A 63,377-nucleotide genomic window follows, 5' to 3' on the forward strand; every position below is an offset into this window, starting at 1 on the left:
TCTCCTGTGCTGCATACTTTACTTGATCCTCCCCATAGGAGGAGTCATCCCCAGGAATGTCGTCTATTGAGGGGGTCACGGTGGTGGTTAAGTTGGATCTCTGTACTAATGTATTAGAATTTTGTCAGTCTACTTCTGCAAATATGTATTGTTACCTTAAATTTTTTTTCCTAAGTACTTGGCACTGTGGACAACCAGGCAAGTAAAGATCATGAAGGCTTCCATTTCTGTCTGTCGTGGAGTAACAAGGACTGGACTTGGTGCCCACTCCACACCTTATACAACTTTTTAAAAATTGACAAAATATATCAAATAATGGTTTTCAGAGTTTGGACAACAGACAGCATAGGATAATGACTTCTGAGAGAAGAGAAACAAATGACGTGGTCACTGAATTAAGGATTAGTGTTCAGTTTTGGAATCTCAAGTTGGTCAGACTTTGCAAAGCAGAGCTGGAGAGGAAAGAGCTACACATGGAGAGTTTCAGAGATCTGCAGAGGGTTCGCTTAAGTTTTAACCTGAGTACTGACCAGTACACGCATATGAGGAAACTGCCCAAGGCTAGGGAAATAACTACTTGAAGGAGAAAAATCCCCTTTGTTAACACAACTCAGGAAAGTAGGTTCTTGCTCCCATTGACCAGAAGGGAAGGATTTCCTAACTCACGGGACATAGAGTTGAGTCCTCAGACTGGTATTGCTTCAATTCAGTTCAGTTCAGTTTCTCCATTGTGTCTGACTCTTTGCAACCCCATGAACTGCAGCACGCCAGGCCTCCCTGCCCATCACCAACTCCCGGAGTCAGTGATGCCATCCAGCCATCTTATCCTCTGTCGTCCCCTTCTCCTCCCGCCTTCAATCTTTCCCAGCATCAGGGTCTGCCCCTGTGGTGATACATTGGAATATGAAGCATTGGTAAACACACATGTATATCCTAGCTCTGGGCCTGGGAAGAGTGATATCCCAGGAGCAATGAGCACATCTGGCACCCAGAGCTCAGCTTCTGAGTTTCATTCTCAGCTGAAAGACACTAGGGCTCTGTGAATCTATGGCTGCTTTCAAGGCTGATGTAAAAGGGGATCTTGTGCCAAAGGCAAGGAAGTACTCAAAGAATGACAGGGATATGGCAAAAGAACACAGAGGCCAGCTCAAAGGGGCTTGTACCAGTCAACTAAGAGAAAATTTCAACTTCAAGATACATGTTAGCAACAGATTATAACCCATTGAGTAAAAGACAGATTCATGAATCTGAAGACCATGGTCTGAGGCCAAAATCCAGCCCACTGACTGATTTTGTACAGCCCCAGGCTTAGGATGATTTTTCAGAGGAACATTTGCAATCAGTTTGATAATTGGGAACACTGACCTTGAACCCCAAGTAAGTCTAACTTCCCCCCACCCTCCAAAGATTTCTATTCTCATTAGGAGATCTGCACTACAAAAAAATTGTATTCAATAATTTTATTTTTAATTTCATCAGTGAAAATGCTGTTGAAATTTTTTTCCTCTCGTTATGAAAGTACCTACATAATATCCTCAACTTGGCTTCCTGGCCCACTAAAAATATTTACTAAATAGTAATATCTCTAGCCTTTTACACAAAGGGTTTGTTGACTTCTGGTCTAAATTAATTAAATGTCTGAGGAACAATGGGATATCTGAGTGTTTCAAAGCACAGCCCATAAATTATCAATCATAAAATAATTTTTTAGTTACAAAGGAAAAAAGAAAAATGCCATAGTTGGAGAAGCCCAGCAGACACCAGTATAAGTAATGAAAGCCCCTTCAGTAATGGGACAAACTAAAATCAAGCCTCACCTGTTAGGGTGCAAAGAAAGAAACACAGATCATTCCTGTGACATTCCTGCTGAAGACGCACAACTTGAAAATAATCAGGAGGAAACAAGATAACTAACCTATAATCTTCAAAGGAGACCAAGCTATGAAAGTCAAAGAAAAACCAAGGAATTGGTCCAGAAGGAAGAGATTAAAGAGAAGCAGCAACTAAATGCAGCATGTGATGCCAAACTGGACAATTTTGCTGTAAAGCTTTTGGGGACAAATAGCAAAACATTAACGGTCCCTAGGGATTAAAAGATGGTCCTATACCAATGTTAATTTTCTGATTTCTATGATTGTATTGTAGTTACACAATATGGAGGAGAATATCCGCACACACACCCCTTTTTTGTAGGAAACACACATTAAATTTTTCAGGGGTTCTGGGGCATTAGTCAGCGACTTACTCTCAACAGTTCAGGGAAGAGGTTTTTGTACCATGCTTGCAACTTATCCCTAAGTTTGACATTATTTCAAGACAAAAAAAAAAAAAAAGTAAACACTTGGACAGAATTAGAGGCTTCTATATTATTCTCACTACTCAAGACTCCCTTAGAGCTAGGGATGCAAGTTCTAGGCAGTGAGATACAAGCAGAAGAGTGTGGGGGATTCTTGGGGAAGCCTGTGCTCCTTTCACAGACTCGAGCCCTCCTCCCTTCCTCCTGCTTGGAACACGGATGTGGTACCCCAGCTCAGAGCATCCTGGGTTTTACAGCACTGTGGTGACAAGTGTGAAGCAGAAACTGATACCCTAAAGATACCAGGAGAGGCTCAAAAGATGCTGGGATGCCCCAAAGCAAGACAAACATCAGTTACAGAACAATGGGGAGTGATTTCAGCAAGTCCTGAGGATGACTGCAGAGTAGCCCAGAAGGACTGGAGAATGGTTGCCCATCATCCCCTCGCATGTGTGGCCTCTTCCTACAGCTACCATTCCTGCAACCCTGCCCCCGCTGCCTCTTGCTGGCTATGACATAATCAAATCATCAAACCAAATATAAATTTTAAAAACAGGAAGAGAAGAAAATTAGAATAAAAATTTAAAGCTAAGAACAGAAGTTGGAAAAATATAAAACAGAAAAAAAAGATCCTTAAGAATAAAACCTTAAATATTTTACAATGAAACAAAGTACTATTATATACAAAAAGTAAATGACATGAAAAATAAAGGCAAATAGAAGCTAAGACCATCAAACGAACAAAAATGCAGTAGCAAGAAGATAATAAAATGATAAATGTCCATAGTAAACAAACAAGAACAAAAAAGTTAGATATAGACAGGCAGAGAAAGTACCTTCCCATCAAGAAAGAGACTAGAAAAGACAAAAACTGCTAAAGATCATGGAGTAGAGTTAGGGGTTAATGCAACCAAAAAGAGAAGGAAAAAGAAGGAAATAAAACAGTAGAAAAGGGTCTGAGAAACAAGCAGCATCCTCCTGGCCTGAAAGGAGAAACTAGCACTTGTCCCAAGAAAGAGCTTAGTATCTGCTCTAACCCAGGCAATGAAGTGCCTTTTAGGAATGACTCTGGGAAGATGGTCTGGGGGAAGCCATGCTCCTCTCGTTTCACCAGCCTCCAGAAGTTTCCGACCCCTGCCCTTCAGGGTCATTTAGACATAATGACTTCCTATCAAGTAATGGCGTCTCAGTGGTAAATTTCCCGCCTGCCAATGCAGGAGATACAAGAGATGCCTGTTCGATCCCCGGCTGGGGAAGATCCCCTGGAGGAGGAAATGGCAACCCACTCCAGTATTCTTGCCTGGAAAATCCCATGGACAGAGGAGCCTGGCAGGCTACAGTCCAAGGGGTCACAAAGAGTTGGTCATGACTGAGTGACTGAGCATGCACGATCAGGAAACACTAGGCAAAGCGGTTCCAGCTGGTCTGTTGGAGTCCTGAGGTTTCCTGTGTTGCTGCTGGTTTCAGGTTTTAGTTCCTGTGTTTGATGCCTCCCTTCGTTGTTCCCTGGCCCAGCTTTGCAGGGCAGGACTGAATGAGATGAAATCAGGTGTTGCTGGAGGGAGCAGTGCTACAGAAAAGCATTCAATGAGAGGAAAATCGAGTTTGGGAAAGTTCCCTAGGTGAACTTTTGGAGGCAAGGAAAAGAGGCTTATTCAAGTTGCCTCAAGAAACATACACAGGAAGCCAGGAAGATTGGCCAGATCTTAGGAGAAACAGACATTGGAGGGTGTCCATGCCCCTTTGGTGGCAGAGGATGAGATGGTTAGATAGCACCACCGACCCAATGGACATGAGTTTGAGCAAACTCTAGGAGATAGTGATGGACAGGGGAGCCTGGTGTGCTGCAGTCCATGGGGTTGCAAAGAGTTGGACATGACTTTGTGACTGAACTACAATAGCATGCCCCTTACTCTGATGGTTCACGGTAGGACCAAAACAGTGGAACAGGGGCAGGGAAGGTGGCCTGTAACTTTATATAGACAGCCTGCCCGGGATGACTGCCTGAGGGAACCTTGAAACCCCAACGAGAGTATGTGTGGTGTGGACCCAAGGATAGTCATGAGCTAAGGGAGGCGTGGTAAATGGGCAGCTGGAGGAAAGGCACCATCTGTATCAGGGAAGCTGCCATCACAGGGTCCCAACAGAGCACCACCAAAAAATGCATGTTAGACCCAAGAGAAGAGAGGCAGCTAAAGACAGCAAATATACTAAAGAACTGGGCCTACCCCTGGTGGCTCAGATGGTAGAGTCTGCTTGCAATGTGGGCAACCCAGGTTCAATTGCTGGGTGGGGAAGACCCCCTGGAGAAGGAAATAGCAACCCATTCCCATATTCTTGCCTGGAAAATCCCATGGACGGAGAAGCCTCTGCCTACAGTCCATGGGGTCGCAAAGAGTTGACATGACTGAGCAACTAAAGTGAGAATTTTCTTGCTTCTTACATCTCCTCCTTCTCCTTGAGCAACAGTCTTGGAGATCGAGACAACCTCGTAAGAGAAGGGGAGATGAGATGCAGAAGGTGCGAGCACGGAGGATAAGCTGATCACCAGGCCTTTGCCCTGGGAGCTTCTGGCCTGAAGCAGGGAGAAGAAGGGCAGAGAGGGAACAGAGAGAGGGAGGGAGAGAAGTCTTATAAGGAATTTAGTTTTGATCGAGTGGAGAGGAAATAATTGATGCTGCAGGAGAGAGAGGGGATAACGGCAGCACAGAGGCTGGGGTAGGTGTGTAGCTTCCCTTGACCCCAGCTGCCAAGTAACATGCAGTCTCTCTTATGCATGAAGGTTTCCCACAGGAGAGCTCTGGGAGAAAAGTTGTATCCCAGCTCCTGTAGGCAGGGTCCAGGGAGTTACCAGGAAAAGCACATAGCCGCAGAAACTCCAGGATCCTCCAGCTAAAACAGCAAAGGTCTGAGACCTAAATAGTACTGGGGAACCAACTCCAGCCAGAGAACGATACTTACAGCCCATGGATCTGAAGGGAACAAAACTAGAAGTTGTCAATCTCAACTATGCAAACTGAAGCACATACAATTAGGCGCTGCCTGGGTAAGGTGGAACCCCCTGACTCATGTGCCAAGCACTCACAGTGGGTAGAACAACAAGAAAAAAACCCACATGGTGTTTTTCAACCTCTGTTCTCCCGCAAGCAGTCGTCTGTTCTGTCTTCTGAAGACTGAGTCTCCTTAAGGAAACAGAACCCACCCTAAACCTTTCCTCTGGTGATGTGGCCTTTGCTTCCAGTGGGAGTGGTTTTTAACACCAGTGCATTTATTCCCTGCCTCTAAGTTACAGAGGGATCCCATCAGTGGTGCCTTACACGCAGCCCGCACTGGCCTGCGAGGACTGACTGTTCAATTTTCTAGAACTTTGTGAGCAGGTTTTTAAAGGCATGCTACATCATTTGAAGTTAAATTATAAAAACTGACAATTACGTCACATTAGAAAACAAAGGTGGGGATTTCCTGGCAGTGCAGCGGTTAGGATTTGGCTCTTTTACTGCCGGGCCCCAGGTTTAATCCCTGGTTGGGGAACTTGGATCCCATAAGCCATGCAGCACAGCCAAAAAAAAAAAAAAAAAAGACAGAAACAAAGGCAATAAATACTGAAGACTCATCGCTTACTAATTATCTTATTGCATTTTATGATTACTTACATTCTGGAGGTTGCGTACATCTATCGTATCTGATGGTAGAAATACTATGAAACGGAGTGTCAGTAAATCCCTTCCCAACTCCATGTTCAGGGCCTTCATTCTGGTAGTTCCAAATGAGCCATGGGAATCAACAGACACTACGAATCAGCCCCAACCCCCAGCCCAAGAAGTAGCTGGTGAGCATTCACCAGCTCACCACGGACCTGAGGGAGTCAGTTAGAACAGGCCCAGCGTGAGCCGCCTCGGGAGCCTGCCATTTTCTCCGCCTTTTCCATGCACCCTCCTCTGCTCACGGAGCAGGGGTTCGGTATTTACTTACTTGGAGGGCATCTGGGTCAGATGTTCTCCTCAGACAACAGCGCTGAGGAGCTGGCTGAGGAAATATTTTCCCAGCTCTGCCTGGTTTCCTTTTGAACAAAACTTGTTCTAAGGTATGCGGCCGGTAGGTAAGTAAATAGAGCAGCTGTGATGTGAGTTCTAGCTGAAATAAAGAAAACTTATGAGTCTGGTTTATATAAAAAGAAAGGTTATGGATTCCGATTTTCCTCCCTTCCTGCCTCCGGTCTCTCTTACAGCAGGACGGTCTGTGTTTGCATCACCCACCCCTTACCTCTGGGCTGCACTCGGCACCGGCTTTCCTTGGCTCTGGTACAGGACAAACTTGCTGTTTTCTGGACACTTGTTTCCAGTGGTGGAATTATTTATAACTCTTTTCATAGTGGATGTTGCTTAGACTTCATAGGACTCTCTCAAGGGCCCATGTTCAAGGATCTGCTATTCTGAGTTGGAATAATCCTCCAGTCCCAATTGTGTTCAAAGCTCAGTCATTTCCCTTGAGAGTCAGGAACAAAAGGAGGAGATGGGGGAATCCAGCACATTTAGAAATTCAACCAGATTTCTGATCCTCCTTAAAAAGATGCAATTTTCTTTCCTATCCCCACACCTGATGGTGAATTAGTCACACCACAGATGCATTAGTCACACCACAGATGCATATGTGCTCCATGTCAGTACAGGCAGATCTTGGAGATATTGTGGGCTGGGTTCCAGACCACTACAATAAAAAGACTATTACAATAAACTGAGTCCAAGTTTTTTGGTTTTCCAGTACATATAAAAGTTATGCTTACACTATACTACAGGCTATTAAGTGTGCAATAGCATTAGGTCTAAAAAAAAGTACATAAGTAAGTGTTAGTAAGTGTTAGTCGTTCAGTCGTGCCCGACTCTTTGTGACCCCATGGACTGCCGTCCATCAGGCTGCTGTGTCCATGAGATTTTCCAAGCAAGAATACTGGAGTGGGTTGCCATTTCTTCCTCCAGGGGGTCTTCCCGACCCAGGGATCGAACCCAGGTCTCCTGCACTGCAGGCAGATCCTTAACCAACTGAGCTACAAGGGAAGCTCAATTTTAAAATATTTTATTACTAAAAAAATGCTAAGTATCATTGGAGCTTTTAGTGAGTCTTAGTAGTCACATCAAAGATCACTGATCAGAGATCACCATAACAATAAAAAAGTTTGAAATACTGAATTATCAGAATGTGACACAGAGACATGAAGTGAGAAAATGCTGTTGGAAAAATGGCTCCAATAAAGTGCAGTAAAGTTAAGCACAGTAAAATGAAATATGCTTATATGCCAATAACACTGCAGAAATGGCTCTATTTACTATTGCTATTTGTTCATGTGTGTGTCTTAGGTTGGAGTATAGCCATCTATTGTGAACCAGAATGCTTGCAGATATATGTGTGTAGGAATTCAAGAGATACCTGGAGTAAAAGGCAAGTTTGGTCTTGGAGTACAAAATGAAGCAGGGCAAAGGCTAACAGAGTTTTGCTAAGAGAACGCACTGGTCATAGCAAAGACCCCCTTCCAACGACACAAGGGATGAGTCTACACACGGACATCATCACGTGGTCAATACCAAAATCAGATTGATTATATTCTTTGCAGCCGAAGACGGAGAAGCCCTATACAGTCAGCAAAAACAAGACCAAGAGCTACTGTGGCTCAGATCATGAACTCCTTATTAGAAAATTCAGACTTAAATTGAAGAAAGTAGGGAAAAACTTCTAGACCACTCAGGTATGACCTAAATTAAATCCCTTACGATTATATAGTGGAAGTGACAAATAGATTCAAGGGATTACATCTGATAGAGTACCAAAGAACTATGGACAGAGGTTCATGACATTGTACAGGAGGCAGTGATCAAGACGATCCCCAAGAAAAGGAAATGCAAAAAGGCAAAATGGTTGTCTGAGGAGGCCTTACAAATAGCAAAGAGAAGAGAAGCTGAAGGCAAAGGAGAAAAGGAAAGATATACCCATCTGAATGCAGAGTTCCAAAGAATAGCAAGGAGAGATAAGAAAGCCCTCCTCAGTGATCAATGTAAAGAAATAGAGGAAAACAATAGAACGGGAAAGACTAGAGACCTCTTCAATAAAATTAGAGATACCAAGGGAACATTTCATGCAAAGATGGGCACAATAAAGGACAGAAATGATATGGACCTAACAGAAGCAGAAGATATTAAGAAGAGGTGGCAAGAATACACAGAAGAATTATACAAAAAAGATCTTCACGACCCAGATAACTGTGATGCCATGATCACTCACCTAGAGCCACACATTCTGGAATGAGAAGTCAAGTGGGCTTTAGGAAGCATCACTACGAACAAAGCTAGTGGAGGTGATTGAATTCCAGTTGAGCTATTTCAAATCCTGAAAGATGATGCTGTTAAAGTGCTGCACTCAATATGCCAGCAAATTTGAAATTCTCAGCAGTGGCCACAGGACTGGAAAAGGTTAGTTTTCATTCCAATCTCAAAGAAAGGCAATGCCAAATAATGTTCAAACTACCATACAATTGTACTCATCTCACACGCTAGCAAAGTAATGATCATAATTCTCCAAATGAGACTTCAACAGGACATGAACCAAAAACTTCCAGGTGTTCAAGCTGGATTTAGAAAAGGCAAAGGAACCAGAGATCAAATTGCCAACATCCGTTAGATCATTGAAAAAGCAAGAGAGTTCCAGAAAAACATCTACTTCTGCATCATTGACTACGCCAAAGCGTTTGACTGTGTGGATCACAACAAACTGTGGAAAATTCTTAAAGAGATGGGAATGCCAGACCACCTGACCTGCCTCTTGACAAACCTGTATGCAGGTCAGGAAGCAACAATTAGAACCGGACATGGAACAACGGACTGGTTCCAAATTGGGAAAGGAGTACATCAAGGCTGTATATTGTCAACCTGCTTATTTAACTCATATGCAGAGTACATCATGAGAAATGCCAGGCTAGAGGAAGCACAGCTGGAATCAAGATTGCTGGGAGAAATATCAATAACCTCAGATATGCAGATGACACCATCCTTATGGCAGAAAGTGAAGAAGTACTAAAAAGCCTCTTAACGAAAGTGAGAGGAGAGTGAAAAAGCTGGTTTAAAACTCAACATCCAAAAAACTAAGATTATGGCATCCAGTCCCATTATGGATGCAGTCCCATCACATCTATGGCAAATAGAAGAGGAAAGAAAGGAAACAGTGACAGACTTTTATTTTCTTGGGCTCCAAAATCCCTGCAGGTGGTGACTGAAGCCATGAAATTAAAAGATGCTTGCTCCTTGGAAGAAAAGCTATGACCAAACTAGACGGCATATTAAAAAGCTGAGACATTCCTTTGCCACAAAGATTGGTCTAATCAAAGCTACAGTTTTTCCAGTAGTCATGTATGGATGTGAGAGTTGGACTATAAAGAAAGCTGAGTGCTGAATAATCGATACTTCTAAACTGTCGTGTTGGAGAAGACTCTTGAGAGTTCCTGGGACTGCAAGGAGATCAAACCAGTCAATCCAAAAGGAAATTAGCTCTGAATATTAATTGGAAGGATTTATGCTGAAACTCTAAACTTTGGGCACCTGATGTGAAGAGTTGAGTTATTGGAAAAGATCCTGATGCTGAGAAAGATTGAAAGCAGGAGAAGAAGGGGACGACAGAGGATGAGTTGTTTGGACGGCATCACTGACTCGATGGCCATGAGTATGAGCAAGATCTGGGAGTTGGTGATGGACAGGAAATCCTGGTGTGCTGCAGTCCATGGAGTCACAAAGAGTTGGACACAACTGAGCGACTGAACTGAACTGAACTGATATATGTGTGTGTGTAGACAGGCATACATGAGTGCCATTTTGTAGATGCCTGTGTATTTGAACATGTACAGAATCACATGTGTGTGTGTTTCTCTGTGTTTCTCCGTGTTTTTGCAGATGCAGATGTGATTTGTGTGAGCAGGAGTGAGACTTTCTCAAACCTGGTTGAAATGCTTGGAGAATGTCATTATCTTCTAAAAACAGAGAAATGAAACATTTTGAAGAAAGGATTTAAAAAAAAACCCAAATATATTTCAAGACTCCCTAAGTTCTCTCTATGTGCAATGGAAAAAATACCAGATATTTACATTTTTCTGTCATTATAAGGGTTGTCAATTTCATCCAGGGACAGGACTTCAATATTCAGTTAAGCTAAAAGTTCAAAAGTACAAAGAAGGAACTTTGTAAGAGGAAAGATGAGACGCCACGGCCCCTGAAGGGGCAAGTTTGGACATAGCAACTTTCCCTTCCCTTGTCTCCAACTACTACCGTCTGCTTCTAAAACATCATGACCTTCTTCCCGCAAGAGCTGGTCTCTAGCTGTGGATCCCTTGAACACAGGGGCCAGGGGCCAGCGACCAGGGGCCATTGCCCTTCTCTTCTTATTTACTTCTTTGTGTCTCATTTTGAGGACAAGGAGACACAAAGAAGACATGAGGTTGTGTTGTAGCAGAATGAGGTCAAAACCAGGGGAAAATGTCTCTACTTCTTAATGGACCGTGGGATGTAATAAGAACTTTCTGAAGTGTTTGTAAATTCTCTTCCAGATGATTCTAAGAAGAGGCAACCCATAGCTCTCTGACGTGAATTAATAGGGTCATATGATCAGCAGGATAATCTCTGGAAGTTTTAAGAGTATAATAACTTATGCTTATTGAGCATTTGTTATGGTGCCATGAAGACTTTGTGTGGGTCAACTCATTTAATCTCTGCCACAACTGTTTAAAGATAATTATTACCTTTACTCAACGCAGGAGAAAAATGAGACACAAACAAGTAGACACTTGGCCAAGGTCACATAGTAAACGATGGATTCAGGATTCACACCAGGTCTGGATCCAGAGTCCACACGGTTAGCCCTGAGACTGTCTTAGTCCTGCCAACTCTGTCCTAGGCCTCTGTGTCACTTCCGAGGAGCTGATGCCTTTTCCATTGCTGACACATAGAGAACTGGCACGAAAAGGGGTGAACATCAAAGGCCCAACTACCAGGAATACTTTCATATGCATGCACTCATTCCATGAAAACCCCAAACTGGAAGAGCACCTGCCCTCCGTGTTTGGGGATTGAAAGTTTCTGGCAGGAAGGAAACTCACATATTGAGCCTGGGGGTGTAACAGCTGCTGGGCTCCTTGCGTGTTACAATCACCTTGTCCTGAAACACAGCTGTAACAGACTCTTTGTCTTGTTGGTTTCCCTAGAGTTGTAAAGTGTTTCTTCAGTGAAAGCTTACTGTAGGGAAGGAGCACGTAGGCAAGATGGCATGTTCAGGCTCTTTCGCCCCAGATTTGTAAATAATGACTCTGTAACAGCTGAGATCGTTTGTCGCACTGTGTATGCCCATCACGAGATACTTGCTTGGTTGCGGGCTGCTTTGTGTGGTGTGCATGTATGAGCTTCACCATGTAAGCCCTGATTTCTGCTGCTTCATGGCTGTGTCTGCTGGGTCAGCCACGAGAGGAGCGAATATAGCGTATCTGCTGCCAAGGTTGCCGCGTCAGCCAGGAGAGAGGCTGTGTTATGGCTGCCGTGACAGCCAGGACGGAATAAATGTGTCTGCAGTTCCTGCGGCTCCTGGGGTCTCCGCCCAGCCTCTTAGCTCGGGTCTTGCCTACCCTGGTTCAGCGACCCGTGTGAACAGTGTAAACATCAAGATAATTGGCATCACAGACAGGAATAGCAAGACGATTGGAGTCATGAACAGGAGGAAGAGCAATCCACTTATCATGCTCACAGACTTCTAAGGCAAATTGCCTGCCTACAGCCCCTGTAACTTTGTGATTCTGTCTTAGATACAGCTGGCCGGGCAGAGGTGACCCAATGGCAGCCGTTCTTATACTGACCAGCCCTGGCTAGATTAACCAGGACACTCAGATGGTTGCTTTCAGAAACCAAGGTTGAAACTCTTGGAAGGAGAAGGTAGGTAGCAGTGGTAGTTGAGGTGGAAGGAGGGAGACAAGGGACAGGCCATGAAGACTGTGTGCAAGATGAGGTTGTAAGGAGGGAAAAACTTGGAGTGAATGGAGTCATAAGGAAAAAAGACATGTACGGGGAGAGAGAGAGAAGTGACTGAATCCCAATAGCCTTCTGGTTTCAGAATAACCACCAGCTTGTCTTTGCCCTAAAGTGACTTGAGTGAATTCTTTGCTATTGAAAGACCTCTTAGAATACCAAAGTTTTCAAATTATTTACATTTTTAATATTATAGTAGAATTAAAACACAGAATCAAAATTTTCCTATAATAAGTCTTTTATTGATGTCTATTCCAAAATGCCATTTTGGGTGGGGGAAACATTAGTAAAAGTAGGCAAATTTCATGTAACATGGGTTTTATCTTATCTGTGCTTATAGTAACTATATCTCATACACATTAATAGTTGTGACAAATACAGTTTATTGTAAGGCTTTACTTCTCTGAAAACTTGTTTTAGGTATTATAAAAATTTGGATTGTCATTCATGAGAATGTCATCCATTACAATTTGTAGAGTGCAGCAGTGGGAAATGGATGGGAACCACTGAGGGGTATTCTTACGTGCCTTTTCACAGAGAGTCAAATTGGGACTCAAAAGGTTAAGTCTCCTATCCAAGATCATGCAGCTAGAACATGCCAGAGGCAGGACACAAATTTAAATCTTGACTTCATAAAGCAGCAGTTTGATGGACTAAAAATTCTGAAGGTTTCTGCTACAAGACAACTAGATCCTATACAAACACAGTTGTTATTTTATTGCAGATTCATTATGAATAACTCTACAAGGACCAAAGCAGGCCTTAAAAATCATGAATGAAATCCAATACTGTGAATGGTAAGCACAAGTAAAAGGTTGTCCAGAGGACAAATGCTGGTATGATGGCTGCCTTTAGGAGACTAAGTCTTTAGCCTTCAGTAGAGTGTGGGAGCTGAACCCAAGACTGCGGTTAAGCCAAGGATCCACTAGGGTATAAAGCTTTCCATGGTCAGGAGAACTTCTAGTAAAAGCCCAAATGCAAATTCTAATTGAGGAAAGAATCATTTTAGTTCTGCAGGTTTTTCAGAAATAAAAATCAAATAAAAAAATAAAAATAAAATAAAATAAAAATAAACAAAAATAAAAATCAAATATGACCTTACTACCAAAGATCTAGAGATCTCTTCAAGAATATTGGAGATATCAAGGGAACATTTCATGCAAGGATGGACATGATAAAGGACAGAAGGAAGACAAGGACATAACAGAAGCAGAAGAGATTAAGAAGAGATGGCAAGAATACAAAAGAACTATACAAAAAAGGTCTTAATGACCCGGATAACCACAATGGTGTGGTCACTCACCTAAACATCCTGGAGTGTGAAGTTAAGTGGGTCTTAGGAAGCACTAGTTATGAACAAAGCTAGTGGAGGTGATGGAATTCTACCTGAGCTATTGAAAATCCTAAAGATGATGCTGTTAAAGTGCTGTACCCAATATGTCAGCAAATTTGGAAAACTCAGCAGTGGCCACAAGACTGGAAAAAAGTCAGTTTTCATTCCAATCCCAAAGAAGGGCAATGTCAAAGAATGTTCAAATTACCACACAGTTGTGCTCATTTCACATGCTAGCAAGGTTATACTCAAAATCTTTCAAGCTAGGCTTCAGCTGTACAAGAACTGAGAATTTCCAGATGTACAAACTGGGTTTTGAAGAGGCTGAGGAACCAGAGATCAAACTGCCAACATTCATTGGATCATGGAGAAAGCAAGGAAATATCAGAAAAACATCAGCTTCACTGCTGATGCTAAAGCCTTCAACTGTGTGGATCACACCAAACTGTGGAAAATTCTTAAAGAGATGGGAGTACCAGACCATCCTACCCATCCCCTAAGAAACCTGTATGTGGGTCAAGAATTAACAAAACCAGACATAGAACAATGGACTGGTTCGAAATTGGGAAAGTAGTTCATCAAGGCTATATATTGTCACCCTACTTATCTAACGTATATGCAGAGTACCTCATGAGAAATGCTAGGCTAGATAAATTACAGGCTGGAATCAAGATTGCTGGGAGAAATATCAACAAACTCAGATATGCAGATGATATTACTCTAATGGCAGAAAGCGAAGAGGAGCTTTCACCTTGATGAAGGTGAAAGAGGAGAGTGAAAAAGCTGGCTTGAAACTCAACATGCAAAAAACTAAGATTATGGTATCTGGACCCATCACTTCATGGCAAATAGAAGAGAAAAATTGGAAACAGTGACAGATTTTTTTCTTGGGCTCCAAAATCACTGCATGCACTGACTGTAGCCATGAAATTAAAAGACGCTTGTTCCTTGGAAGGAAAGCTGACAAACCTAGACACCATATTTAAAGGCCGAGACATCATTTTGTCAAAAAGGGTCTACATAGTCAAATCTATGTTTTTTCCAGTAATCACGTACGGGTGTGACAGGTGGACGTAAAGAATGCTGAGCACCAAAGAACTGATGTTTTCAAACGTGGTGCTGGAGAAGACTCTTGAGAGTTCCTTGGACTGCAAGGATATCAAACCAGTCAACTAAAGGAACTTGATCCTAAATATTCATTAGAAAGACTGACACTGAAACTGAAGCTCCAAAATTTGGGGCACCTATGTGAAGAGACGACTCATTGGAAAAGAGCCTGATGCTGGGAAAGACTGAAGGCGAAAGGAGAAGAGGGAGGCAGAGGATGAGGTGTTGGATAGTATCACTGACTCGATGGACATGAATTTAAGCAAAATCCAGGGGATAGTGGAGGGCAAGGGAGCCTGGTGTGCTGCAGTCCATAGGGTTGCAAAGAGTGAGACACACCTTAGTGACTGAACAAGAATGAACAACGACAAATCAAAGATCAGCAAACACACAAGAAATAAACAACTACAACATATGTAGTCCTCTGCTTCCCAACAAAGGCTTCAGGTATTGAAATTATCAGATACAGAATATGAAGTCATGATATATGAAATGATTAAAAGTTTTTGAAATAGAATGAAAATATGAACTAGACATTACCAGAAATGACAGGCATACATATTTGAGGGCATTCCAGGGCCTAAACCCTTAGCAGTTGTCCTTCATGGAAGTAAAGAAGTAAGTGTACCTATCTCCTGCTACTGCTAAGTCACTTCAGTCATGTCCGACTCTGTGCGACCCCGCAGACGGCAGCCCACCAGGCTTCCTGTCCCTGGGACTCTCCAGGCAGCAACACTGGAGTGGGTTGCCATTTCCCTCTCCAGTGCATGAAAGTGAAAAGTGAAACTGAAGTCACTCAGTCGTGTCCGACTCTAGTGACCCCATGAACTGCAGCCCACCAGGCTCCTCCATCCATGGGATTCTCCAGGCAAGAGTACTGGAGTGGGGTGCCATTGCCTTCTCCAGGGGATCTTCCCAACCCAGGGATCAAACCCAGGTCTCCTGCATTCCAGGCAGACGCCACCAGGGAAGACTAAGATAACAAAGTATCCAGTTAATCCAGGCTTGAGGGGCAGGAGCTATAGGACAGGAATGCCCAGTGCCTACACCTGAAAGAGGAAACAATCAGCCTCGCAAAGTTCAGAGTCCTTGCTATTTACCGGAAGCACCCAGACGGACTGATAAAATTACAATTCCTGGGCCAGTTAGAATATCCTGAAACAGAATCTCTGTGGTGGCAACAATAGCTCTTTGGGTAATCCAGATACACACAAAAGTTTGGGGGTTACTGGTTTAGGGGTATTAGTTCTATGGAATCCAGAATGAGAGATACTCCAAAGAGCCTCTGAGATACATAACTTAGAATCCTGTAGTAATAGTATTAGAAGTGGGAGTAGTAATGATTGCTAGCATTTACAACTGCTCTTCACACGCCAGCTGCTATTTCTAAGTGCTTTATATGTTATTTCCTTCCCACAGAAACCCTCTGAAAGTTAGCACTCCTATTATCTCCATTTTATAGATTAGGAAACTGATGCGTAGAGAGGGTTTTCCTAAGGTTACATGGCCAGTAAGTAGCGAAGCCTAAATTTGGTCTCAGGAAGCCACACTCCAAAATTCTCCTCTGAGCACTTATGCCATACAGTCGCCCCATCCTAACTGGCCCTCTCTCCTTTTTTTAGTAGGTGTGGGGTTGAAAGGGGAGAAGGAGTCTAGAGACTAACTGAGAGGAAAGTGGAGAGCCCACTGAGCCCCCTCCCCACCTGTCGGCAACCCCGCTACGTTAACAAGAGGAGGACAATGAGGGGTTCGAGCAGGGTGAGGAGAAAGAAAGGCCTCCCCGTCCAGCCTGAGCTAGTGGCTTTCTGCTGCCGTCCGTGTGTCTGAGGAGGGGCCAAGTCTTTGTCTGCATGTCTTTCTCTGTATCAGCATTTGACAAGATCCTCCTGATCCTTCAAGGCTCTCTGGAAAAGCCTTCAGGAACCCTCCACCCTGACCAGGCTATGATGACAGCCGTTTTTGTGATGATAAACAATTACCTCTTTCTCTAGCTACGTATTCCTTAAAAGCAGGGACTCCACAGTCCTCTTTATCACTGTAGTCCCCATCCTTGGCACTTACGGACACAATAATGTTAAGCAGAAATGAATGAGGGACCTACGATGTGCAGACACCACTAAATCCCGGGTATCTAGGAGGACTTTGCATCATCCCTGGTTGCAGGGAATGTGTGACCCCGGTGAGAGGAGCCGCTGGCCGGCTGCGTCACTGGGAGTCAGCCACTGCCCGCGAGAAATTCTTTCCTGGTAGAAAAAAGATTTATAAAACCTCTGGAGGTGTTTTCTGCAGTTCTGTTACCTCTTGTTTCCACGAAGAAGAGACATCTCGAATAGAAAGACCTGTGTGCTTGTGGTTTGCAGGTGGGAGAGAGCCCAAGAAGGGGAGCAGGGACAGCCCCCTCCCAGAGGTGCCGGGAGGGCGGCAGGTGGCCCCCTGTGGAGGAGAGGGGAGCTGACGCCCCGGGAAGAGAGGGGGGTGCCTCAGGGGCAGCCTGGGCAGAGGCCATGCCCCTGGTACGGCCGGTCTGGGTGCCGGTTTCAGAAGCGGCTCTGCACAGTCTGGCTCATGCAGCTGGGTGGAAGGAGCTAGCTTCTTACTGCCCCCTCTCCTCAGCCAGCCCGGACTCAGAGTCCGGGAACCCTCAGGCCACACTGGCTCCTGTAGGCCCCACACAACATTAGTTTGGGCCTTGCATACTAACTGACTCCACGCTGGGTTCCAGGACTTAATTGTGAGCCCATCACGACCCCTTCTGTCCTCAGATAGGAATGTGCACAGACTCTCAGCAGAAACTGGGGCTGCACAAGTACGGGAGGCTGGAGCAGCGCCCGGGGGGGATCTTGAGTGTTAAGCTTTGCCCTAATGGATGCGTGGCCATCCTCTAAAGGGTGAGAGGAAACAAGACCAGGAGGCCCAGCCAGCGCCACAGAGGTCAGGAAGGAGGCAGCGGCCTCCTGTGAATTTCGCTAGTGGAAAACCCAGGGTCAGAACCTAGGGTGGAGAGTTAATGCATCTCCCAGATATGGACTACTTTCTCTTTCTTCTGATCGTAGACGTTTCCCAGATGAATTGTCCAGGCCTGGCCAGCAAAGCCTGGCCTCAGCAGAACCTGGATGGATGAAGTTAGGGCAGAGAGGTCAGCACTGCCAACAGTATTTAGGAGCCCCAAATCTGTCTTCTTTCCAGAGTGAGTCAGTCCAGGCTGCCCTAGCAGACAGCCTCACCTGGTCCCCACTGCAGGGGCCCAGCACCGTCTGGGGTTCCAGGCCTGGACCTGGGCAAGAAGGCCTAAAGGTGTCGAAGCCCTGGGATTTCCGCATCAAGCCCCTGCTGGTTCATCCACGTCTAACTTCAGACCTTAGTTCTGACAACAAGCTTTCTCCCTCATTTTTGAGGCCCAGTTGCTCACACCCTGAAGATGTTGGCCTCTCCGCCAGTCTTTTAGTAAAAGCTCAGTCAGGTAAACCCCTTCCTCTGGGGGCTGCCAGCTACCCAATCCTCCTGTTCTTGTCCAGGCACAGCAAATCTTCTCTAAGCACCCGTTGTAGCCACTGTTAATCAATCACATCACTCTTTCCTACTTTTTCTGCTGAGGTCAGACTTAAATCCCCCCTTGACTCAGACCGCAAGATGGGCACTACCCATTCATCAGATGTGGCATGGGAATCCCCATTCCCTCCTAATCTCAGAGACATACTGACACTATTCTACCGAGTCTAGGAAGAGGAGAATTGGGGAAAGAAAGAAGATACAAGAAGCTTCTCTGGTTCCTAATCCAAAGTGGGAAATATGCTCTAATGAGACTGAGCGAAGTTCCAGAATGTCACAGGGACCACTAGCTTTACCCAATGTTTTCCTCATTAAAAAAGCAAAGTGCACGATCTCCACTTACCTCTGGGGAAGTCCTACCTTTCATTCAGCAATAAACTCTCATCTCACACCTCTTTTATGCTGTTTGCTGTCAAGTACATACCGAGATGTCTATGTATATTACATACATATAATGCCCAACTGGACTCAAAATCCACTTCCTCAGTATTCCCTGAGTGTGTCTTTGGGAATCTTAAGCTCTGACTTACAATGTAGATGTAAGGCATTGGTTTCCTAAACCTTGTGCTTCAGAATCACTTGAAAGTTTGTTAAAAATACGGATGCCTGAGCTCTACCTTATTCACACTAAGAATCTCCTGGATTAGGGCCTGAGATTCTGGTCCTATACCAGTATTTTAAAGGGTAGCCCACAGACCACTGGCATTATGAATACATGAGAACTTCTGATAACTACAAATTCTCCCTCTCTACCACAGACGCTGGAGATGGGGCCCAGCAATCTGTGTTTAACAGCCCTTCAGGTGATTCTGGTGAATACAAAAGTCTAAGAACCACTGCATTAAGTGGTTCTGATATAGATTCAAGTTTGAGCACCATTGATCCAAGGGGACGTCCAGAATTCTGATTCTAGCTGTTATTCCTTTGGGCACATCCAGTGCAGCCCAGTAGATAGGGAGAAAAAACCTGGAGCATCTTTCGTCTTTTCTAGGGGACCGGCATGTTGCAGGGGAGAGGCTGGAAGAGACAACTTCTCCAGGCTATTGCTGTACCTGGCATTAGTTTCTACGGGCTGTTAGACCACTAGCCAGCCAAAGGCCCTTCTGAAAGGCTCTATTCAGAGTTGTTAAATGAGCAAACACCATCACTTTTTTCCTTTTCCCTGCACCTGGAGCTGTGACCAGAAGTGTTGGCAACTGCACTTGTGGCCCCAGAAAAGGGTCAGAGCAAAAGAAGATGAATCCTTTCCTGTGGGGGAGCTGGGTCCCTGGGAAGGAGCTAGCCAGTGGGTTAGGAAGAGAGCGTGTCTACTGGAAAATTGGGGCAATTCCTTGGAGCGGGAAAACCAAACCTTAACTATATAGAATTTATAGGAATATTCCCAGCACAGTGCTTACATTTGAAAGGTGCCTGAATTCTGGCTGTGCTGCGTGCTTAACAGATGGTCTCTGGGGGTCTCTCAACCTGAGGGGGACACGTGGACAGGCCAACCGCCCACAGACAATCCAACAGCAGCATTAGAACCAAGGTTGGAACCTGTGCTGTAGTGCAGTCAGGGGTCAGGGCACTGGGGTAGAAGCTGTGGACCCTTCAGACTGCGGACGGAGTAGAGGTTTAAATCCGTCTTGTCCTCCACGGCCTGCATCACAGGACCGACACGGTCTGCGAGGAGCTGGCCGCTGAGTGGAGGGAATTACACAGCCATGCATCCTCTCTCAGGGGTCCACACTCAATCATTTCCACAGTGCAGTGTAAGTCCTTGGTTTTGAGGTCAACTACAGTTTATTTTTTAACTTCCCATCCATTGATTCACTCAGGGACTAGGAACAAATCCTCTGGTATTCTGTAAAATCATACAGCTTTGACTTGTTGAATCTGAGCCCCAGAAGGGGTCAAATGCCCTTCCTCTCCACTCCAGAAATCTCTTCTTACTATCAGTGGCATCAGGTAACTTCCATGCCCTTTCCCAGCCTCAATCTTTTTAATCAGCAAAATAGGGACGACATTGTCAATCTCACAGTGCCCTTATATCATGTTACAGGCAATTAACAAATTCTAATTTCTTACTCACTTTCTTCTTTGGGCTGAAGAAGCCAATACCCAAGCCACAAAGTGGTAGAAGTGGGGCCTGAGTCCGGTTTCTCCATCTCTCCATCCAGAATCCCACTGCAATGAGTTGAACATACCCTCAAAAGGATATGTTGTAGTCCTAATCCCTGGTACGTGAGTGCATGCATGCTCAGTCACTCAGTTGTGTCTGACTGACTCTTCACGATCCCATTACTGTAGCCCGCCAGGCTCCTCTGTCCAAGGAATACTGGACAAGAATCCTGGAGGGGGTTGCCATTTCCTCCTCCAGGGATCTTCCCCACCAAGGGATGGAAACCACGTCTCCCACAGCTCCTGCATTGGCAGGTGGGTTCTTTACCACTAAGCCTCAAGGACGCTGAGAATACAACTTTATTTGGAAATAGGGTCTTTGCAGATGTAATCAAGTTAAGATGAAGTCATATTGGACTAGAGTTGGCCCTAAATCCAATGATTTATATCTTTATAAGAGAAAGGAGACTGAAACTTGGATTCAGAGACACATGAAGAAAAAGATAGTGTAAAAATGAAGGCAGAGATGGGAATGATGTAGCTGTGAGCTAAGAAATGCCAAGAACGACTGGGAGCCAGGGGAAGGTAGGATGAGGCGAGGAGACTCTTCCCTGGGGCCTTCACAGGGGCTGCGGCCCTGCCAGTACCTTGGTCTCAGACTTCTAGACCAGAAAACTGTGGAAGAATAATTTTCTACTGTTTTAAGCCACCTAGATTGTGGCAATTTGTTCTGGCAACTTTAGGAAACTAATACCTGAATCCTTCCCTCAAGCCCGAAGCATGGCTGCTGATCTTCCCTTGGCTGGCCCAGTTCCCGTCAGCAGTCTCTGCTCTCCTGCTGATCTCCACCCTTATCTGACTTTCCATAAAACAAAACAATATTTTACATGGAAATCTTGATTTATAGTTTACTGGGCATCAACAGTATACAACTTTTCACTTAACTCTCACAGTCACCCTGCGAGATTTAAGGTTGTTGACTTAAGATATAGTCGAAGCTAACAGTTGAGAGTTATATTTTATTCGGTGGGAAATTTTAGAACCTCAAGCCCAGGAGACAGCCTTTCAAGTAACCCTGAGAGACCCGCTCTGAGGCAGTGGGGGAGCAGGGAAGAGTCAGGGTTATGTAGAAGTTTGCAACACAGCCCAGGTAGTCTGATCGTCAGAAGATTATTGTTAACTATGGAAAACCAGATAGCTCAAGTTAAGTAATTTTGCTCTTTCTATCCTGGGATGATGCAAGAGTCTAGCTCACTGAAATCATTCCTTTCATATACATCTCAGCTGTCTGGGGCCAGCATCCTGCCATTATTTTTCACATCCTTAGTTCCTTGCTCACTGTAGGGAGTGGTGGCAGCCTCGTGGCTTCCGGATAACAGACATTGATCTTCCTGGGTATCCTTGGGGGTCAGAAATGCACATTTGTATGGCTAGAACTGCTGATGACTATGATATCCTTGTTTATGGCAGGAAATACTACATTTCTCAAGGTTTGGTGAATCCATTTTATAGATGTGGAAACTGAAGACTAGAGAAATTAAAATGATTATATTATGACCTCATGACAAATAAGTGGAAAAGCCAAGCATGAACCTCTATATTCTGATCCTTAAGCCAGAATTCTTTATTTGTTGTGAAATTTAACAACACACATAAAGATGCACAAAACACAAATGTATAGCTCAAGGTCAGCAATACCCACATAACCACTAAGTGGTCAAGGAATTGCCAGGTCCCAGACATCCTCTGCCAGTCACTCCTCCTTCCTTCCACCCAAGGTAGTCACTGCCCCTCTCCAGGCCAGTGCTCTGTTCCATTCTGACTTTTCCATCATTAAGAATCAACAGAAAGCACAGGAAAAGACAGAAGCCTTTGTAAGCCCTCTCAACTTCTCCCCCAAGGCCCAGGAGTTTCTTGGCACTAGGATACTCTAAGGCTCCTCCCCATCCTAGTCTTTAGGAGAAAAGCAAAAACAAAACTCCCAACTGGCCTTGACATTTCAGAACCACAAAATCTGGGAGTGGTTGCCACTTTTTTGAAGCAGTCAAACCGCAGACTTAACAGAGAGAGGAAGGAGGGAAGGCAGAGGACAGGCTTAAGAGCTGTGATCATAGACAAGTTAAAGAAACAAAACGTAATTAGCCTCCAATTAAATAAATTTTTTAAAAAAGAAACAAAACAAAAATTACAAAGTCCCCCAGAACCCTCTGGCTGGCACTGCTCTCTCCCCATCCCATCAGAGATGCCTCTGCTATACTTGCAGAGGTTAGCTATATCCACTGGATTTCAACCTAATCTTACTCAGAGTCAGGGGTGAACCACATGAATTCTTGAATCTTCCCTGCCTGAGTTCATGACACCTCCCCAGAAGTCTGTGCTCTGGTTCTTGGTATCATTGGGCAGGGCAGGATATGGGGTGAGTAAGAGAATGGGGGCTGATCAGAAAGCCCCAGCCAAGAATTTGTGCTGTCCTTCCCTTGCCTGACGTCTGGAAATTCACTTAACGTTTCTGGGCTGCAGATCCAGTCTTCTGAAGTGAGAGACCGGTCAAGTCCCACTGGGAAGTTAACGCTAATGCAGACATGAAATGCTCAAGCAGGTTCCCAAATGAGAAGGGACAAGCAGAGGGATTCTCTGCGTGGTGTGAGCCTCTGGGTCACCCCCTCCCCACCCCACCCCCACCCCCTGAGCTGTGGAGGTTCATTGTAACTACTTCTGCAGAGGGACTGAAGGCAGGAAAACCGGGGGCTCTGGAGGGACCCAGGGGCTCAGGGGAAGCAACAGCCCAGCCGGCTGTCAGCGACACTTGGTGCCACCCTCTCCCTGCTGTCAGGCGGCTGCTGCGGAGCTGAGGTGGCGAAGGCAGGACAGCATGAAGGGCTGGGAGCGCAGGATGGGCGGCCTCTCTGCTCAAGGCTTCTGTGTCTTTCCTTGGTCCAGGGCAGGACAGGTCCCTGAGCCCAAGCGGAAATTCACACTATTAGAATTTTTTTTTTCCCTCTAGGGAAAAGCCATGGCCTGCGTTCATGAAATCTGTTTGAAAAAGACTGGCTCTGTGGTCTAAAATTGGAAGCCCTGGGTTTAGTTAAGATCCTGTGATTTATAGGGAGCTTGAGCAAGTCATCTGAACTCTCTGAGCCTCAGTTTCTGCACCTGATAATAATAGTATTTTAAATTTATTGAACACTTAGTATGTGCTAGGTAATGACCTAAATGCTTAATATGCATTCTCTCTAATATCTATCTGCTCTGTCTACCTCACAGGGGAGGATAAAATAAAAAATATACTTCCTCAAAAACTTAGACATAGAATTATGTTTACCATATTGTTGCAGGAAGGCGGACCCCTTCCAGGGCCCGAAACTGGGCTCTTGTCTAACACTCGGAAATGAATTGTCCAAGGAGACACATGCAGTGACAAAGGAAGAGACTTTATTGGGAAAGGGCACCGGGGTGGAGAGCAGGAGGGTAAGGGAACCCAGGAGAGCTGCTCTGCCACGTGGCTCGCAGTCTCGGGTTTTATGGTGATGGGGTTAGTTTCCGGGTTGTCCTCAGCCAATCATTCTGACTCAGAGTCCTTCCTGGTGGTGCACGTCTTGTTCAGCCAAGATGGACGCCAGAGAGAAGGATTCTGGGAGGTGGTCGGACAGGTGGTGTCTCCTTTTGACCTTTCCCGAACTCTTCTGGTTGGTAGAGGCTTATTAGTTCCATGTTCCTAACCAGGACCTCCTGTTGTAAAACAACTCATGCAAATGGTTACTGTGGTGCCTGGCCAGGGCGGGCGATCTCAGTCAGTGTGCTTCCCCTAACAATATGACCCAGCTATCCACTGCTAGGTATATTCCCCAAAGAACTGAAAACAGGTACTCAAACAAATAATTGTTCACAAACATTCATAGCAACACTATCCACAATAGCCAAAAGGTGGTTACAACCCAAATGTTTATCAGTGGATGAACGGATAAACAAATTGTAGTGTATACATACAAGGGATTATTATTCAGACATAAAAAGCAATGGAGTCCCGATAGATGCTATAACTTTGGATGAAACTTGAAGACATTATACTAAGTGAAAGAGGGCAAAGAATCACACATTGTATGATTTTTTTTTATATGAAAAATTCAGAATAGGCAAATCCATAGAGATAGAAACCAGATTTTTGGTTGCCAGGGACTGAGGGGGAAGAAAGAATGGGGAGTGATTGCTTAATGGGTGAAGGGTACTCTTCAGGGGTGACAAAAATCTTTTGAAATCAGAAAAATCTTTTGAAATTAGCTTTATAACATTGCAAATGCACTAGATGACACTGCATTGCACATGTAAATGGCTAATTGTATTTTTATTTCAATAAAATATGTATATATTTATGGAAGTCTGGCAGTGTGTGAAGTCTTTGGTGTTTATACCACTGACTTGCTTACTCCTCTAAAACGAGAAAAGATGAGGGCAGCTTGCCTTAACTCTCCTCTAAAACATATTGCAACCACGCTTCACTACATATGGTTCAATTCAGCCTCGCGGGTCAGTGTTGCTGCCAGACTGTGTAGGCATATGTTATCATGCATACACTGATGTGCCCACAGGTGGTGGGGCTCTGCGGAAAACACAGTTCCTGTGTGGATCACCCATCTCTCTGCCATAAGCAAATAGGTCCTAATTTACCATCTCAGGTAGTGGAGAATTATCAGCAAATCCAATGAGTTCCTATTTTCATTGAGCCTTTCACACATAGCAGTGCCCAATAAAGGCAGGAGAGACTGTGGCCATGCCAGAGGGAGACTGTGGGCAGCTGAAGGCAATGTGCAGGCGGGGTTTGCTTTCACTGACGAATAACACACTACACTCCGCTGACACCATCTCTAAGCACGTAAAGGGCACTGCTTTCCTTTGGGAGGGTCCCTGTAGAGGCAGGGGCCAGAAGGGACCCTGAGCTGTAGGGTTGGATGTGCACCGTGTTGAAGGAGTATGGCCAGATTCTTGCTGCTCCAGGAACTCTGGGTTGGTACCCAAGCCTCTTGTGCTGTTAGGGCTGGCCATTAGCCTTGGGTTTATTACTTTGCTGAAGATCCCAGGAGGGCTGGGTGGGTAGGACCGTGTGTGTGAGGTGGCGAGAGAACACTCGGGTGCTGTGCACTCAGCAGGAAGGCTGCTTTCTTAGCCTCCCAAACAGGAGGGTCTCCAGCTCTTCTCATCCATCTATGCCTGGGGATGCATAGGTCTAGCAGGAGCATGATCACCAACTTTAGAGGAGCCGCCTGGCTGCCCTTGAGGCCATACCCCTAATGACTTCAGGTGAGTAGAGCCAGGTGACCTCCCTGAATCCCAGAGCTTAAAGTGGAAGTGAGTTCATGCTGCTGGGCTCCTTTGCATTGGTTGGTGGTTTGGAGGGGCAGTTACTACATGAGCTGCCAGAGGTCCTGCCAGGAACACTCAAGGCTTTTTCTACCTGGTGGCCTGTCTCACCCAACCACCAGAAGCCGGAAGTCTTAGGTAACAGCTCCTTGCTGTTTCCTTGCATTCCCCCAGTCCTGGGACATATTGGGCTTTAGGAGAAGCTGCTGGCAGCCCAGGACACAGAGAACAATCTGCAGGAGGTTTTGCGAGAAGTCAGAGGGAGCCTGGACAGCCAGGCAAGCCATGTGCAGCGATCGCTTTCCCAGGGCCTGTGTATGGACCTGCTCATACACAGGCATTCATGTGCATAAGCAGCAAGAGAGGGAATAATGCAGAAGGGAGGAGGTTTGTCAGAAGCTGAGCCTCTGTAGTTGGAGAGGCATTAGCCAACAAAGAAAGAAAGAACGGCAAAATCTGACTTTCCTTTACCTACAACCAGCTGGTGTTCTCTTCCTATCCTCCCCACTACATTAAATTAGGAGAGGGCCTCACGCAGAGGATAGGCCGCTAATTAAAGCATCACTTTGTGCCTGAACCCCAGTCACTTTTTCCACTCACTTAAAATGCCTCCTGATGATATCCCTACACAGTTCAGAGCCTCCCAGCCCTGGGTTGCAGACATAGGTCTCTAAGAACAACAGCATGACTAAGCAAGAACACGTCTCAGCTACTAGCCTTTCAAATCTTCCTTCCCTTTCAGATGGTAGCACTTGTTCATGTCGAGTCCCACCAGCTGCTGACACTAGCCCTTCTCCTCCAGCGAACCCACAGCAGCCAACTGCAGACCGAGGCCTGACTAACCCCGGGTTCCCTCCTGCTCCCTCCCCTCCCCTCCTCTCCCCTCTTTCTTGTCCTGTCCGGCTCTCTTCCCTCCTGCTGAGGCAAGATGGTATGGCTGGCAGCTGTCAACTCAGTGCACTTTCTCAAACCCCGACTGAAGGATGCCCTAGGCCCAATTGCAGAGTCAGAGGAGCTGTTCCTTCAGCAACGTCAGTACAAACAAGGCCCCGAGTCAAAGAAAACTAGGCCAGAACACAGAAAAAGAAAGAAAGAGTCAAAGAGCACCTTGACTTCTGCCCCCTTCAGGCGTAGTTCTCATGGAAGCCTGAAGAAGAAAGAGACGGGGAAGGAAGAAAAAGAGACACGGAAGCTGGGTGTCCTGCAGCAGATTAGGGGGCTTCCCACAGCTCAGGACCCTGTGGTGGAGACCTTAGGAGCTGATCTTCTGGAGTTGGGGCTTTCTAGGAGAAGTCCCTTCTTCTAGAAGCCCTATATACCATTTGCTTGTGTTTGAATCTCAGTTCACCTCTTTGAGGCTGAGATAATTGCAGCCGTGTTCCACAGTGCTGGGCTTCCCTGGTGACTCCGACGGTAAAGAATCTGCTACAATGCAGGAGACCGGGTTCAACCCCTGGGTTGGGAAGAATCCCTGGAGAAGAGAATGGCTGGCTACCCACTCCAGTGTTCTTGTCTGGGAAATCCCATGGCAGAGGAGCCTGCTGGTGGACTACAGTCCATGGGGTCACAGAATTAGACTCGACTGAGTGAGTAACACTTTCACTTTCTTTCCAGAGTTTTATAAAGTTTAAATGAAATGATGTGTGAGCACTTAGCCTTAAAAATATTAATTCCCTCTGTTTCCTTTTTCTAGGTTTCCAGAAAGGAGGCAGATCCTTCTAATCCTGCACATCCCAGTTATACCCTCAAACCAGAACACGTTTGCTCCTGGAAGATGTTGTTTTATTGATATTTATGAAATGAGATGTTGAAGGAGGGGAGGAGCAGGTCCAAAGGAATGTAGCAGGCCAGACAGAAATGTCTCAAGGTGGGTGAAGTTTACGAACTTTTTGTGAGGCTGGCTGCTGGCAGGGAGGTGAAGGAGAGCGCAAATTCTCTCACAAGGATGTGTTTCCTAAACCGGCTGGAGGCTGAAGAATTGGAAGAAGAGGGGAGAGACTGAGTTCTTTCTGCATCTTGATTGAAGGTGAAAACGATTTCTACTCTTGTAAATTCCTTTAGAAATGTGGCCTCATGAGGATTGGGAAAGGGATTCACTTCGCAAACTTTTACCGAGCTGCCTGGCCAGGAGCCATTTGGCAGTTTCTCCAGCAAGAAAGCTGTGGAGGAAGCAGCAGTGTCCCTCCTCAGGCTACAGCAGCAGACTTCAGGGGGCTGGGCCAGTCAGTTCCCGCTTTGGGTGACCCCACGGCCAGCATACATCTCCGAGATGCACAGGGGCACCCCCGCACCCCCACCCCTACAATCACCAGCTGCTCCTCCAGTGACTGAGGCGCTCACCAGCCAAGGTGAATGACCTAAAACTGTGCTATTCAATTTGGGATTCCTGGGATTCACGAGGCCCTGGAAAAGCAAGACGTATCTGAAGCATCATTTTTACTAAAGGAGATTTTTGGGGGCTGTGATGTGCTCAGTCGTGTCTGACTCTTTGCGACTCCATGGACTGTAACCCACCAACCTCCTCTGTCCATGAAATTTTCCAGGCAAGAATACCAGAGCCGATTGCCATTTCCTACTCCAGGGGATCTTCCCAACCCAGGGATCATACCCGTGTCTCCTGAGTCTCCTGTATTGGCTGATGGATTCTTTACCGCTGTGCCACCTGGGAAGGCAATTTGTTGTTGTTGTTGTTGAGGGGTAATTTCTATTGAAATAAACATGAATGTTTTATGGAACAAATTTCAGGTGATTTTTTAACATCAGATGTGAGATTTCAGTTTGAATGAGCTGTTTTGGATTATGTTCCTTGATCACTGGAGAGTACACATTTATTCTCTCCTTTTCTGGGTCCTTCATTTAAAAATATATTTGAAAAGCCCTTCTTTTTGGAGCTAGATGTTAGGATGATCTACATTAAAAGTCATCATGATCATCCGCCTGCCTCTAGACAGCACTCTCAAACCTGGTTACACACTAAAACCATCAGTCAATTCACAAAAAGACGTCAGATCCATCAGCAGAAATTCTGCCTCATTTGCCTAGAATGGGACCTGGAGCTGGGTTTGTTCCAACGCCAACCCAGTGGCTCCCACGGGCAGTAGGGGCTGAGAACCACTTCTCTGAAACTGAGGGCTGTATTGTCAGAATCCTAGATCCTTTAGGCCTTTGTTCTGTTTTTTTCTGTGTGTCAAGTGTTTACTCTGTTTTCTTTCCAGGCTGTCATCAACTACAATCCTACTAAATGATCTTCCCATAGATTAAGACATAGGTCCTCCTTTTTAACCAGTTCCTGGACAAACACCCAAGGGAAGGGAAGGAATGGCATTTTCTAAGTATCTCCTCTGTACCAGGTGCTGTGCTAGACACTTAAAATTGTTTAAAAACTACCCCAAGAGCTGCTGCTGCTGCTGCTAAGTTGCTTCAGTCATGTCTGACTCTGTGCGACCCCATAGACAGCAGCCCGCCAGGCTCCTTGGTCCATGGGATTTTCCAGACAAGAGTACGGAGTAGGGTGCCATTGCCTTCTCCAACCCCAAGAGCTAGATGTTAACATTTCATGCTATAGATGAAGAATCTGAAGACCAAGGAAATTAAGCAGCAGGCTCTAGATTCTAGGATTCAAAAACATTCTGTCTGACTCAAAATACCTGCCCTTTCCAAGATAATGACAATATATTGCCCTTCCTCTTTTTGTTTTTAAGGGATTTTTCTTAATTATTTTTTATTTAATTGTTAAACTATTGCTTTATTACAGGGAATAGAGTGAACTAGAGTCCTAGATATCTCACGTGGTACTAGGGATCATTATTTCTGGTCTTTGCAGACCTAATAGAACTAGATCCAAGTCCAGAGACCTTTGGACGGAATCACGGGACTTGTTTCTAGTTCTTGATTTGAGAATTCAGCCTTGTCCATCTCCAGGTAGGAGTTAGCCACTCTCCCCAGCCCAAGGGTATTCAGAGTGGTGCTACCAGTTTAGTGGTGTTCTCTCCCCAACCCAAACCTGACTCTTACACTCCTGTCTGGGAAGGAGCTGAGGCATCTCCCTTTCTGGACTGCTCTGTACATGGCTCTTGAATCCTGGCTTTTCCATGAACCCCTGGATAAGATATTTCCCCTATCTATCCCCTTTATTTTTCTGGGCTCCAAAATCACTACAGATGGTGACTGCAGCCATGAAATTAAAAGACGCTTACTCCTTGGAAGGAAAGTTATGACCAACCTAGATAGCATATTCAAAAGCAGAGACATTACTTTGCCAGCAAAGGTTTGTCTAGTCAAGGCTATGGTTTTCCCTGTGGTCATGTATGGATGTGAGAGTTGGACTGTGAAGAAGGCTGAGCGCCGAAGAATTGATGCTTTTGAACTGTGGTGTTGAAGAAGACTCTTGAGAGTTTCTTGGACTGCAAGGAGATCCAACCAGTCCATTCTGAAGGAGATCAGCCCTGGGACTTCTTTGGAAGGAATGATGCTAAAGCTGAAACTCCAGTACTTTGGCCACCTGATTCGAAGAGTTGACTCATTGGAAAAGACTCTGATGCTGGGAGGGATTGGGGGCAGGAGGAGAAGGGGATGGCAGAGGATGAGATGGCTGGATGGCATCACTGACTGGATGGACGTGAGTCTGAGTGAACTCCGGGAGTTGGTGATGGACAGGGAGGCCTGGCGTGCTGCGATTCATGGGGTCGCAAAGAGTCGGACACGACTGAGCGACTGATCTGATCTGATCTGATCCCCTAAAGATATTTGTACATGTCTGTGGAGGTTTCTACACTGACATTATAGTCACCTCTCTTATTCTTCCTGGGGCAGATCAATAATTCCAGCCCTAAAATTCCTACCTCTATCCTTGGCTAACTTCTGTCTGATTGGTTTAAGTTACCAAAGTATGTTTTACTTAGTTAGTTAGTTAAGTCGCTCAGTCGTGTCCGACTCTTTGCGACCCCGTGGACTGTAGCCCACCAGGCTCCTCTGTCCATGGGATTCTCCAGGCAAGAATACTGGAGTGGGTTGCCATTTCCTTCTCCAGGGGATCTTCCCGACACAGGGACTGAACCCGGGTGTCCCGCATTAGAGGCAGACGCTTTAACCTCTGAGCCACCAGGGAAGTCGTACAAGTATGTTTACTACCCTTTAGTAAAATACAGCTTCCTCATCACTCATTTATTCACAAGGTTTAGAAAAGGCCTAAGACACACCAGGCACTTAGCCAAGCACTGTGCTAAAGGAGGCACAACAACATTGCCTCCTTCCTCAGGGCGCTTGCAATCTACTAAACATCAAAGGGTGCCACCATTTACTGAAGGGCCACGTGCAGGTGGCAGGCTCCCTACTAGGAGCCTATGTCCTGTACATTTAGTCCTCCCAACGTCTCACGAGTTTCGGGTTACTGCCCCCACTTTACAAACGAGAACTCCGAATCTCACTGATGCTTAAGCAATGCTCAAAGTCACGGAGACTTCACTTTAATAAGTGGCAGAGCTGGAATTTGAAATTATATCTGTGTTCTCAACCCATGCTTTTTCCTTTACTCTGGAGATTCTATATAGCACAGTGGTTAGAAACTCAAACTCAAGAGGTGGACAGGCTTAAGTTTAAAACCCCAGCTTTGCCACTTTTAATTGGTATATAATCTTGAAAAAATTAGCCTTCCTGAACTTTGGTTTCCTCATCTGTAAAAATAAGATATAAAAATTCCTATCTCATAGGTTGTGATGAGAATTCAGAAATGGTAGGTGGTATTTTAGAGCTAATATTCAGACCTGGTCTCACCTACAGCCAGGTCACATGGTAGCAGATACCAGCATCCTGGGAACTGGTCTGTCCTACACCTGTTCTCTCCAACAGCCCCAGGCACAGTCTGAGACGCACCATTAGCTCATTTGCATAACAAAGATGGACGTCACAAACTTAGTTACTGACAGACCAAAACCTCTAGGCTTCAAATTTCACTGTCTCCTTCCTCAATTAGGTTTCACTCTCTGAACCATCCTCCCTTTCCTGACTTAAATACACTTATACTTTCCAGAAGCTGATTTTCTGGAATCCATCATGTATGTCATCATCATGTGAATAAAGACAAGTGTGCAAAAAATACGTAGTAAAAACAAGAGATGCTATCCATTCAATAATAAAGGTTGTTCTCTGTCTTATTTTTAAAGAACTTATTAGAAGGAAATTCCAAAGCCCTCAGTGCATTTCCCAGAACTTGGAACTTGAGATCTTTTCCTTCTTGCATCTGAAAGAAAACAAGCCTCCCCGCCCACTCCAACATCTTTGCCTCCTCTTTGGGAAAGAGGAGACTATCCATGGGGAGAACTTAGAACAAGCACTCAATGCCAAGGGAATAAGGCAAAACATCTCCCTTAGAAACTCTGGGACAGCATTTTTGGGTACCCATATAACCAGGACTTTCCATCAAAACCTCAGACTAGTAAACAATCCCTCTCTGGCATCAAGAGTTTTCAGAATGGGCGAGTAGCGGGTCCTGGCTGGTAATGCAGGACGATGATCATCTCTACTGACCTTTTTATATCCAACTCAATAATTGGTTTGGGTGGATTTCCAGTCTTACCCTTCATTCCTTGGTTGTTTGGGATCAGAAGTGGTGTTATAAAAACAACGACTTTTGGGTCCTGTGAAGGTTGAAGAGGAAGGGTTTGGCAGCCAGAGGCACATATGTCTCTTTGCTGAGAGGAATTTGAATCAGAAGGCACTTCAGCCCTTCTAGACGGAGTGGGCCCAAACATCAAAGGCAATTAGTTTCGCCCAGTGGTTGTGGCTTAACCTGCACTTTTTCTGGGTGGGGAGGAAATAGCAACGACATGAGCCCCTGGAAAATATAACTGACCTGAAGGCCTAAGGGTTTTCCTGGCCTGGTTGGTGGTTATTCCACCAAACACTGGGTTCTGAGGATAGGCAAACTCCGTAGACAGCCAAAAATACAGTTCAGTTTATAACCCTTTACTGATTACCTACTAAGTGCCAAGCACTATATGCCCAGCTGGGGATAGGGTTTACAGAAATGAGTAATAGTCTCTTTAGCTTGTTTGTCATCCAGTAACTGGGTAGTGCTGCTGGCTTGACAGCTCTCAGAAAGCACCAGTGTCCCAGATGAACTTCCTTCACGTGCTGATTCCTTTGGCAATCTGCAGGCATCAGGATCTCTTATTTGGTGTCCCATATTGAAACCGAGTTCTGAGGGCCTAGATGCAGAACCAGGCGGATTGAGAGGCAGTAGTCAAAATGGAGGCTAGAAGTCATTGACAAAGGAATTTGTGAACAGTGAATGGTTCCCTGAAACTCTCCTCTTGACCTGATCTTGCTCATCTCCTCCCTCCTTCCTTTCTCCCCAGCCTACCTTGCAACAGAACAGATGACTAAAGACCTAGTGAAAATCCCACCTGGGGAGACTGTGTTTTTTGGCAGATCTTAGTTAGAAAAAATCCCAATCAATGTTTGGCCCCTAGACTCTACTGACTTCCATTGTCAAGTATTATTAAGTGTGGGAATGTAAAAGTTGTTGCTTTCTCAAGGCCCTGTTTTCCGGAGACTGTCCTGTCTCACCCTTTCATTACGTACTCTTTCTCATGCTCTTAAGACAGATACTGTGGCTGACGCGTCAGTCTCAGCAGATGTTGCTCTGCATGCAGAACAAACTTCCTTATCTTCAAAGCCTTGCTATTGCTTTGCTGAGCTCTGTTACTAAATTCCAGATAAGTTCTCATTGAATATGCACTCAGTGTTTTCTCGGGGAGTTGCTATTTCGAGAGCTCTCCCTGCGCTGTCTCTCATAATCCTGTGTGGTTGTGAGAATTAATTCAGTGCAACACCACCACATTTAAGTATGCTAGAATTTGAAAAAGTTAACATCTGTACCTAATGGGTAGATTTGTCCAGGCTATCTAGATCTAGCTACGAAGTGTCTCTTATGTCCAGTTGCTAAAACTAGTGTTTTCCATTGTAAAGTGATTGCTTTCTGGATTCAAAAATGATGAGAAAGTTATCTGTGCATTATTTATAACCACCTTAACATTAAGGCCACTCTGCTTCACTCATGAAACCAGATTTTGCTCCTTATGTGTGCTCAGTTGCTCAGTCGTGTCCAACTCTTTGCCACCCCACAGACCATTCATGGGATTTTCCCAGCAAGAATACAGGAGTAGGTTGCCATTTCCTTCTCCATGGTATCTTCCCAACCCAGGGATCAAACTCAAGTCTTTTGCAGCTTCTGCACTGGCAGGCAGATTCTTTACCACTGAGCTACCTGGGAATCCCTTGCTGCTTACACACCTGCTTTATTTTGAGCAGGCAGTCTATCAAAACTTCTTTGTGTTTCCAGCTCTTAAAAGCATGCCAGGCATAGAGTAGATGCTTACATGTATTAAACTGAAATGAAATATGTCTGGAGTCAGGAAACGAAACCCGGTATCCCAGACCCCTCTCATCCTTACAATCCCCTGCCACAGATTCAAGCAGATTGGGCCACTGCAATTAGTTGGACTCCATATGAATTGAGTTTAACCCTGACAATAAGGAGGTCACCACCCCCTCCACTGGTCCTCTGGCCTTGTGTTGTAAGAAAGCGTTCGGTCTTTGGCGTCATGTAGGTCAAGGTTCAAATCCTTGTTTTACAATCTAATCACTGTATACCTGCGATCCTCTATTTTCAACACAAAGTATCTACTGTGATTACTAATGAGATAACATCCGTAAACCCTCTAGTTTATAGTAGGTAGTAAGCAAAGGCCCATTCATTATATTTAATCTTTTTAAAAACTTTGAAATTTCTGAGGAGATTGGGTCCCTAACAAGGAGTTTTCATATTATGTCAACAGTTCAAAACCTATTGGAGCAACTGAAAGTTCCATTGTTTAAAATTCAAATTCTAAATTCTTCAAATCTGAGGCTTTCTCAATTAGTATTTTTAAAAAAAAACAGGAGTGAGTGTTTCAAATTCAAACCCTTGTTTATTGTTGATGGAAATGTAAAATGGTATGACTACACTTTAGCAAACAATACGGAAGTTCCTTAAAAAAGATACAAACAGATTACCGTACCATCCAACAACTCCATTTCTGGACATACAAGAAAAAAGTAATTAGAAGTAGGATCTCAAAGAGATATTTGTACACCAATGTTCATAACAGCATTATTTGCCATAGCTAAGTGTAAGCAACTCAAATGTACATTGAAAGATAAATGGATAAGCAAAATATAGTATATACATATGATAGGGTATTATTCAATCTTTAAAAGGAAGGAAATCCTGACACCCGCTACAACATGGATGAACTTTGAAGGCATTATGCTAAGTGAAATAAGCCAGTCTCAGAAAGATAAATATTGTATGATTCCATTTGTATGAGTCATGTAGAGTAGTCAAAGTCATAGGGAGAGAAAGTAATTCTTTCTACTCTGGTGGTTGCCAGGGGCTGGGGGAGGGTGAAATGGGGCATTTTTGTTTAGTGAATATAAAGTTAAGTTTTGAAAGATGAAAAAGTTCTGGAGACTGGTTGTATAGCGATACTTAAAACTTCTGAACTGTGAAAATTGTTAAGATAGTAAATTTTATGTTATGTGTAATTTACCACAGTTAAAACAAAAAAATTTTAAGGGGTGTTCCTTGGATGTTAGCAGGAAGCAATTAGTTGAAGAATGAACATTTCAGATGCATGGGTTCATCTAAGCTACTGAGATTCTAGGAAATCCAGATTCTTCCAGTACCTGACCTTCCAATGTATCCTGATGTATCTAACTGCCTGCATGCATCTGCACTGGAATGCCTAACAGGTATCTCTAACTTAGGCTCTGTCCCTCCCCATCTTTCTAATGTCAGGAAATGGTGCTACCACCCACCCAGTTGCTCAAACTCAAAATCAAGGACTCATCCGTCACTTTCCCTAACTCCTTCTCCAGTCCATCTTCAAGACTTTTCAACTTGTCTAAACATACATAGTTCCCTCTTTCACGGCACTGGCCCAATCTGCTGTTATCTCTCAACAGAGGAGAGCTAGAGCTCCTGCTTCCACACTTTCCTCCTTTTCACCGCACAGCTGTCTCTCCCATGGACTTTTTAAAATGTAGGTCAGATCTTTTCACTTTGTCTCCCTAAAACAAGTTTTTAAAATACATTCAGAATAAAAGTTAAATCCATTCCATGGCCTAAAAGTCCTTTCATGGTCTAGTTCCTGCCTGCTTCTATGACCTCATCCTCCCCTTGCTCAGAGTCTCGACATCTGTAAAATGGGTAATAACAGCAATTATCTCTACCACAGACTGCGTGAGCATCGGCTGTGTCCTGGGCCAGGGACCTCACACAAACTACCTCATAGAGACCTTACTACAACTCACAAGGTAGTGTTAACCTGAGGGTCATCATGAGATTAGGTGGGTGTGCATGATGCTAGTGCATAGTAAAGTGAAAGTGAAAGTCACTCAGTCGTGTCTGACTCTTTGCGACCCCGTGGACTATACAGTCCATGGAGTTCTCCAGGCCAGAATACTGGAGTGGGTAGCCTTTCCTTTCTCCAGGGGATCTTCCCGACACAAGGATCGAACCCAGGTCTCCCCCATTGCAGGTGGATTCTTTACCAGCTGAGCCACAAGGGAAGCCCAAGAATAATGGAGTGGGTAGCCTATCCCTTTTCCAGGGGATCTCCCCAACCCAGGAATCAAACTGGGGTCTCCTGCATTGCAGGCAGATTCTTTACCAACTGAGATATGAAGGAAGCCCTAGTGCACAGTAAATGACTAACAAATATGAGAGTCCCTTTCTACCCTTTTATCCCAGTGGGGAGAGAGAAATCCTATAGCCCAGACATGTCTACACTGGTCAGGGATGGAATTGGAGCCAACGCCAGCTACCCTGTATCCTCTCCATTGTCCATCAGCCTAACCACTTGCCCACAGAGGGTGCTGGAGCCCAGAAAGGTGAGCACTCGCTCTCCAGTGGGACCCTGGGTTGTTGAAAGAGTTAAGATGCCTCTTGGCAAATCCTGGCCCTCCCTATCCCTGCATCTGCCCTATGGGTTTAACGAGAAATCCAGGCCTTTGTAAGAGACTGTACAAATAACCTCCAGAGCGCCATTAACTCATTCAGCAGAAAGAGACCCCAAGCTGCCAATGCTTCAGGGAAGATAAGTGAGTGGAAAGAAGGTGGTTTTTATAGCAATTTTGAGCGGTTGAGTGTGAGCTCCGCCTCTGCAGCAGCGCTGAGAAAGCCAGGATCTGGGCTCCTCAACCTCTCTCTTCACGACGTCTGATTAGGAATTTGGGGGCGGGCCCTGGCCTGGCACAGGCGCGCACACTCTCAGTAGACACAGTCACTCCTCTCCTGCTCACACGCTCTCCAACCAAGGAGGCCAGACAGAGGGACGTGGTCACTCTCTGAAAGATTCAACTTCAAGGTAAGTCTGTCATTTTCCTTCAGATTTTGTCCCTGGTAGTTCCATTAAAGGAGCAAAGGAAAGAGGCTGGGGAGAGGGGACAGGGCCCAGGGCAGAAGGAACAATTCTTTCTTCCCCATCTGGACCACGTCCCAGGATGCTAGAGCAGGGAAAGGGAGCTGGAGGAGGGAGTTCCCACATGCCACCTTTGTCCGACAGTTCCTTTCTGACTGCTGGGGAACCTTCAGCTTTCAGGTGTGAAAAAGTGAAGTGCCAGGTATCTGGGGAAGCCAGCTCTGCCCCACTACTACTCAGAAAGTCCACCATCCTAGATTTGTGCCCTGCAGTCTCTTCAGAGGGGCTGAGGCACCTAAACACTCTTATATGAGGGGAGAGGGAATTTCGTGTAGTGTGTGTGTATGTGTGTGTGTGTGTGTGTGTGTGCTTGTATGTTGTTGGGGTGAAAGGGAAAAAACACACAGAAGTGTTGAGAGTTGACCAGGTCCAAGGAACTGTGAAATGGGGACCTAATTCAGGTTACAAAGCAGCTTTTGGTTTGACACCCTGGACTCTGATAGGAAGGAGACATGCTTCTCTAGAATGGAAAATGAAAGAACAGCAGTAACTCCTGAGTAAGCTCCCCCCAACTCAGAAAGTACCAGTCCTAGAAGCTTTCCACCTCACAAAACTTGGAGCACAGGAATGTCTCTAGCATTGGGGGTGAGGTGGAAAGGATTTAAGAATATAAAGCCTGGAGCAACATTGCTAAGAGATAGGGAAGGGGTAAAGAGAGGCACAAGGTCCCCAACAACCCCTTTCAGCAGTCATGACACCGAAAGAGAGTCGAGTGCGCAGGATGCACAGCCCTGGAAGGCTTGAAGAGGAGGGCTGCTCTTGCCTGCCAAGGTGCCTAGTTTGGAAGGAGAAATGGACACAGAGGCTCACTGTGCCAACCTCCAGACAGCCACCCTGGGCCTGCAGCAGCCCAGAGCCGAGCATGGAAAAATGTGCTGCTGGCAGTGGGCCACTCTATCCGTTTTCTCCTGGGCAGTGCCAGGGCCCAGCCAGCGTGCCCAGGCAGTGGGCGGCTGGGGAGGCTCCCCAGGAACACTGTGGGCTCTTTGTCTGAGGCTGCTGAAGATGAGTGAGGCACCTCATTCCTGGAGCCCATGGGCTACTGGGATGAAGCAGGCCCGAGGGACTTGCTCGCAGCGGACAGAGAGGTCTGAGGGAGACGGTGGCCAGAAAGGGATCAGACTGACTGTTACCCCCAGGGGCCTTCTCATCAGCTCATGGGCTTCGACGTTGGCTTTTAGAGTCCTTTCTTTCTCTTGTCCCCAGCAAGGGCCAACAGCACCATGAACAGCATATGTGACTATGCCCAGACCAAGAAAGGTTCTAAAGTTTCTCTACCCAGGGGTGACACTCACCCCTCTGGAAGGTGCTCATTGCTCGTAAGGGCTGTGCGGTGCTCTGGCTGTCGGTATCCAGAGTAAGACATCCAGCCGGACAGGCCACCCTCCTCTTCCACGCCTTCAGCTTCCCCCTCAGGGGACATCAGACTCACACTTCTCTCCAAGCCTCACCTGCTTTCGTCTCACTAGCACACAAGCTCAAAAGCAATGAGCTGCCAGGCAATGTGGGGCCTGGCTACAGAGACTGGTAACCCAGAGGTCATCACCAAGGGCTTCGGATGGGAGAGCAGGACGCCAGAATCCCATTCTAAAGTCACGTTCCCCTGGGAACACTCAAGAGTCTTCAGTTCCTGTTCCATTGTTTGATGTTCCTTGTTATCTCTCTTGGCCTCAGCTGGCTCTGGCATAATGTCCATGGCGGAGCGTGAGAAGTACTAACACTTTACTAGATGCCATGGAAGACAGCCCAGGGCACTAAGACTTCATGCTCTCAATACCCCTTCTAGAACACAAGGGCCACACTGGGGGGCCACAGCCCCTCTGAAGAGAATCTGTAACTGCTGTATGATGGCCCTTGCCAGCCAAGTTGCAAGTATAGCCACAAACTGCCAACCAGAGAGTTTCCCCACCAGTAGACCGTTACAGGTTCTGGCACTGTTACAGATGCTGGTACCACAAGCCCAAGCCTTGTGATGGCTGCAGGGGACCACACCCTTCCCCAAAGACTCAAAACCAGAACTTCCCAAGTAGTTCAGATCTTCCCCTTTGAGACCTCAAGCCACTCCTGGGTGTTTCCCAGAGATATGGAAAGAGCCAGAGGGTTTTTTCCTTGGACTCTTGGCAAACATTATTCCCTGGGGAGTTCAAACTGGATGTAAATTCAGGCCCAAATAGAACCCACCACCACCCCCACTCCCATGGAAGTTGCTGTGGGCTTTCTCGCTTCCCTAACAGTACCTTCAGGTTGCTAGAGGTGCCTATGGGCCTGCTCTCTGAAGAAAAAAAGAAAAGCAATACCTCCATTCAAGCTCCTTCTGATCTCAAAGGCTCTGTTTCTGTGACTCTTCGAGCAGAGGGAAGTGCACCTAGCTCCCCCAGGGAGCCAAGGCTCATCCGGACCAGCACGTAGAGGCAGTGCTGGGACAGGCCCAGAGGAGGCGGAGCAAGGACTCTGCTCGGAGCTGCTTTCTGCTGAAGGTCAGGTCTGCAGAGCTCAAAGCCCAAGGCTCACCTCTTCTGCCTCTCTGACTCCCTGGAGTCTCCTTCACACCTGATTCCTCTATTTTCTCTCCCTTCTTGCAGAAACACAAAATGCAGTGGGCGTCCATCCTGCTGCTGGCAGGGCTCTGCTCCCTCTCCTGGGCCCAATATGAGGAAGACTCTCACTGGTGGTTTCAATTCCTCCGCAACCAGCAGTCCACCTACGACGATCCCTATGACCCCTACCCCTATGAGCCTTATGAGCCTTACCCCTACGGGGGAGAAGAAGGTCCAGCTTATGCTTACGGCTCTCCACCCCAACCAGAGCCCCGAGACTGCCCCCAGGAGTGCGACTGTCCCCCCAACTTCCCCACAGCCATGTACTGCGACAATCGCAATCTCAAGTACCTGCCCTTCGTCCCCTCCCGCATGAAATACGTCTACTTCCAGAACAACCAGATCTCTTCCATCCAGGAGGGTGTCTTCGACAATGCCACTGGGCTGCTCTGGATTGCTCTCCATGGCAACCAGATCACCAGTGATAAGGTGGGCAAGAAGGTTTTCTCCAAGCTGAGGCACCTGGAGAGGCTGTATCTGGACCACAACAACCTGACCCGGATACCCAGCCCACTGCCTCGGTCCCTGAGAGAGCTCCATCTTGACCACAACCAGATCTCAAGGGTCCCCAACAATGCGCTGGAGGGGCTGGAGAACCTCACAGCCTTGTACCTTCATCACAATGAGATCCAGGAAGTGGGCAGTTCTATGAAAGGCCTCCGATCATTGATCTTGCTGGACCTGAGCTACAACCACCTTAGGAAGGTACCTGATGGACTGCCCTCAGCCCTTGAGCAGCTGTACCTGGAGCACAACAACGTCTTCTCAGTCCCCGACAGCTACTTCCGGGGGTCACCCAAGCTGCTGTATGTGCGGCTATCCCACAACAGCCTCACCAACAATGGCCTGGCCTCAAATACCTTCAATTCCAGCAGCCTCCTTGAGCTCGACCTCTCCTACAACCAGCTGCAGAAGATCCCCCCAGTCAGCACCAACCTGGAGAACCTCTACCTCCAAGGCAATAGGATCAATGGTGAGACGCTGGCAAAGGGGAGTGGGGAGTGCTGTCTGTTGCATTGGAAAGATCTGATCCTGAGTGCTGGGGGCAACACAGAAGAATTAGAAGTAGGAGAACCAAAGAATATTGATGAAGCAAGTTGAGAACCCTGCCACATCCCCGTACAAAGTGGTACATTGTGGCATACTCTTAGACTGCATGGCAGTGCTAGGAAAAGTCACTGGGGAGTGGGTTGGTATGGAAGAAGAATTCTCAGAAGAGGTAAGTCTAAATTTAGGTCCTGAGAGATAAATGGGTATGGGCTGGAGGAACATAGGACCGAGCCATCCTTAGAGGCGCCATCGCCACAAAGGGACCGGTCATTTACCAAGTCACTTTGAGGGGACGGCTAGGAGATTCCCGTGTCTCACAGGAAGGGGTCATGTGCCAAGCTGTGAGAAATGAGTTTGGAGAGGTTTGGGAGGGGGTGATTCATAGACAGGGGCATTTAAGTTGAGGAGGAAAGTGGGCTGCTAAGAAACCATGGTATCTGTACTTTCTCATTGACTCCAGAGAGGACGAGCTCTCTGTTTCCCCCCGATCAGCCCAGTCTTATGCTTGGGTGCTTGTGTTTTAAACATGCAGCCGGTGGGTGGGAATTTGCAGCCTCTCAGAGCTGCGTGCGGCACTTGCTCTGGCTGGCTCTCCAGGAGCACGAGGAGCCCCTGGTGGCAGGGCAGAGGGCTCCCTGGGTGACACGAGCTTGACCCCTGCCAAACCCTGCAGTGGCGAGCAAGCACAAGGCCTCCCCAACACTCCCCACAAGGCCCACGGATGGCCTGTCTGTCCGCGAGAACCAAAGTCTCCATTTCCGACTGGACTGTCCAGGTGCCTTTCGGTCCCTCTCTGGGTCTTGTGTTCAGAATGTGCTTACACTGCACCAGAGCCTCTGACGTCTCAGCCCAGCTGGAAAGTGCTGAGCCAGCATTTACTTCTCCTCCTCTGCAGCAAAGTACCTCTCTCCCTGAGGGAGGAAGGACTCATTAATGGCCATTGGCAGAGGGCTTTGAAGTAAAGCCTGCTGAGAGCAAACAGCACCGTCGCAGCATCAAAGCACAGATAGGACTGAGGCCACAACCTCTCCATGGATCCTTCTCTCTCCCTGTGCTCACAGAACAGATCACTCACTTGGCAAGATGTTAACAAGCCAGACAGCCCCCCGAGTGAGAGAGGCACCGGTCCCAGAGGTGGACCATGGGTGGGCAAGCTGAAAAGGTGTCTGGTTCTCTACTTTGAAGTGCAAGACACCATCATGTACACCGAAAACTGTTCTGTATGTAAAGTCTCTCTTTCTTTGGGGAAGGTCTTCCTATTCCCAAGGCAGCGTTCTCTAATCTCTCATATGTTTCGTGATGTAGAAGCTTTGACATTTACTTGTAGCTGTCTATCAACCCACCCAGAAGTCACCACTACTTACCTGCTACCCACTCTGAATCCAGGCGGAGTGTCATAACAGAAATGTCATATAGTATGCTGTGCTTTACCAGAGTTTGACCTTGAAAATGTGACAGAAGAGCAGCTGTCAATGGAGAGAAGCCAATAGTTACTGCCGAACTGTATAACCAGTGAATCTTGGGGTGGAAAAGACTCCATCACAGCATCTTGTCAGTCTGCCTTCTTGCAGAACCACATATGTCCTTTAAATATAAGGTGGTTCACTTCTTCCAAAAGCTCTGCCAAAGATAAAATCACATTAGTTAAGCGTCCTAAGGCCTTGCAAGAAAGTTTTTCCTAAGTCAAACCTAAAAATGTTCAGTGTCTACCCCAAATCCCTTCTTGTGCAGTTTAAGCCAAAGCTCCTGTATCTGGTTGTCTCCCTCTTAGTCCTTTTTTTGGGGGTAAAGAACACCAACACCTTATTTTTCTTAATTAGTGGATTAGTACATTGAAGGCTTTGATTTGGGACCTGGCACATAACTGAAAAAGCACTTGCTTTTCAACACACAGTAACTATATTTATAAACTTTTCCCCTCATTGCCACTTTGACGTTGCCAGATAAAGTTTTATTTTATCTTTTGCATTGCAAAGATGGGGAAACTGAGACACAGAGAAGAAAAAGCAATCTCTTCAGGTCACCCAGATCATGTAATATAGCCTCTGCCTTTAACATCAGAGGACTGAGAGCCAGGCTTCTCTGTCTGAGAAAGGAAGGAGTACATCTCTGATTCAGACCACCAGCAGGAAAGTGAGTTCCCCAAGCTCAGCCACTCATCTGGGCAAATGTGAAGGAGGTCTCCCTGCAGGGGACCCAGAGCGGGGGTGGGTAATGAAGGTAGGATTGAAGCAACCCTTTGAGAAGAGAGCTAAAAAGACAGGAGCTGAATGCAGGGGAATTAAGCCTGGCTCTCTCCCTCCCTGTTTCTTTCTTCCACTAATGCCTCCCTCAGTTTTTCCAGCCTGGCAACAGCAAGAAACACAGCTCAGAATGTTATTCAGTAGCTCTGGGATCCAGTGGAACAGGGCCAGTACACCAGGAGGAATTTGGAAAAACTTATGTCAAAATTTAATCTGGGATGGAAAGTGTCCTCCAGCATCTCGAAGCAGAAGCCCCTGTCCTATTTACGAACTTAGAGAGGACTAACACGGGGGCTCACAGTGCTCAACGTGTGGATAGAATCTATATACGCTGAGTGTTGAGCAACTCCTAAATATGCCCCATATTTATACTTGCACAGTTGGGAGCCAGGACTTCAGCAGACAGTCTGAAGGCCCCAGGCTGGTGTAGAGAATCCATTGTGGAACCTCTAAGTGCAGTCGCCCAATATAGCTGGAAGTGATATTCAAGCCAGGCCACTTCGTTTTTCTCTCCAGCCCAACCCACTCTGCCCGTTTCATGCAGACACCATGGACCCAGACTTGACTCAGCCTCGACTCTGCCGCAACCTGTCCCCTCAGACGTCACTTGATCTATTGCCTGGGACCAGAAAGGGAACATCCAAAAGCATTCCGGGTCTCCACCCAACCCTCCCCGAGTGTTCTCTAAAGAAGGATATTTCCCATTATTTTCATTATTCTTTGGTTTTTCTGTCTTACATTTGTAGCACATGTTAATTGGCTGCAGACTTACCCCATCTCCTCTTGGTCAGTTCTTAACAGAGACTGAGAACAATCGCTAGTGCTAATTTCAAAAACAATTGCTTCATCTATCTGAGCTCTCCATAGAGAACTTACTTTCCATACCCACAACCACAATGCCTTTGAGAGTCACCCCAGGAAGAGAATCAGGAAAGCCTTCCTCCCACTCCTCCTGCCCAGCTCCAGGCTGACACACAGCTCCTGACCACTGTGGCAAGCAGAGGAATGCCTCTGGTGGAAGCAAAAGCAAGCCAAGCTCTGAGTCTGCCTAAGTGTTACAGCCCTCCAGATGCAGCCTACCAAGTCCTGACAAATAACCTTACCCAAGGTCCCTTTGGATCCGAGCCATCTTTCTGATGCTCTCACATACCATATTGAAGGCAGCCTCTAGGGTGCCAGCAGCTTTTCGGTGGTAACTTTTGCTGTCCATGCTAGAGTTTTGGGGCTTCCCTGGTGGTGCTAGTGGTAAAGAATCTGCCTGCTAATACTGGAGACATAAGAGATGTGGGTTCAATCCCTGGGGTGGGAAGATCCCCTGGAGGAGGGTATGGCAACCCACTCCAACATTCTTGCCTGGAGAATCCCACAGACAGAGGAGCCTGGTGGGACCATGGAGTTGCAGAGTCAGACATGACTGAAGCAACTTAGCACGCACGCAGGCTGGAGTTCTAGCTGAGCTCTTATTTTAATCCTCCAAGTTCCTGACCCAGTAGGATAGAGACAGAGGTAGTTGATTTGTCCAAGAGAACAAGCAGAGGGAGAACCGGGTGAGTGGTAGCTGAAGGATTTGTGTTTAAACCAAACAGAACGATTGTATCTATTAGGATTACAGGACTTGGAGGGTTGGGGGAGAATCTTCAAACTTCTTTTGAGATTACAAAAATGGAGAGTAAACTAATCATATTAAATGCAAGAGGCAAGGAAATTATTTGACTTTTGAGCTCCGTGGCAGCTCTGTTCATCTATCTCCTTAAACCTCAGGGCGGAGATCACTCCTTTGTACTCAGAATGTACATGGGACAACCCCCTCAAAGCTCTGCACTCAGAGGCACTTGTTTCTCAGTCCAAGTTTTCTCTCTTTAATTTCTTTCCACTTTCTCTATCTGCAAACTGTTAGGGAATATTCAAGATTTAAGTCCTTCCACCTACCCAGTCTTCCTTCTCAAAGCAATTGGGAAACGCCCTCCTCTTCAAACACAATCAAGGGAGAACTTCAAAGCTGCTAGGGTTCCTCTTTGACTACCTTCTGCTGCCACCTGCTGCCTGCAGAGGGGAAAAGACCAAGGCCTGCCAGGAGGGACCTTCCAGGGTTTTGGGGCATGGGGGGCGTGGGTAAGGAGGTTGAGCTATGCAGGCGGGGACCTCACTCTATCCCTGGCTCTGCTCCCCAACGGGTGCAAGTTTGACTCCGATCCTGGGAAGCTCCTGCCCCACCCAGCCAAGCTCTCCCTTCCTCTTAGAAGCTTCACAGACACCGTGGGGCTTTCCTGCGGTCCCAGGACCCTGATCTGGGCTCTCCCCATCCCCACCCCTCTTGTCCCCACAGAGTTCTCCATCAGCAGCTTCTGCACCGTGGTGGATGTCATGAACTTCTCCAAGCTGCAGGTGCTGCGCCTGGACGGCAACGAGATCAAGCGCAGCGCCATGCCCGCTGACGCGCCCCTCTGCCTGCGCCTGGCTAGCCTCATCGAGATCTGAGCGCCACTGGGCGCAGGGCCATGCCCCCACGCCTCTTTGCATTTGGCTTGATGGTTTGGTTTGGCTTTTGATGGAAGGTCTGGGACAGACCGTGTGACAGAGGTCCATGGGCTCTCTCTCTAGTCTTCTTCCCTGTAGGCAGTTTTAGGTGGAGTCAGGGGACAGGCAGCTTTCTGCTGAGGGACATGACACGTCCGTTTCCAAGACAGAAGTGGTTGGCAGAAGGTGTAAACCCTGAAGTCCCAGTCCCCGAAATCTCATTACCCTCAAGGTCTTCACAGTGATCCAGTGTCCTGAACCATTGCCTGAGCAATAGAATAACTGTGCTTTTGAAGTAATGTCTGACTCTGAAGGCAGCACCTGACTGCTCCCCCGCATGCTGGGCTGGTCGTGCCAATACTCTGGGCTCCCAGTTGCTGCTTCTCAGATATACCTCTTGCCCGACTGCCGCCTCCTCAGTCCACCTCATCCACTCAACCATGCCCCACAGACATCTTAGGTAGAGGCAGGAGAAGCCAAGGCGTATGCACAGCTGCCCAGTGACTGCGCAGAGAACTCACACTGGTGGCTGAGGCTGGAAGGACACCAAGAGTCACCTTTTCACCACAGGTCACCAGTGTGATGACAATATTCCAGGCTTGACGTGGGAGGAGACAGCCAACCTCAGACTTAGCTAAATGCGTGGGGCTGTATTTTAACAACTGGGCAGTTCTCTGAAGGTGGGTCAGACTTCAGAAAAGGAAAGCGACCTGATGTTGCGTATTACCAGCATCCATAGTGGAGGCAAATACACCTTGAATTGGCTGAACTGAGGAGGCAGCCCAGGAGTGTCATTCTTGCCCAGCACTCTCTGCATTCCCAGCAGCTCCCTACTTGAGTTTTTATCTTCAAAGGCAGAGGCCATGTGGCTCTCAAAGTATGAGAGAGGTAATTTGTCCTCTTATGCAAGCAGGAAGGTCAATAACCTGATTGGAGAGACAGACTCCAACCAGCCCTGGACTTGCCACCCTCGTTATTGAAGCTGGCTGTTGCTTTATAGCTTGGCTGGAGAGCAATTAATCTTTCCCGTTTCTGAAAGTAGTGCTGCCTGGGGACCTAACCCCTGCTTTGTGGGGTACCACTGGGATGGGGCCATCTGGGCAGCCATGGGCAGAGACTGCTTGAGGAGAGCTCCCTGCACAGATGCCGTTGCTTCCCTGATACCGTGTATGCTTTGAAGCAGTTCCCTGAAGAAAGAAGAGGGGATCCTTGAACTATGTTCTTGGCTCCAGAACCTCAAATCCACAAAAGCCAAACCAGCTCATTTCAACAAAGAAGCTCTGATGTGAGGGGCAAGGCTGCCCCTTGCCCCAGGGCTCTTCAGAAAGCATCTGCATGTGGACACCATCATGCCTCTATAAAGGATCCTTATTACAGGAAAAGCATGAGTGGTGGCTAACCCAACCAATAAAGTTATTTTACAATTGCACGTGCAAGAATGGAGTCATTTAAGGCAAACACAGAGAAAGATTACTTTAAGGGGACCTACTGCCATCACATAGGCCTCAGACTGGAGGAGCTCACATTCTCATCTATTCTGCTTGGGCAGATGTAGCTAAGGGTTTTTTGTTTTTGTAAGTCACCTGTATCTCTACAGAAAACTTTGTGCTCTGGAAGTTCTTCTTTAAATCTAACTTCAATTTCACTAGCTTCACATTTCCTTCTGTTTGGTCCCCAAGAGATAAAGAAAAAAACTGTTTTGCTTTCCAGTCCCCCCGCCCCCTCATCGCCCCCCCCACCCCCCACCCCCATCGCACCCCCCCAACCCCACCAAGTCCTTCTAACATTTTTCTCCTTCAACCATTCTCCCTTGTCTACCCAGTAATTCTGGCACTGGTGGGTCTAGGGTATTGTCTTAAGTGCCCCTGCCCTCTAGTGGCAACCATGCAGAACTGAGGGCAGTCAAGTACTGCAAAGCGCCTTAAAGAGGAAACTAAGCAGTCAGTAGCGTGGTTCCATTCCTGAATCAGGAAGATCATGGCAACCTCCTCCAGTATGCATACCTGGAGAATCCCATGGACAGAGGAGCTTGGCGGGCTACAGTCCAAAGGGTCACAAAGAATCGGACAGGATTCACAAAGAACTTGGCACAGCACAGCACAACCCATCTGCTCTTTCGTTCAACCTCTCAATGCACATTACTTGAAAGCCTTTAAGAACACGATGCTTAGCAACTGTTATGTAAGTCAGGAGGCTTGGCTAGCCTTGTGCTTTTAGGACAAATCATCATTTTCTAATAGAGAAATAACCACAACTGATATTTATTGAGCTGAATATATTATTTACTGAATACATTTACTAATGAATTCTGTGAAATTCTGTGCCAAGCGTGTTACAAACGATACAACTTCATCTGAAGCCAGAGTGAGCTAATTTGATTATAATCCTCGGGAGCAAGAGTTAAGCAGGGATTTGAGAATGCAAAAAGATCAGTCACAACTTTAGCCATCCACCTCTCTTCAAGCACAGCAAGGTCAGTGCATCTGCCTTGGTGCACCAGTTCGGGGAGATGTCACATGAAGGAGGTGGAGACATGGTCACACAGAAAGGGGTCCCGCCACGCTGCAAGGAGGCATCCCTTGGCTCTCAGTTTTGCTTTTTAGCAGCTCTCATGAATATCCCAACCAAGACTGCAGGGCAAGAATCCAGAGCCAGGCTCAGCCGTGATGCAAGGCTTCCCTGATTTCTAAATCCAGGGCTTCTCAAGTTGGCAGCAGGACTGGGTTATCCATCAGGCTCAGTCAGCTCTCTTCCTTTAAGCTGCCACTTATTATGGGTTAGGTGTTTTACTTAGGTTGCCTCGTTAGCGTTCCTAAACACTCTATGCCAGAGGAGCTATTAATTTCAATATTTTATAGGTGGAAAGACAGGCACATAGAGGCTGAAGTCACCCAGAAAGGAAGCATCAAGGCCAGGATCTGTGCCCAGGCCATCCCCAGGCTGCCAGTCTTGCTATCCTGTCTCTACCGTGCTAGCCTGAAGACCTCACAGTTACTGGTATATGCAGAACTACTGGAGTATGGAGGAGACTTGGTGGTAGATGGGGTGTCACAAGTTGGCAGAGGCCATCTGACTTTATTTTTTGTGGACCTAAATTCATTCTGCTAGTATTCACAATCCTTTAATAAATTTTCCAATTAAAATTCACTCTTCATCAATAAATACTTACAATGAGCCCTTGGTCAGGCAATGGAGATACTGTAGACAACAAAAGCAAGCCTTCCCTGCCATTGGGGATTTATAATCCAGTGTGGTGACAAGCCCTGAACTAAAGAATCACCTGAAGACCACATAGTTACAAACGAGAAAGGGCTGTAAAGGAGATGAAGACGGGTTTACATGAGGAGTATCTAGAGGCCTGGCCTAGACTGGAGGACCGGAGCAGTTACTCAGATACGAAGGGAGATGAAGAGATGAGCGGAGAGTCCAGCACAGCTAACAGAATACATAGACTTCCTAATGCAGGGAGGCCCCTAGACACCGAAAGACAACAGACATGGCTGGGGGCACAATGACAAGGAACAACGAGACTAGAGCTGTAGGCAGGGCTAAAACCATCTACTGCCTTTATTCTATTTCAGACACAAGTACCAAGAAGCTTTACTAACATTCCAAAGCCCCAGCTCAATCTCACATTCCTGTCTTCCAGCAAGTAGTAGGCAGCATCTCACTTCACACCATCAGACCCTTTCCTGAAATCTTTAAAGGCAGCAGTCTATTCCCACTTTCTCCTACCTGGCTCAGATCAGTACATTGGACACATAACAAATAATCAAAACATCAGAAGGTATGGTGTAACCAGGGAGTCCTGACCTTTGTGGCAGTCTGCCAAAGCCTATGGACCTTTTCTCAAAATGTTTTTAAAGGTATAAAATAAAATGCATTGGATTCCAAAGAAAACCAATTACATTGAAATACAGTTATCAAAATTGCATATTCACGTAATAAATGACGAGATCCAGCAACAAATCTAACCACAGTCATTTCGAAGTGCGGATGAGCACGTGGCATTTCTAAGTATCTTCAGTGACTGTGACGTGATATGAAAATAGACCCAAGTTCAGTGGGTTACAAAGCTTCAGGTTGCTAATATTGATATCACTTGGTACCTTCATAACTGGAATGCTAAATTTCAGTTAGCTGCATGAAAAATGAAGATTCAGTGTTTTATCATCCAAGTTCCAGGACCCTCTCCAAATTGAGCCATGGAAAGACAGGCAGAAAGGCAGATCACAGAGGGAAGGCAAGAAAAGAAGGCAGATCATTGTCTTATCTTTCTATGAGCACAGCTCAAACATTCAACAAATTTTTTCTTTATGCAAAACCCTGAGACAGATAATATTAATTGCTGGTGCATTTAGTATGCACCTTTACATTCATGAAAGAATGAATGTAAAGGTCTCCAGGTTCTTGCTGTGGAATTTGGTGGAGACAACAATAACTAACCTGTAGTACACCCACAGGCGAAGTAGAGAATTGTCTGTCTTTAAACTTCACACGGTAACACTTTCTTATTACTCTGCTTCTTTCAGTGAACATTGTGTTCACGATTGACCCATACCGATTCTTATAAATTCCAGTTCATTCATTCCAACCATGTTGTGGAAATACTTTATTTCTCTATTCTCCTTTTGAGAGACATTTAGATTATATTCAATACTGTAATGTTAGATACAAATAATGCAGTAAACCTACTTTTACCTGTCTCTTTGACACTGCATTTGAGAGTCTCTCTAGAGTTTACATCAGGATTCCTTAACAGTACACTACTGGCATTTGAGTCTGAATACTTTTTCGTTGAGAAGGGGTGGGAAGACAGGGTGGACTGCCTGTAGAATGTTTAGTAGCATCCCTGGCCACTATCCACTAGATCCCAGTAGCATCTGTCTCCTCCCCAGTCCAAATCAAAAATATTTCCAGAGCTGCCAAATGTTCCTGGAGGTGGGGGGCGGTGGGAGGAGTACTACCTGTTAACAACCACAGGCATATATATATGCCCGGGGGGAACTGCTAAGTTGCGAAGTACGAACAAATTTTCCTGTACTTGATGCTGTCAAACCACTCTCCAAAGTGTTAGTTGCTCAGTCTTGTCCTACTCTTTAGAACCCTAAGGACTGTAGCCCGTCAGGCTCCGCCATCCATGGAATTCTTCAGGCAGGAATACTGGACTGGTTAGCCAGTCCCTGCTCCAAGGAATCTTCCTGACAGACCTAGAGATCGAGCCTGGGTCTCCCGTATTATGGGCAGATTTTTACCATCTGAGCCACCATGTGTACTCATACCAGTTGTACCTGAGTCCCCATTTTTCCACATCCCCATGATGCCAGTAGCTTCAGACTTTAGTAATTTGGACAGTCTGATGGATGAGACTTGGTGCTGATATTTATTTTAATTTGCATGCTCATCTTTTATTGTCAAAGATGATCTATTCCTTACACTGATCTAGTCCTTCTTAGAGGCTATGCTGAGGCTTTGTTGACAGTCCCCAAAAAGAAAAGGTGCTAACCCTGCTGGTCCTGCACTGAGAATCTGGAGCTGGAGTCTGCCTGCTGAGCATGCAGCAACAGAACTGGTCCTCCACGCAATCAAAGATTAGGTCCCTCCACCAAGAAGGCTGAGGGAGACCCAAAGAGGATTCTGTGCTGTGGGGAAAGGTAAGCAACTTGCATCTTTTCTAGTCTCACTGGCCTGGGGAGCAAATAGAGATTAGAAGGTGTATACTAGCACCATTCTTTTTGCAAAAAGGGAAAGGAAATGGCCTCTTTTGCTGGGCACAGAGGAAGAACACCCCCAGTGCCCCACCCAAAGCCCACTCCAGAGCAGCTGTGGTAGCTACAATGACAGTGATGGCACTTCACATCAGTTTTGTAAACAGTGTAAGCAGTGTCAGTGGGCAGGTACAGGTGGGAAAGTATCAGGAACACGAAGTATAAGTGAAGGGCAGCATCAAACGGGAGCAGGAGAGGAGGCCCCTGTGAATACACTGGCATCTCCCCATACTCAGGTCACGAAGCATCAGGCCATGGCTGGTGAACACTGGTGAAGGCAGCAGAGAGGCTGGTTTGTAAGACCCCATACTCCACCAAGGATGGAAAGGGAGAGGAAAGAGGCCAGCAGATGTGCTAGTTGGAGCAAGGCACATCCACGTATCGGCTCCATTGTCACACCACCAGATCATCCCTTATTGTAAGATAGAAGAGGTGGGGATCCCACAGTCAGTACCCACATCATTTCATGTGTTAGTTGAGCAACCTGGTTAGATTGTAAATTCTTTAAAGGTAGAGATTGTGTCATATAGCCCATAACAGTTAGCACAAAGCTGGGTTCATAAGGCTTAATAACAACTGTTAGAACACATTTTGGGGGGCCAAATGGAAATAGCGGCATAAAATAGATTTAATAGCCTGTTACACACACACACACACACACATTTTTTCCCCCAGAATATAAAGTACCTTCAACAGTATATTCTATTTTCCCAAAATATCTATAAAGTAAGGAGACAGGTCTGATTCACCCATTTTACAGATAGGGTAGTTGAGACCTTATTCACTTGCCCCTAATGGCACAGACTCAACACCGAAACCCAGGTCTACTGGCTTCCCACTGAATTACACCCCAATGCTTTGTGTTGCATCCTTGTGTACCTTGCCTCCTCCCTGTCACCAGCACTTGGGATTACTGAGATGTCCCAGACATGATTGCTTTTGTTCTTAACAACACAACACATCAACAAAGGTCACTTCTGACATCAACAGGGCACGGCAGGTGATGGAACACGGCAGGGCGACCACCAGGGGTCCGTGAGCACTGAATTGCCAGCCTTTGTGTTCACTGAAGAAAATCTATGGACCAGTGTGTAGCATTTGGAGGAGAAGCAAAGACTGCAGAAGAGGTGAGTTTCTGAGAAGACAAGAAAGGACTTCAGTAGAAGAGATTTAGGAAAAAGAATCAAATCTTGGTGTTAATGTAAGTATATGGAGAGATCAGGTAAGGGCACTTCAGAAGTCCATGAAAGAAGGAGAATGTTAAATCCTATAAAATGGGATTATTGTAAATCTTCAGATGCTGCTGTTCTAAAATTTTTGAAAGGGACGAATTTGAATAAAGTTCTTGAGGAAAAAAATAATCCTATCTTGCCAATAGGTCTCTCCCTTTATAAAATTCATGAGCTAAAAGCAGGATCCATGTGAATGCTGGGGGCTATGAGAACGTGCTAAGTGTTAACTTGAATCTTAAATTGCTTTAATGATAGAAATTTTACATGTTCCTAGAATCTAGGTGTTACCTCTAGCACCTAAACCAAGAATGGAGGACTGACAGTAAACGTGGGAAAGGAACACTCCTTCCTTCGTTATTAATACCTAAAATAACATAATTTATTAGGCATTATGTCAGACGTTTGTCATAATAATGCTAGGAAGTAGGTGCTACCACCACTAGCATTTTCCATTGGTAGAAACTGAGGTTCAGAGAGGTTAAGAACCTGCTCAAGGTCACACAGCCAGTAAAAGGCAGATCTGGAATCGTACGCTGTCGCCGTCTCTAGAGTCTTAATCTTGTTGCTACTGTACTAAATTCTTTGAATCTGTACGTGTGTGTATGTTTGTGTGCATTGAGGTGGGGAACAAGGTTATTCGAAATGCTTTATCTTACCGAGTTCACAATGTATATCCTCAGAAATGCATACTCTACTAAGTCTAGGAGGCTGCTGCCAATAAGGTACTGTGTAATAAAACGGATGGTTAATTTGGTTTTAGAAGGTGGGTGAGACACAGAAGGGCGTGCACACAGACAAGAAGACAGAAGGCCCTAGTGACAAACGTGGGAAAACAAATGCTCAGATCCGGAGGGGCTTTGGAAAGACGGCCGAGGAAGTTCCATAAACCCAGAACTTCCAGAATGACTCAGAAAAGCCTGCACCAGCCTTGCCGTCCGTCAGGCTGTGGGGGACGTCTGAGAAACGAGGGAGACTTTCAGATTGAAGAGCCTGAGACGCTCTGGCAGCAGCAGCAGGAGGGAGGGGACGGGCACAGCGGCCGCTTGCCGGCCCCCGCCGGCCCCCCGCCGGCCCCCCGCCGGCCCCCCGCCGGCCCCCCGCCGGCCCCCCGCCGGCCCCCCGCCGGCCCCCCGCCGGCCCCCGCCGGCCCGTCCCTCTCTCTCCCGCTCTGTTAACTCCTCTCCCAGACCGCGGGCGTCGGGGAGGGCTTTGATTGGTTCGCTCTGCCCCCCGGCCAGCCAATCAGCAGCTTGTTGCCGAGCTGCCCAGAGTGGGCGGAAGCTGCGGCGCCTGTCCTGTTGCCAAACTAGGAAAACCGAGTAGCGAGCGCGTTTCGCAGCTTGTCTAGGTCTTAGCCAACTTCTCGTAGGGACTGAGTGACGTGCTGAGTGGCCGCGGGCTCCTCCCTCGCCCCACATCCGGGAGGGAGGTAGGCAGACACCTGCCGGCCCTCACGCCCGCGCCCGGCCCGCCCTTACACCCGCGCCCGCACGCCCGTACCCGGCCACAGCTCGCCATCGCTGGGGATGTGTGAGTCCGCGCAGCCCTCGCGGTAGTCCGCGGCTGTCCCTGGGTGACAGGCGTCACCGTTGTCCCCGGCGTGTTGAGAGTGGAAAACTGTGTCTCTGGAAGGCGCAGAAAGCAGCCCACCCCCGACGTTTGAGGCTGACCACACCGAGAAGTGAGGACAGGCTGAGGTACATTACACTGTGCCCCACGGTGAAAAGGACCCCCTCATTTCTCGTGCCTTTGTGGTCTCGGCAGGGCTAATGAGAGTGAGAAGAGCCTCAGGAAGCAGAATTATATCTCAGGTCCCCTAGCCATTTGAATTTGTCATCCCGTCAATAAATTACTGCTAACAATAATGCCCAAACTGCCACGAAGTAAGGGTCTGGACCAGAGGGTATCAGAGCTCTAGACCTGGAGCTGTGTACTCGTCCTGGTGAAGGTGGAAGGGGGTGCAGGTGAGACAGGGGGGCTACCCAAACAAAACTACTATTTTAGCAATAGCAAAAACCACACTTCCAACCATAGCTCATTACAAATGGGAGAACGGGTGGAAGCAAATAACACCTTCATCAAATTCCCGGTTTCACTCAGTTCCCATTGTGTAGCCTGTATGAATGCCTCCTGATCTGGTAATGGTAATGACAATAATATTTAATAACATTTATTGTGTGCTTACAAAGAGCCAGACATTCTTCTAAATGCTTTACCTATATTAATGCCCTCAACCATACTGATGGAACAATTTTTTATCCTCATTGTAAAGATGAGAAAACAGGCATTGAGAAATAACTTACTTATAGTCTCAGAGCTAGTACATGGCGAAGCTGAATTCAAATTGCATCTAACTAGTATGTTTCTTCTTAGGGACCTAGGGCCCGTATGTTCTGGGGGACATATGCTGCCTTTTGAAGCAGTGTGTGCTCCCAAAAGCAGGACCTCCAATTATTTGCTTTCTCAGTATTTCGATAGATTCACTGTATGGTCTCACTTTATAAAATGAAACTAGATAAATGGTGAATTTTGTTGCAGAAGTTTTACCACAGAAAGAAAGGAAAAATCCTCCTATCCATCTGCCTAGTCCCGGTCACCACTGAACCAATCTGGAGCATCCCTAAGTGCTATTAGGTTGGTGCAAACATAATCGCAGTTTTGGACTGTGAATTTTAAATCATTATAACTAGGCTCAAATACATCTTTATTAATCAAAATAGGGACCATTATAATCAACACATTTTTGCTAATGAGAAATAAGTTTGTTTATTCCTGTAGCATAAAAATCCGTACTTTAGGATTTCATGATCTTTTGGAAAGCATTTTCTGCATCCTGCTGGTTGTAGAAGCATTTTCTTTGCAAAAAGTTTTCAAGATGCTTGAAGAAGTGGTAGTCAATTGGCAAGAGGTCAGATGAATGTGGAGATAAGGCAAACTCTGTAGCCCAATTCGTTCAACTTCTGAAGCATTGGTTGTGCAACATGTGGTTGGATGTTCTGGAGAAAAATTGGGCCCTTCTGTTGACCAATGCTAGCTGCAGGCATTGCAGGTTTTGGTGCATCTCATTGATTTGCTTAGCATACTTCTCAGATGTAATGGTTTTGATGGAATTCAGGCAGCGCTAGTGGATCAGACTGGCGGCAGACCACCAGTGACCACGACCTTTTTCTGGTGCAAGTTTGGCTTTAGGAAATGCTTTGGAGCCTCTTCTTGGTCCAGCAACTGAGTCAGTTGGTGCTGGTTGTCATATAAAATCCACTTTTTGTTGCACATCACAATCTGATCAAGAAATGTGTTGTTGTTGTTTCATAGAATAACAGATGACACTTCAAAAAAAAAAAAAGATTTTTTTGATTTGTAGCACCCCACTCCAGTACTCTTGACTGGAAAATCCCATGGATGGAGGAGCCTGGTAGGCTGCAGTCCATGGGGTCGCTAAGAGTCAGACATGACTGAGCGACTTCACTTTCACTTTTCACTTTCATGCACTGGAGAAGGAAACGGCAACCCACTCCAGTGTTCTTGCCTGGAGAAGCCCAGGGACGGGGGAGCCTGGTGGGCTGCTGTCTATGGGGTTGCACAGAGTCGGAAACGACTGAAGTGACTTAGCAGCAGCAGCATGAGGCACCCACTTATCAAGCTTTTTCACCTTTCCAATTTGCTTCAAATGCCGAATGACAATAGAATGGTCAACACTGAGTTCCTTGGCAACTTCTCATGTAGTTACGAAAGGATCAGTTCTGATGATTCTGGGAACTGTTTGCTGTCAACTGCTGATGGCCCGCCACTATGCTCCTCATCTTCAAGGTTCTTGTCTCCTTTGCAAAACTTCTTGAACCACACACTGTATGTTTATTAGCAGTTCCTGGGCCAAATGCATTGTTGATGTTGCAAGTTGTCTCCACTGCTTTATGACCCATTTTGAGCTCAAAAAAATTGCTCGTATTTGCTTTTTGTCTAACTTCATTTCCCTAGTCTAAAATAAATATAAAATAAACAGCAAATAATGTCATTAGCAAAAAAGCATAAAGTGAGAAATGTGCATTAAAATGATGTATAACAACCACATTTATTTAAGAATGTATTCCAGATGAGGAGAACAAGATGGCAGAAGAGTAGGTGGACATGGAGTCCATCTTTCTCCATGGATACATCAGGAATACACTTTCAGACACAGAAGTACTTTCAGAACAACAGCTGAGAGCAGACAGGAGTACATGACCACTGGAAAGGAATATATAGACCCACGCAAAACTCGGGAGGATGAAGGAACCAGGGGGAGAAACAGGAGTGTTAGTAGGACTGGACCTGCCCTTGGCGGGTGGGGGAACTGAAGCAGGGGTCCCATCCCCACAGCGGGGCAATTGTCAGAGTCAGAGTAGAAAGATTTAAGGCTGGGAGTGAAACAGCTGACCTGTGGCAGCCTAAATGGAATGAGAATCAGACAGTCCTTGCCACAGCCATAGAAACCCTGGACAGGGACGCGGGTCCTCTGGAAGGCACAGCAGCTGGGAGCTGAAGTTTAGGGATTGTTGAGCAGTCCCATGGCGAGGGCTGCTGTTGGCTGTGGAGAGATGGATGAAGGGGATGTGAGGGAGGAGACTGTGGTGGGAAATGCCTGTGGAGGAAAGCTGGGAAGCCATGGAAGCAAGGCAATACTGCTAAGTCACACGTAGAGGGTGGAACCATCACCATAGCCTCTCTCTCCCCAGATGCCAGGATCGGCAGCTGAGCACTAGAGAGGCTGGCTGGCCCATCAAACGTCTGACACACTGAACTACAGAGCAGGACCCTACCCAGGGTGCTCCTTTAAGTGACTGATGCGCCAAACTACAGAGTAGGACCCCAGCCAGGGCGGCCCCTGTATGTGCCTGATGTGCTGAACAACAGAGAAGGACCCCAGGCGAGGGAGCCCTCTAAGTGCCTGAATAGGCGGAGCTATGGAGAAAGACTGGCCAAAGAGGCCTTTTGATTGCCAGCTACCCAAGGCTCGAAAAAAGACTCCAATAGGGCCATAACTCCTGCGGCAGAGGCAGTCCGTGTCCCTACATACTTGGTGCTGCCAGGGTCCCCGTGACCCAAGCAGCTGCACCATCTACATGCTCACAGGGGCAGAGCTGCCACAAACAAAAAAAGTCTTCTGTCTATGCACACTGGGTCATGTCGGTCGTGTCCAGCTCTTTAGACCCTCTGGACTGTGGCCTGCCAGGCTTCTGTGTCAGTGGGCTTCTCCAGGCAAGAATACTGGAGCGTATTGGCCACTACTGGTTGCCATACCCTCCTAGAGCACTATATTTCCTGCTGTCCTAGCTGCCAACTTCCCTGAGTACCTGGTGTTGCCAGAACCCTTGTGACCCAAGCAGCTGTACCACGTCTACACCTGGCCTTCACAGGGGCAAACCCAAGCCATCTAGGACAGCCTCAGGTGCTAAACCCCAGTGGACGACCCACATGCAGAGGTGGAAATAAAACCATGATTGAAACCCAGGGGTGGTGTGACTAAGGAAGAAGACCCAAAACCTTCCCACCAGCTGTACAAGTAGCAGATCAACTAGGCAGACTCTGTGTCTATGGAATATATAAAAGAATATTGAGAGTGCTCACAAAAGAAAACGCACTAGCTCTGATAGCTGTGGACATTGGAGGCAAGAACATAGGAGTAGCACCAGATTAGAATCTGAGCTGTCCCCACAGCAGGTCCAGAGACCAAGACAGTGTTGGAAGGCACCCTAAGGGAGCGAGGTGGACTGTGACTTCCAGGGAGGGAAAGGACCCTGACAGCAGTGACTCAAGAAAAATATTTACTATTGACTTGTTCTGCAGTTTCTTTAGGATTTTTTTTCTTTTTCTTTTTTTTCCTCTGTTGTAGTTGTTGATTTTATTAGCACTATGGAATCTCATTAAGGTTTTGAGGTTTTTTTTTCAATTACACTTTTTCTTGTTGTTATAAACTTCTGCCTCTATGTTGGCCTTTTGCAGTTCTATGGATTTTTCCTTTTATTTATTTTTTTTCCTACTTTTTTTTTCTCTTTCTATATTTTAATTAAAAATATTTTTAAACCTATTATTTTTTCTACATTTATTCCTTTGTTTGCTTTTCCTACTGTTCTCTTCCCCTTGCAGTTAATCTTTAATGTATATAAATCTTCTTTATCTACCTCTATTTAACTTTGCATATCTATTCTTTCTTTACTTTCTTTGCTTTCCTCTCAACATATTTGTTAGTTAGTTAGTTTATTTTTAATTGCTTTATTCCCCACTTGGCACCTTGCTTTAGTTTTGTCTTCCAGTTTGTGCTTTAGTTAGTTTTGTTCTTAACTGGTAGATATCATTTTTGGTTTCCTTTGTTTGCTGGGTCAATCTGTTGTACTTTATTTTTGTTGGACTGTTTTGATTTTGTTTATGGGTGTATATATGTATATTCCATTATGTTAAGTATTACTTGCCTGATTCTATAACTGCCATTTGTCTGGGGTTCACCTTTGGTTTCTCATTTTTGGGTATTTGCTTTAATCTCACTTAATGTCATAACAAACCACTTGTGGAATCTTCATTCCTGACCAGAGACCAAGCCTTGAGCCTTTGGAGTGGGAGCACTGACTCCAAGACCCTAGACTACCAGAGAACTAACCGGCGGGAGTATCAAATAGTGAGAACTCCCACAAAGGAAACCACTTGAATACAAGGCCTGGCATCACCCAACCAAAAGTAGCACTGTGTGCAGGATGCCTCATCCAAACAACAAACACAACAAAAATACAAACCCAGTCATCAGCAGACAGGATTATCACCTCACTCAGCCCTGCCCATCAGAGGAAAACAAAACAAAACAAAACTCAGCACAAACCTCTCCCTATACGAAGCTTACACAAACCACTGGACCAACTTTAGGAGGGCAGAAACCAAAAGGAAGAAAGAATTCAACCTTGAAGCCTGGGAAAAGGAGACCTCAAACACAATAAGTTTTTTTTTTTTTTTAATGAAAAGGCAGAGAAATACAGCACAAATGAAGGAACAAACTAGAAGCACAGAAGCCCAGATAAATGAAGAGGAAATGTGCAAACTACTTGAAAAAGAATTCAGATTAATGATAGTAAAGATGATCAAAAACCTTGAAAACAGAATGGAGAAAACGCCAAGTATCAATTAACAAAGACCTAGAAGAATTAAAGAAGAAACATACACAGACAAACAACGCAATTACTGAAATTAAAAATACTCTAAAAGGAATCAATAGCAGATTATCTAAAGAAGAAGAACGGATCAGTGAGCTGAAAGATAAAATGGTGGAAATAACTGCTGAGAAGCAGAATAAAGTAAAAAGAATGAAAGGAACTGAGGATAGTCTCAGAGACCTCTGGGACAATATTAAACACACCAACACTCAAATTATAGGGATCCCAGAAGAAGAGAGAAAGAAAGGGTATGCGAAAATTTCTGAAGAGATTATAATTGAAAATTTCCCCAACATGGAAAAAGAAATAGTCAATCAAGTCCAAGAGGCACAAAAAGTCCCATACAGGATAAACCCAAGTAGAAACACGTCAAGACACATGCTAATCAAACTAATAAGATTAAACACAAAGAATATTAAAAGCAGCAAGGGAAAAGCAACAAGTAGCGTATAAGGAAAACCGCATATATTTAACAGATGATCTTTCAGCAGAAACTCTGCATGCCAGAAGGGAATGGCAGGATGTATTTAAAGTACTGAAAGGGGAAAAATCTACAACATGGATTACTGAAACTGGTAAAGATCTCATTCAAAATTGATGGAGAAATCAAAAGCTTTTCAGACAAGCAAAAATTAAGAGAATTCAGTACCACCAAACCAGCTTTACAACAATTGTTAAAGGGACTTACATAGTCAGGAAATACAAGAGAAGAAAAAGATCTGCAAAATCAAACCCCAAACAATTTTTAAAAAATGGCAATAGGAACATATATATTAGTAATTACTTTAAATGTAAATGGATTAAATGCTCCAACCAAAAGACACAGACTGGCTGACTGGATACAAAAACAAGACCCATATATATGCTGTCTACAAGAAACCCACTTCAGATCTCAAGACACATATAGACTGAAAGTGAGAGGATGGAAAAATATATTCCATGCAAATGGGAAGCAAAAGAAAGCTGGAGTAGCAGTCCTCATATCAGACAAAATAGACCTTAAAATAAAGAAGATTACAAGAGGTAAGGAAGGACACTACATAACAACCAAGGGATCAATCCAAAAGGAAGAAATAACAATTGTAAATAACTATGCACCCAACATAGGAGCACCTCAATACATAAGACAAACACTAACAGACATAAAAGGAGAAATTGACAGTAACACAGTAATAGTAGGAGACTCTAATACCACACTAACACCAGTGGACAGATCATCAACCCAGAAAATTAGTAAGGAAACACAAGTCTTAAATGATACATTAGATGAGATGGATCTCATTGATATCTTCAGGACATTCCATCCAAATGCAGAAGAATCCATCTTCTTCTCAAGTGCACATGGAACATTCTCCAGGATAGACCACCTCTTGGGTAACAAATCAAATATCAGTAAATTTAAGATAATTGAAATTATATCAAGCATCTTTTCCAACTTCAACACTATGAGACTAGATATCAATTACAAGGAAAAAAAACTGTAAAAAACACCAACACATGGAGATTAAACAATACATTTCTAGATAATGAACAGCTTACTGAAGAAATCAAAAGGGGAATCAAGTAATTCCTAGAAACAAATGACAATGAAAATACAACTCAAAACCTGTGGGGTACAGCAAAAGCAGTTCTAAGAGGGAAGTTTATAGCAATACAATCCTACCTCAAGAAACAAGAAAAACATCAAATAGACAACCTAACTTTACACCTAAAACAACTGGAAAAAGAAGAACAACAACAAAAAACAAAATTAGCAAAAGGAAACAAATCATAAAGATCAGAACAGAAATAAGTGAAAAAGAAATGAAAGATATAATAGTAAAGATTAATAAAACTAAAATCTGGTTCTTTGAGAGATAAACAAAATTGACAAACCTTTAGCCAGACTCATCAAGAAAAAAAGAGAGAGAAATCAACAAAATTAGAATTGAAAAAGGAGAGGTTACAACAGACAATGCAGAAATACAAAAGATTATAAGAGATTATTATGAACAACTATATTACCATAAAATGGATAATTGGAAGAAATGGACAGATTGTTAGAAAAGTTCAATCTTCCAAGACTGAACCAGGAAGAAATAGAAATTATGAACAACCCAATTATAAGCACTGAAATTGAAGCTGTGATCAAAAAACAAAAGCCCAGGATCAGATGGGTTCACATGAGAATTCTACCAAAAATTTGGAGAGAAGTTAATGCCTGTCTTAAAAGTCTTTAAAAAATTGCAGAGGAAGAAACACTTCCAAACTCATTCTATGAGGCCACCATCAGCTTGATACCAAAATCAGACAAAGACAACTCAAATAAAGAAAACTACAGGCCAGTGTCACTGATGACCATAGGTGCAAAAGTCCTCAACAAAATTTTACCAAACAGAATTCAACAACACATTGAAAAGCTCATACACCATGATCAAGTTGGGTTTATTCCAGGGATGCAAGGATTCTTCACTATATACAAATCAATCAATGTGATACACCATATTAACAAATTGAAAGATAAAAATCATATTGTAATCCCAATAGATGCAGAAAATGCCTTTGACAAAATTCAGCACTCATTTATAATTAAAACTCTTCAAAAAATGGGCATAGAATGAATCTACCTCAACATAGTAAAGGCCATATATGATAAGCCCACAGCAAGCAAACATTATTCTTAACGGTGAAAACTGAAAGCATTCCCTCTAAGATCAGGAACAAGACAAGGGTGTCCAATTTCACCACTACTATTCAACATAGTAGTGGTGAGTCCTAGTTTTTTTTTTTTTTGAAGTCCTAGTTACACAGTAATCAGAGAAGAAAAAGAAATAAAAGGGATCTAGATCAGAAAAGAAGTAAAGCTCTCACTGTTTGCAGATGACATGCTACTGTATATAGAAAACCCTAAAGATAGTATCAGAAAATTTCGAGAGCTAATCAGTGAATTTAGCAAAGTTGCAGGATACAAAATCAGTACACAGAAATCACTTGCATTCCTATATACTAACAATGACAAATCAAAAAGAGAAATTAAGGAATCAATCCCTTTCATCATTGCAACAAAAAATTAAATATCTAGGAATAAACTTATCTAAGGAGACAAAAGAACTGTACACAGAAAATTATAACACACTGATGAAAGAAATCAAAGATGACATAAGCAGATGGAAAGATATTCCATGTCCCTGGGTAGGAAGAATCAATATTATGAAAATGACTATACTACCAAATGTAATCTACAGATTCAATGTGATCCCTATCAAAGTACCAATGGCATTTTTCACAGAACTAGAACAAAAAAGTAAGACCTGAATAGCCAAAGCAGTACTGAGAAAGAAGGATGGAGCTGGAGGAATCAACCTTCTTGACTCCAGATTATACTACAAAGCTACAGTTGAGACAACACGGTACTGGCACAAAAACAGAAATATAGACCAATGGAACAAGATAGAAAACCCAGAAATAAACCCATGCACCTATGGGTACCTTATCTTTGACAAAGGAG

General features: G+C 45.5%; 1 protein-coding gene and 2 long non-coding RNA genes across 5 annotated transcripts; 2 read left to right on the plus strand and 1 right to left on the minus strand.

Moving 5' to 3' along the window:
* Positions 1-23,843: 23,843 nt before the first annotated feature.
* Positions 23,844-39,754, minus strand: LOC147357156 (uncharacterized). 2 transcript variants are annotated; one of them, XR_015143817.1, is made up of 2 exons: positions 39,606-39,738; positions 23,844-24,160 (listed from the first exon to the last, which is right to left on the minus strand). It is a non-coding gene; the product is annotated as an uncharacterized LOC147357156 (long non-coding RNA). The 2 variants fall into 2 exon arrangements; XR_015143816.1 differs by lacking the exon at positions 23,844-24,160 and adding an exon at positions 32,729-32,991 and having other exon boundaries at positions 39,606-39,754.
* On the plus strand, positions 26,920-28,525 carry LOC147357157 (uncharacterized). The gene is made up of 2 exons (XR_015143818.1): positions 26,920-27,372; positions 27,480-28,525. It is a non-coding gene; the product is annotated as an uncharacterized LOC147357157 (long non-coding RNA).
* FMOD (fibromodulin) lies at positions 37,128-47,144 on the plus strand. 2 transcript variants are annotated; one of them, XM_086345783.1, is made up of 3 exons: positions 37,128-37,198; positions 39,891-40,878; positions 45,525-47,144. In XM_086345783.1, exons 2-3 carry the CDS (start codon positions 39,900-39,902, stop codon positions 45,674-45,676), a joined length of 1,131 nt encoding a protein of 376 aa, XP_086201909.1. In that variant the 5' UTR covers positions 37,128-37,198; positions 39,891-39,899; the 3' UTR covers positions 45,677-47,144. The 2 variants fall into 2 exon arrangements, with proteins under 2 accessions (XP_086201909.1, XP_086201907.1); XM_086345781.1 differs by having other exon boundaries at positions 37,128-37,194.
* The last annotated feature ends 16,233 nt before the right edge of the window (positions 47,145-63,377 follow it).

Source organism: Bos grunniens, chromosome 16 (assembly GCF_055505025.1).
Source record: "Bos grunniens cultivar Pamir isolate PY7600 chromosome 16, Bosgru_T2T1.0, whole genome shotgun sequence".
NCBI lineage: Eukaryota > Metazoa > Chordata > Mammalia > Artiodactyla > Bovidae > Bos > Bos grunniens.

Coding starts and splice junctions, on each gene's coding strand:
- FMOD (XM_086345783.1), top strand. CDS start 39,900: ATGCAGTGGGCGTCCATCCTGCTGCTGGCAGGGCTCTGCTCCCTCTCC. Junction 40,879..45,524: donor CCAAGGCAATAGGATCAATG/GTGAGACGCTGG, acceptor TTGTCCCCACAG/AGTTCTCCATCAGCAGCTTC.